This window comes from Bos taurus, chromosome 25 (genome assembly GCF_002263795.3).
Source record: "Bos taurus isolate L1 Dominette 01449 registration number 42190680 breed Hereford chromosome 25, ARS-UCD2.0, whole genome shotgun sequence".
NCBI lineage: Eukaryota > Metazoa > Chordata > Mammalia > Artiodactyla > Bovidae > Bos > Bos taurus.
Window position 1 is genome coordinate 25,966,111 of NC_037352.1, and position 63,724 is coordinate 26,029,834.

At 46.9% G+C, this 63,724-nt stretch overlaps 3 protein-coding genes across 14 annotated transcripts; 1 reads left to right on the forward strand and 2 right to left on the reverse strand.

Moving 5' to 3' along the window:
* The first annotated feature begins 1,671 nt into the window (after positions 1 to 1,671).
* TUFM (Tu translation elongation factor, mitochondrial) lies at positions 1,672 to 5,627 on the forward strand. Its single transcript, NM_174207.2, is given in 10 exon segments — positions 1,672 to 1,780; positions 1,884 to 2,078; positions 2,823 to 2,989; positions 3,214 to 3,318; positions 3,404 to 3,568; positions 3,697 to 3,829; positions 3,913 to 4,017; positions 4,142 to 4,293; positions 4,381 to 4,500; positions 5,263 to 5,627. Coding segments are annotated over 10 exon segments (1,359 nt in total). The 5' UTR covers positions 1,672 to 1,737; the 3' UTR covers positions 5,437 to 5,627.
* A 2,316-nt stretch (positions 5,628 to 7,943) lies between these two features.
* On the reverse strand, positions 7,944 to 19,762 carry ATXN2L (ataxin 2 like). 11 transcript variants are annotated; one of them, XM_024985008.2, is made up of 23 exons: positions 19,197 to 19,762; positions 17,663 to 17,699; positions 17,396 to 17,452; positions 17,235 to 17,306; positions 16,714 to 16,864; positions 16,212 to 16,336; positions 15,295 to 15,386; positions 14,646 to 14,846; positions 13,674 to 13,849; positions 13,401 to 13,511; positions 12,668 to 12,862; positions 12,508 to 12,579; positions 12,203 to 12,273; positions 11,719 to 12,014; positions 11,569 to 11,638; positions 10,931 to 11,077; positions 10,734 to 10,806; positions 10,450 to 10,640; positions 9,974 to 10,103; positions 9,763 to 9,884; positions 9,400 to 9,612; positions 9,065 to 9,254; positions 7,944 to 8,434 (listed from the first exon to the last, which is right to left on the reverse strand). In XM_024985008.2, exons 1-23 carry the CDS (start codon positions 19,496 to 19,498, stop codon positions 8,385 to 8,387), a joined length of 3,144 nt encoding a protein of 1,047 aa, XP_024840776.1. In that variant the 5' UTR covers positions 19,499 to 19,762; the 3' UTR covers positions 7,944 to 8,384. The 11 variants fall into 11 exon arrangements, with proteins under 11 accessions (XP_024840776.1, XP_005224997.1, XP_024840775.1 ...); XM_005224940.4 differs by having other exon boundaries at positions 7,944 to 8,457; XM_024985007.2 differs by having other exon boundaries at positions 9,011 to 9,254.
* Positions 19,763 to 42,597: 22,835 nt separating this feature from the next.
* EIF3CL (eukaryotic translation initiation factor 3, subunit C-like) lies at positions 42,598 to 62,789 on the reverse strand. 2 transcript variants are annotated; one of them, XM_005224928.3, is made up of 21 exons: positions 62,683 to 62,778; positions 62,464 to 62,594; positions 60,800 to 60,865; positions 60,504 to 60,693; positions 59,980 to 60,105; positions 59,735 to 59,789; positions 59,002 to 59,108; positions 58,477 to 58,604; positions 51,725 to 51,884; positions 51,501 to 51,604; positions 50,906 to 51,047; positions 50,615 to 50,740; positions 50,390 to 50,483; positions 49,246 to 49,436; positions 48,802 to 49,026; positions 44,732 to 45,095; positions 43,468 to 43,627; positions 43,309 to 43,374; positions 43,133 to 43,220; positions 42,875 to 43,037; positions 42,598 to 42,776 (listed from the first exon to the last, which is right to left on the reverse strand). In XM_005224928.3, exons 2-21 carry the CDS (start codon positions 62,562 to 62,564, stop codon positions 42,694 to 42,696), a joined length of 2,739 nt encoding a protein of 912 aa, XP_005224985.1. In that variant the 5' UTR covers positions 62,565 to 62,594; positions 62,683 to 62,778; the 3' UTR covers positions 42,598 to 42,693.
* Positions 62,790 to 63,724: the final 935 nt, after the last annotated feature.

The following is a 63,724-nucleotide window of genomic DNA, read 5'->3' on the forward strand; positions in this document are numbered from 1 at the left end:
AACATTTACAATGCCAGCCTTTCTTTCAAACTAATACACATTAAAATAAATATAGCACCACTAAAAAAAGAAAGCATTAATTTAAGTACCAGCCCCCAATATTTCATATCCTGGTAGTGGCTGAGAGTGTCCTAGGATAAATTTCTAGAAGTGGAATGACTGAGGTTCAGGTTGGGGACAAGGAGAACCCTTTCATATTGTACAAGCACTTCCTCATCAAAGCTGATGGGTTTAGAGGGCCAGGAAGACGGAAGTCTTAGGAAGTTTCTCATTGTAAAATGACAGTTAAATTATAGTATGGTGAAGTAGCTAAGTGCACACTTTTTCGGAGTTTAGCTGTGTTGGGTTCCTTAATTACCTTGATGCTCAGTTTTCTCACTAATAAAATGGGGTCCTATCACACAGGATAACATTGAATGTGATACTGAATGTGACGCAATATGAAGCACAACGCCTGAACCATGAAAAGCTCTAATTCTGAGTCCCCCAAACTCCTCTGAGTTTAAGAAGAGTGTTAAAAATAAATATGGTTTTCTTGTCTGTACCCAGACACTACTGAATCATAATCTCCAAGGGAGGAATTAAGGAATCTATTTGAAACAGACACCATCAACTGAGTCTTAGGAGCTGATGAGTTTCGGAAACATTAATCAAGGTTAAGCAGCTGCTATTATCATCCCACGGTGATGAGATGATGGATGAGAAAGTTAAAGGTCATTTACTATCCTTGCACTCATTCATTCAGTCAACAGACATTAATTGAGCACTCACTGAGTGCCCCGCCCTGTGGTAGGTGCCAGAGACACAGCGGGAACAAGACAGACTCAGGCTGCCCTTAAAGGCACAAGAAGTTGGTCTCTCACCTGGTCATCTGTAAAACTAGGTGGGTTGACCGACGGTCGAGAGAACTACTCTCTGGCCTGCTGAGGGGCGACAGGGGTGGGCAGGAAACTCTGTCCCCGCAGGCTGTGAGCCGGGGTGTGGGGGTGTCTCAAAGACTGTGGGCTTTTCTGTCTCTTGCCCAGCTCATTTCCTCTCAGAGCTAGATGTCACGATCTTCCTGTGAAATAGATACTATTCCCACTTTACAGATAAGAAAACAAAGGCTTAGGAGAGAGGTGGGTCACACTAGAGACCCACGCCCAACAGGTTCCCGGGAGTCTTCCCTCAGCCTGGCCGCAGCGGCTGGTCCTACCTCCAGCTGCGACACAAGGCCGCCAGATCTGTCGTCAGACCCGCGCGGCGGGTCGGACTGGACTCCAAGTGGTTCGGGGCCAAGACGTTCTGGAGTCACCCACGCCGGGGCCGCTGCCTCTGCTTCAAGAAGGCCTGGACCGTCCCTCCGGACCTGGCCTCGCCCTCCCACGATACGTGCCAGCACAGATTACGGCCCTGGGAACTACAACGCCCATGAGCCTCCCGGGCGTAGGCGCGCTATGAGATGCTCCACATCGCCGCCCGGCGCCACCAGAGAGAACTGCGTGGCTCCTGAGCCCGCGAGGTCGGAGGGCGCCTTGGAAAGCTTCCCCACCCTTACACCATCAGCACTTTCCTGGACGAGTTAGGTCGCGCGCCCGGAAGTTGATAGGGCCATAGAGATTGGAGGCTAGAGGGGCCCAGACGTGCCCTCTCGGCCCTAACTTCCGCCGGAAGCGACTTCCATTCTCAATTGCCCTTTTCCTGCTGCACGCGCCAGCGCCGGTGCTCGGTACACTCTACGGCGCCAGTACGACCACAATGGCGGCCGCTACCCTGCTGCGCGCGACGCCCCTTTTCAGCGGTGAGGGGGCGGGGAGGGCCATGGCAGCCCGGGTTCACGTGGGGGTCGTCGGGAGCTGCCGGGCTCAGACCCGCGCGGTGACTCCAGGCATCTGCCCCGGCAGGTCTCGGCGCCGGCCCGGCACCACTATTGCAGGGTCTTTTGCGGCCGCTGAAGGCTCAGGCACTGCCCGTCTTGTGCCGTGGCCTGGCTGTGGAGGCCAAGAAGACCTATGTGCGTGACAAGCCCCATGTGAACGTGGGTACCATCGGCCATGTAGACCATGGCAAGACCACCCTGACCGCGGCCATCACGAAAAGTAAGTGGGGGTGGGGTGGGGGGCTTCCAGCAGCGCCTGCTCTGCAGGTGGGACTTGGAGCCAGGGGGGCGGGGCCCGCGGAGCACCTGCCTAGATGTTTAGTGCGGCCCCAAGGCGCCAGGTGGTTTCCCAGGTGGCGCTAGTAATAAAGAACCCGCTTGCCGATACAGGTTATGCGTAAGAGACGCCGGTTCGATCCCTGGGGTCGAGGAGATCCCCTGGAGAAAGGAATGGCAATCTACTCCAGTATTCTTGCCTGGAGAATCCTATGGACAGAGGAGCCTGTCCATAGACTGTCCTTTTCTAAAGTGGAAAGGGCCTTGCTGAAAAGTGTGTTCCTTTCCGGGAATTCCCTTAGTTTTAGCAGGCTACAGTCCATAGGGTCCTACAGAGTTGGACACGACTGAAGTGACTTAGCAGGGCACAAGGCGCCAGAAATTGGGCGGACAGTACACTGCAGGATGCAGAAGACATTTCCCATGAACACGAAGTTTTTGATGCATAAGTTGGGGGACCCCCCGCAGTGGCCTCCCTCCAGCCCTGGGAAGGTGCCCTGTAAGCAGAACTGTTAGCCTAGAGAAGTCACAGGGCTAGCCCTTGAGGCTCTATAACCTTTTTTTCTGACCTGAAGTTACTAGCCCCAGGAGTTGAGGGAGGGTATCTTGGAAGGTTGCTTCTCCTAGACAGTCCTTTTCTAAAGTGGAAAGGGCCTTACTGAAAAGTGTGTTCCCTTCTTTCCCTTAGTTTTAGCGGAGGGAGGTGGGGCCAAGTTTAAGAAGTACGAAGAGATTGACAACGCCCCAGAGGAGCGAGCCCGAGGTATCACAATCAATGCGGCTCATGTGGAGTATAGCACAGCCGCCCGCCACTATGCCCACACTGACTGCCCGGGTCATGCAGATTACGTTAAGGTGAGAGAGCCACTGGGGACAGGGCTTGGGAACTGCCCCCCTCAGGAAAAATGTTAGGATTGTGGGGAGGAGGTTAAGATATTTGAGATGTATGGGTTGGAAATCCTGGATCTGTGGGCCTGACCAGTCATACCAGGTGGTAAAGAAGTGTCTGTGCTTAGCTAGGTGGCTGGGGAGCGGGGGAGGTGTGGAATCGCACTACTTCCTCTCCTCTCTCTCCCCAGAATATGATCACAGGCACTGCCCCCCTCGACGGCTGCATCCTGGTGGTGGCAGCCAATGATGGCCCCATGCCCCAGACCCGAGAACACTTACTGCTAGCCAGACAGGTACTCAAGAGCCTGGGAAAGGGTGGAAGGAGGGTGGGGTGGTGGGCCATTCAGGACACCATCTGTGTGTCTTTCTTACCTGCAGATTGGCGTCGAGCATGTGGTGGTGTATGTGAACAAGGCGGACGCTGTGCAGGACTCTGAGATGGTGGAGCTGGTGGAGCTGGAGATCAGGGAACTGCTGACTGAGTTTGGCTACAAAGGGGAGGAGACTCCGATCATTGTCGGTTCTGCCCTCTGTGCCCTTGAGGTGAAGGCGGGGTCAGGCTGGGGATGGGGCTGGATGGGCACCAAGAGCTCTGCTCTGCGGGGCCTGGCTCTGGGCAAGTAACAGGAACAGAATGGAAGTTTCAGAGTCTTGTCACCTCCCGCTCATAGCAACGTGACCCTGAGCTAGGCCTGAAGTCTGTGCAGAAGCTACTGGATGCTGTGGACACATACATCCCGGTGCCCACCCGGGACCTGGAGAAGCCTTTTCTGCTGCCCGTGGAGTCAGTGTACTCGATCCCCGGTGAGGACCTGGCTCACCGCATTCCCTTCCCCTCTCTGCTGCTTCATCCGGTGTCCCTGATGCCCTGTCCTGTTCCGTCCCAGGCCGGGGCACAGTGGTGACAGGCACGCTCGAACGTGGCATTTTGAAGAAAGGAGACGAGTGTGAATTCCTGGGACACAGCAAGAATATTCGCACTGTGGTGACAGGTACAGGAGGCGGCCTTGGGACCCAGAGCCTCCAGGATGACATCTCCCCCCGCAGACCCTCCCCCGGCCCCCGTACCTTCCCTCTGCCCCCACACCCTTCTCCCGCGTGTCTCCTCTCTCTTAGGCATTGAGATGTTCCACAAGAGCCTGGATAGGGCAGAGGCGGGCGACAACCTTGGGGCCCTGGTCCGAGGCTTGAAGCGGGAGGACCTGAGACGTGGCCTGGTCATGGCCAAGCCAGGTTCCATCCAGCCTCACCAGAAGGTGGAGGCACAGGTGAGGGCTCCAGGTGATGGTGGGCAGGCGCTGTGGAGGGCCGGTGCTTCCAGCCAGGCCCGGCTCCACCCATGCTCCCTCTCACAGGTGTACATCCTCACCAAGGAAGAGGGTGGCCGCCACAAGCCTTTTGTATCCCACTTCATGCCTGTCATGTTCTCCCTGACTTGGGACATGGCCTGTCGGATCATCTTGCCTCCAGGGAAGGTATGATGTATATGGCAGCGAGGGTGACTTTTCCCTGGTAAAGAAAGCCTGGCTGATGATGCAAGGGGAGAGCTGGTGATGGAAGGGTCAGATCAGTGGATTCAGGCGGAACGAATCCTCACCCAGGGTTTCTTAGCTGTGTTAGCCCTGACCCACAGATTCCCCAGCAGAGTTCGTATAGTAGAGAGTCCCACTGTATTTTACGTAAAGGCTCAAAAGCAGTCTTGAGCCCAAGACCTGCATAACCCAAAATTTTATAAACGTTTTTTTTTCTCAAGAAAAACTTTAGAGACACTAATTGCTAGTCCTTTTAAATTTTTATCTTTATAGTTTGTTTATTGGCTGCCCTGGTCTTCGTTGCACTGCACAGGCTTTCCTGTTGGGAGAGTGGGGGCCCCTCTCTAGTTGCAGTGCATGGGCTTCTCATTTCGGTGGCTTCTCCTGTTGCAGAGCACAGGCTCTAGGGCACGTGGGCTTTAGTAGTTGTGGCACAGGGGCTTAGTTGCTCTGCGGCATGTGGGATCTTGTTTCCCAGATCAGGGATTGAATCCATGTCCCCTACATTGACAGGCAGATTCCTAACCACTGGACCACCAAGGAAGTCCCATCAGTCCTTTTCTGCCTTTGCATATGCCTAACAGCTGGGACAGAAGTTTCCCCAGAAGGAATCACCCTGCTGCATTTTCCCATAACCTTTAACCTTGGTAACCAACAGGAAGTGAAGATGCCCTGAAACACGCATGGTCTGTCTCTGCCTTTCAGGAGCTGGCCATGCCCGGGGAGGACCTGAAACTCACTCTGATCTTGCGGCAGCCAATGATCTTAGAGAAAGGCCAGCGTTTCACCCTGCGGGATGGCAACCGGACCATCGGCACCGGCCTCGTCACTGACACGCCGGCCATGACCGAGGAGGACAAGAACATCAAGTGGAGTTGAGTCTGGACCTCTGCTGGGGCTCTCTTGTGCTCAGGGCTGCACTGGCCAGCGTTCTCTCCTGCCTCTGCGGCCCTCTTTGCAGGGCAGAGGCTGTGGCCCAGCCGAATTGCAACTAGACTGATACTTCCCCTGGCCCAAGGGCCGTGTGGCCAGCCAGGTGAGGTAGGTCAATAAACCGTTCTGTGAATAGAAAGACAGCCTGTGTGTCTTGTGTCATCTGTACTCTGGGAGGGTGGGGGATATAGAAATGGAGCTGAAGCCCAGGATACATGAGCTTGGGAGTGATCCCTGAGCCATTGGAACTGAGAGTACTTCTCTGGCCTCAAGAGTTCATCTCTGGTACATGGTGGAAGAGCTCTTAAAGCACTGCTGTGGCAACGTGAGGAAGGTAGAGAAACTAAAGGACTGAAAGCTACCCTAGTGAGCTTTGTATGATTGCTTCAGTTCAGTTCAGTTGCTCAGTGGTATCTGACTGTGACCCCGTGGACTGCAGTACACCAGGCTTCCCTGTCCATCACCAGCTCCCAGAGCTTGCTCAAATTCATGTCCATCGAGTTGGTGATGCCATCCAACCTTCTCATCCTGTCGTCCCCTTCTCCTCCTGCCTTCAGTCTTTCACAGCATCAGGGTCTTTTCCAGTTTGTCAGCCCTTCCCATCAGGTGGCCAAAATATTGGAGCTTCAGCTTCACCATCAGTCCTTCCAATGAATATTTAGGACTGATGTCCTTGAGGATTGACTGGTTTGATCTTGCTGTCCAAGGGACTCAAGAGTCTTCTCCAACACCACAGTTCAGAAGCATCAGTTCTTTGGTGCTCAGCTTTCTTTGTGGTCCAACTCTCACATCCATACATGACCACTGGAAAAACCACAGCTTTTAGACAGACCTGTGAAGTCTTTTAATATGCTGTCTAGGTTTGTCCTAGATGCTCCTTTCTTCCAAGGAGCATCCCTTAATTTCGATTGCTTAGCAAAACGCTACATAAAACAGGCTAAATGTTGGATATTCCTGGAGATACTGGTCAAACGGTTATAGCTTGGGCCCAGGTCAGGTGCCTGGTCTCTTTGAGTAGGCACCAACCTATTCATGTCTACCTACCCTTATTTAAACTTGATACTGGGTGTTCTATCCTGCCTCTAGACCCAGCACATAGAATATTATACTTGGTAAATAATTTGTAGGCTTGATGGGTTATCACTAAGTCCAAACAGGAGTGAGACATTATAGAATGAAAGTTTCATTTTTAATGTTAATTACTGAGATTTAAAATTAACAAGGTTTATCAAATCACATGGGGTAAAATGCTGAGATTTTGGGATGACCCCCAGTAACACAGGTGGCATTCAACAGGGATTAATGGCACCCTTTCAAACTTGTATCCTGACAAATGAATATACTCAGGACAGGCAACCTACTCACAAACAGCTCAAGAGAATGGACGCTCTTAGGCCCAGAACGAGGCAAACTTCAGATAAAGCAATTTCATGAAAAGTGCTGTCCACCAGGAAAACGTACTTGTTTTACTTCAGCGTGCAATGAGAAGCTGAGAGTTTTCAGGCAGATTCAGTCAGGGTGGAGGCTAAGTTCCTTATAGCTCATCAGATTTCTGGTCTTAGGAATAAATTATTAAGAGGGCTACCCAGGAACAGCTGCAATTACGTACGTCTCCAGCACTACAGAAACCAGGTCTCCATCTGCACTGCAAACATCTGGAGCCCACCGGAAAGCTTTCCTGCTGCTACTTCCATCAAGGCCTCCCAACCCCAGTTGGAGAGCTGTCACTTGGGACCGCACATCTGCGTCTTTAAAAAACATCTGGCTGCACCGAGTCTTAGTTGCAGCATGTGGGATCTAGTTCCCTGACCAGGGATCAAACCCGGGGCCTCCTGCATTGGGAACACAGTCTTAGCCACTGGACCACCAGGGAAGTCCCAAACCCGGCCCTTTTTAACAGCCAATTAGAGGCTACAGATCAGTCCCATTCTCTATCCTCTACTGGTAAAATATGCACTTTACAGATAAGAAACGAATACCAGGTCCTATTAGTAAAGAATTCCCAACGCCTCCTGGAGCCTATTCTTTCTCCATCCCATACCTGGCCCCCGTCTATCTAATCCAGCCCCTGCTTCCCTCAGCCTGGCTCAACCCAGCCCTCCGCCACTTTCACCAGCAGCTTCATCCTATAGCTCACCCACAACCAGGACCTCTCAGCTGTGCACCACTCCGCCCTTATTTCAGGTGGCCCAAAACACAACTGTACTTTTTAGTGCAAAGAGATGTAATTCACAAAGTACTTTCCTTAGAAATGAAAACCTCAAGTCACACCTCACGATGAGGCCAGTTTTGAGGTGAGAAAACAGCCTTTGAGACAATGGTGGGCCTGCACGGCAGAGCCAGAAAGGGCATCTCTAGATACTCTGGGCGGGCACCTACAGTGCCCCCACCTTAGAAATCTCGTAAAACCAACCGCTACCGTCTTCCTATTCAAACAGAAAACTACAGGCTGGTTAAGTTAGTTTAAAATTTTATTTTTTTTTAATTTTTTTAAATATTTTTATGTAATAAAAAGTAAAAGTCCTTGTCCAACCATCCTTGCGGGGCATGTCTGTTTCTCTTACGCAGGTGACTCAAGTTAATGGGGAAGAAAGAACAGGGGGCCCAAGGTTATAAATAATAGAAAATAAAAGATCTTCCATCTCCAGCGGGGAGGGGGGGATAGATGAGGACGGGAGGGCAAGATGGGGTGGGGATGGGCAGGGGCAGAGCAGGAACCCCCCCCACCCCCGCTGGACCCTGGCCCTGCCCACTTTGAGGCCCTTCCCATTCAAGGTGCTTGGCAGGAATTCCCCAGCTCCCCCGGGGGCGGGGAAAGGGGGTGGGGGGCTGGGACTGGTCCGAGCTGCTGGGGGAAGAGACATAGATCACTCTTCCCTCCACTCATGGAGGTCTCAGGTCGCGGCCAGGACAATCTTCAGTTCCCCGGGGGGTGGAAGGGGAGCTGCTGGGAGGGATGAGATTGAACTGGTTGGAGGGGAAAGAGAAGAGAGCAGGAGCATTAGAACCCAAGCAGCTGTCCCTTCATCCAATGCCGTCCAGTGTGGGGTGTGGGGGGGAGTGTTGGTAGGAGCGGCCGCCTCGAGGTGTCTCATGGGGCTGTCAGAAGCACAGATCAATCGCCGTTTCCCCGTGAGCCAGAGCCCTTCCTCACGTGCCCAGCTCAGCCCCCCACACCCCAGCCTGGCCCTGTCTACTGCGCTGACCTTACCTCGGCTAAGTCAGGAGACAGTCGGGGTCACTGAGAGCTGGGGAGGCAGTGGGGAGGGGGGCTGCTGGATCACAACTGAGCGAGGACGGAGGGAAGCAAAGGACAGAGCCAGGAGCAAGCCCCTGGCGGCGGCGACTGTGGCTTCTGCCCACCCTACATACTTCACAGACAGGTGCAGGTCGGCAGGCGCCCTGTGGGACAGCCCTGCCTCCAAGACCCCTCACTCCCCGCCCAGAACCCGTGCATCCTGCCCCACCTGCAGCCCATCAGCTCTTCCATGCCAAATACCCCCAGCTAACGAGAACTCACGAATCCTGTCATCGGCTCCTCCTGGAAATCCAGGCGCCTGGCCAGGCTGCTCACCTTGGGGGTGTCCGATGTAGGGATAGGGTGAGGGTGTGGAAGCTGAGAGTGCAGGCACCCCACTCTGGGGCACCGCGCCTTGGGGGGGGCCCCCATGGCTCTGGGGTGGGTGCAGCAGCATCACCTGGGGCGGGTGGGGAGCCCCAGGGTGAGGGGGCGGGGCTGCTGTGATTCCAGTTTGGACATGGGCCTGTGGAGAACAGAAAAGGGGCTGCGAGCACCATGGCAGCTTCACAAGGTCGGAGAACCCCAGGCAGCGGCACAGAGGGAACAGGCGCACCGCTGATTCCGGGAGGGGCACCCCACGGCTCAGGGCAGGTGGCATGGGCTCTTACCTGGGTAACATGGGCCATGTTGGTGAAGCCGTGGGGCAGCTGCTGGTGGGCATGGATGGCATATACAGCGGCTGGTTGGGGGAAGCTGCTCTGAGGGGACTGGGCAGAAGGTCCCGGTGGCAGAGAAGGCGGCGTGCCTGTCAGGGCCCCTGGGTGGTACAGGTTCTGCTGCGGCTGTCCACTGCCCAGGTGTGGGGCCTGCCCCGCCTGGTGCTGTCATCAGGGCAAAGTGACCAGTGAGTGCCACTTCTGGCACCACCTCTGACCCCCAGGTTCTCCCCACTAGGGAATGACCCCAAGTCCTAGTCCTCTCTTTCAGCCACCCATCCCTGCTCCACCACGTGGATGCCCCACAGCAGGCACCTGGACAGGACTGGGGGCCGCATGCTGGGACGGCGGCTGGCTCCCAGTAGGCGTGGTGGCCGGCTGCGGCTGGTGGGCATGGAGCTGCGTGGCATGGTGCGGATAGGACTGGTGAACGGTGGCTACAGCAGGAAAGGGAAGACAATCAGTGACAGGCACCCCGGAGGGGCTGAGCAGCATGGCCCGGGTTGGGGGACAGGACAGAACTCACCATAAAGGGCCTGGGGGGTGGGCTGCTCTGCAGAAGGGTACTGAGGGGTGGAGGATGACACGATGGCCTGGGGATGGCTCCCCGACGTCAGCATGCGTGGGTTGCTTTGAAGCATGGGGGCAAACACCGGCTGGAGGAGGAGGAGAGGAGCGGTTGGCCCAGCAGAGGGCCTGGGAGAGTACCCTGCTGCCAGACAACCCGGACACAGTACTACTCTGCTCTCATCATGGTCACCTTACTTCACATTCACAATAACCTTATCAAGTAGATGCTATACTTTACAGAAGGAAAAAACAAAGGCCCCAGAATCCACTGCCTCCCTGGGGTCCTACTACAGCCAAGACTGAAGCCCAAGTTGGACCCCACCACCCAGAACTCCTGCTGGCTTCTCCTGTCAGCTCCTAAGTATGGGAGGTGGAGGAGGCTTGCTAAGATGCCAGGACTCTGTACCCCACCTTCCTCCCTGCCTCAGTCACCTGCGAGGGATAGTGGGCCATGGGCTGCATCATGGCGGGCTGGCCTGGGAACTGCTGTGGGTTGTAGGGGATGTAGGAAGAGTAAGGGGTGGCGGCCACCAGAGGTGGACCGGCAGCGGCGGCGGCAGCCTGCATCATGGGAGGGGCGGAGGCTGGCTGGTGTTGGTCCGAGCGCTGGGGGGGCAGGGAGCCTGCGGGTGGGGGGAAGACGGTGCAGAGCTCAAGCTCCATCTGCCAGCAGGCAGCGGACGGCGCCGCGTGGGGCCCCTCCTGACCCTGCTCACCTTTGGCGCCCCGGTACTTGCCCTGCTGTCCAGGCACTGAGTTGGACACAGGATAAGGATACATCTGCGGTGCCTGGGGACCAGAACACAGGCGAGGCTGAACAACCCGCTCGTAAACGCCCACGACAGGTGGGCCTTGGTCCCCCAGTCAGCTCAGTCATACCTCTTACCCTGGGCCCACCCGACTCTTCTCTTACCTGAACAGCTGGTCCCATGTGGATCTGAGGTATGTAGGAAATGTACTGGGGGCTATAGAGCCCACTCTGGCCTGCTGTCAGCACCGGGATGGAGGGAGTTGAATGAGTCCGGGGCCCAGGAGAAGTCGGAGTACTGGTGGATTTATTCTGTAAGAGGCAAACGAGGACATGTACAAGATACCTTAATGACTTCTCTATACCACCCTCCTCTCCCAGTCGAGGGCATCCAGAGTGCTGTGCACCAAGCATTTCCTACACTTTATCTTGGTTAAACCTCACATCAACCCCCAGGAGATGAGCAATCTTAAATTACAGGCAAGGAAACTGAGGCAGAGAGGTTAAGTGGTTCATCCAAGATCACAGAGCTTGCAAGAGGTTCAAGCGCAGTCAGTGGGCCCAAATGAAGCCCATGCTCCTAACTGCCAAACTCTGACTCCCCCCGAACCAAACGCCAAGTCCCAGTGAGGAACCCATAATTATCTGTCAGATACTTCACGATACCCGGCCAGCCACTGCTAAGACCTGCTTCCACAACTGCTGCGGTCCTAATATACTTGTATAACTGCTCCTCACTCCCCCCACACCCAGCTCCCACTCCTCATGGAAACCCCAGCCCACATTCCCCTGTCCCATCTCACCACAGAGAGCAGGGGCTTAGTGGGATTGAACTCCTTGGCATTGGGGTTCAATGTTGACTTCTTTACTTGTCTAAGAGAGAAAAATGGAGTAAATTCTCACGGCCTGCCTCTTGTCACCAGACACCCGCCCCAGCTCCCCACCCCACTCACTCAGCAACTGGGCCCTCATCCTTGTCATCTCCCTTGATGAGGCCCACTGGGGGGCTGCCAGTTTGGCTTGGGCAAGGTGCCGGAGGCTGCTCCGGCCCCTCGGCACCCCCTGCTGCTGGCAGGGGCAGTTTGTCCTCCTTGTCCGATACTGATTCGGCCTTCGAGGAAACAGGAGACCCCAGGGGCTCTGAAGCCAAAAGACCATCCACCTCCTTCTCCTTCCCTTTGGCCTCCTCTTTCAGGATCCGTGGAGGAAAAGGATCCAAGCTGGTCTCAGGGGAGCTACTGGGCTGAAGCTACAAGGACAGAAACATACAACATAGAGAGTACTCTATCTCAACCCCAGACTCACCTTCCTTCCTTCATCTTTGCATGCTCTAATCTCTAAATGCCACCCAGTGCCTATTCCATAAACCTCTCCCCCGACCCCTCAACCTGCATCTCCTTCGTGTTAACATCCTAATCATTCCCACATTTCACTCACCTTAAACTGGGCCCCAAACTTTCTCAGTTCTTCCAGCTGAAAACGCTTCTGTTCATTCTGAAGGCCAGGGACTATGAGAAAGAGAAAAAAAGGAGGAAACACACTTTTCTTTTCTTGAAGGTGGCTACACAGCAACCCAAAGAACAAAGAAACCAAGGGAAAAAGCTGAGCTTGTTAGAACCTTTAAGTTAGGATCAAAGGACTGATCCACCGTCATCTGTTTCTGAATCGCAACACTTCCCTAACTGAAATGCTCCCTAATCAAAAGGGCACGAGACGCTGGCAGGAAAGACAACAATGCTCACCTTTCGCTGCAATCCGGGACAACTCCTGGGACTCCAGCGTCCTTCCAGGTTCCTTGGCCGGGAGTTCTTTTACTGAGCAAGAAAGAACAGACACATGAAGGCCCTTCTGTCCAGAAGCACACTTCCCACTGTCCGCAGTCCCCCACCAGGTGGCTCTTACCATCTGTGGGGGCCAGTGAGATCTTTGGAGAAGCTGGGGAAACGGAGCCTACTCCAGGATCCCCAACTGCTGATGTCACTGGGATGGAAGCTGAAGAGGTTGGTACTGCTGAGCCCATGGGAGGCTCAGGACAGGAAGCTGAGATTGGGGCGGGGGCAGCTGATTTGGGAGAGCGCGGCGGGTACATCCGGCCCACTGGAACAAAAGGGAGAGTGATTTGTGTTGGTCACTGCTGGACATTGAGCAGTGAGTACTAGGGACTCACCAGAAACACCAAGGAAAGTTTATCTACAAGGTTACAAACTAAATGTTTAGAAGTGCAAGGCAGGTAAGGTAAGCAGATAAAATGGCCTCATGGGTACCATGAAAGACTAGAATGCTCCAAAGGGCAGTCATGACTCAGTTCCAGCCAACCAGAACTATACAGCAAGACAGGTTCTGTGTTAGCAGAACTTTCTGTATTTCATAAGATATTAAAACATTTTCTATGATTTCTCCTCCCTTAAAATTAGTTGCTAACTAATTTAAACAGAAGGCACCTGCCAGCCAGACACAATGCATCGATTGCCATGCTGGAATTTCTCCCTGAGGGAAACTGAAAAATTCTTTCCTAAAAAGCATAAATCCTAACCTCCAAAACACCTTTATCTTGGAACTCTCCCAGCCCAGCATTCTAACAACTGACTATTTACACCCCTAACCATTTCTTCATGTAACACTGCTGGAATCTTACCTGCAGGAGGAGGTGGAACAGAGGCTTCTCCAGAAGGCCTGCTGCTGGGGGAAGACAGAGTCTTGGCACCTCTCAGAGGTCGCTGGGCCTTAGGGGACATGCGGGAAGGGCCTATTTTTTTTTTTTTTTTTTTAAAGATGGGGAAAAAAGAGGCAGAGTTCCTGCTATTACATGACTATCAATGCAACTTCCATCCAACCCACCTAAATCCTTTTCCTTGCCACCTACCACCATCCCCTTTCCCGCCACCATCAAGTCGGCTTCCTAACTCACCTCCATTGATACCGCGTGCCTCAGAACCTGGGCCAGGGCTGCTATTGTCAAGATGGTGAGGGCCACGAGGCGGCAAAGAGCTAAGGCCAGGCCGGCCGCCCCGAGAACTACTGCAGCGAACGCCTCCCCGGGGACCTTCCCGAACTCGCTGGGGTAGAGGGATATACTTTCCCTCCCTGGGGGAGAGAGTTCAAATAACATCAAGTAGCCACAAAACACAAATTTCCCAAGAATGAAACCCTCCTTATAAAGTCCACCTCCTGCCTCAATGCACACACACAAATATGCCTGACTTCAGCTTTCTGCACTATTTCCCTTGAGAAACTGTCCTGTGGTTCCAGGATTATGACCCTACATTGCAGCTACCCCTGACCAGACCAAAGCAGCCAGTGCTCCATCATCCTACCCTCCTCCTGACCTATAAGACAGGTAGTATCACACTGTGGATTAAGATACAATACACTTCGGTTTCATTTTCATGAAAGGAGAAGTTAAGACACACGTAGGCATGAAACGCAGAAAAAAAAAAAAAAAAATATGGGGATAGGACTCTGGACTTTCAATGCTGAGGGTCTAGGTTCCTGGTTGGGGCACTAAAATCCTACAAATTGCAGAGTGCAGCAGAAAGCAAAAAAAGGAAAAGGAAAAAAAAAAAGTATCAAAAATCTGGGCGGGGGGTGGGGGTGGGGAACCTGTCTTAATCCCTAATCTTTAGCCTTGTTACTTCAGACAAATTAATAGTTCTAGGCTTCAGTGTCCTAAACCCCCAAATTCGGAATAACTACGTATTAACCTATATGACTGTGAGGCTTCAACAAGAGTATTTAACAAGCCCTTGGCCCTAACCTAAACCAAAAAATTGGGAGTAACTACATATTAACCTATGCCATTGTGAGGCTTCAACAAAAGTATACAGCAAACTCCGGGTGCAAACACTGAGCCCCACCAGGACCAGCCGCCCCCAGCAATCACCTGGCTGCCAAGCTGGGGCTCTCACGCCCTGAGCCCTGTCGCTGAACTGCACTGTGCTTCTCCTCCTCCGTGCGCCCATCATCATTCTCCATGGCGATCCGCAGGCGGTACTGGGGGCTCGATTCAATCTCTCGGGCCAACTGGGCAGCACGCAGCTCCCGCTGACGGAATTCTTCTGAATTGTCCTTCTCTAAGGGCACCCTGTGAGGACCGTCACCACCCCAGGGCCACGGGACAAGAGGGAAGAAAAAGAAAGACATTTCTATCAGCCCTATCACTAGCTCAGACATGTCGGTGTTTAAACCCTCAACACCTCAGCATACACTGATCTGGCATGTAGCAGGGTCCTAGGCAGAGCAGCAAGGCATCTCTGAATCTGAGGGACACTGAGACACACATATAAATTTGTTAAGATTTTACAGGAAAAGTATGCACTAAAAAAGCAGTTAATTCTACCCACGGAATCAAGATTATGAGAAAGAGAAAAACCTTTGCATGAGGAGCTCACAAGGCAGATCAGGAGTGGGGAGACGGCAACCCAGACATCCAGAAAAACATGTACAAAAGCTATGGTCCACCTAGAGACCTCCCTTCTGTTGATGACCCCATACCTCAAACTGCACCATGGGAACTACCAAAAGACACTCACGTGTAAGAAGAGAGACTGCTGTCATAGGTGGTCTTTACACCATAGTTCTCCTCATTGAACTTGAACATTTCGTTGGGGTCCCATCCATTAGACTAGATAAAGAGGGAGAATGTTTCAAAGATCAGCAAGGAAAGCAGTAATAACCAATCTTCTTCTTCCCTCAGGTTGAAAGATTAAAAATCTGACCAAACCAAGAGTGGGAAAAAAAGGAACAGGACTGATGGGACGGCCATCTACTGACTGCAGTACAAACTGGCAGTTTCCAAGACATAGAAGTCTTTAGGACCCGACATCCATTTCCAGATTTATATCCCAGAGAAATTCTGACCTAAGTGCATGAGGATACACATTCTAAAAATTCAGTGAGATACTATTTTTAATACCAAAATGATGGCCCAGAAACACCAATAAGAAAAGGAATAAATACAATATACTGTGCATACACCCAAGTATATACATACAAATAGCTCAATGCATTTAGTTAAAAGCAATGACTAGGATCTATATACCAAAATGAAACATCCAAAAATAGGTAGGAAAAGCAAATTTTAAACAAACTAATACAGTGAAGTAACAATTCACTGACAAATTTTAAATCAAGATAGTTGTTCGGAGGAAGAGAAATGGGCCTATACAACATGCAATCTCATCTATATCTTTTTTTTCCCCCAGGCTGGAAAAAAACTGATTTGAAGCAAATTTTAACAGTTATCAGTTACTGACGGTAGAAAAATGAGTATTTGTTTGAGTATGTTCTACATCTTTCCATTGGACTCTGACCACCATCAACAGCCAATAGTAAAAGATTTCCCCCCTGCCCACCCCAGCAATTCTTGGGTCCAAGAATGATGTCACGGCTAACACCCACACTTGGGCAGCAGCTCCCCTGCTCTAGGGCTCTGCAGAAGGGACTGTACCATGTCAGACTCCAGGTCGTAGTCATCACTGTTGCTATCACCGCCCTCCCAGCGCTGAAGCACCTTCTCTTTGTGCTCCCCATTCACCTTCGAGTTCATGGCAATGGCCGAGTCAGTGAACTTATCTGTGAGGGTAAATTGAAGATCAGGGGTCAGGTGGTATTTCATAGCCTTCTTTCCAACACCCTTCCCACCACAGAAGCAAAGGCAAGCTTTTGTGTGTCAGAGTTTGGGGGTGCAGGGCAGCATAAAAAGACTTGTTCCAAGAGTTCAAAAGAAGCAAGGAGTTGAAAACAAAGCAGGGAAAGTATGAACCACAACACAGGCTGGAATTCACCCCACTGTATCTTAGACATTAACACATGTTCTCAAGGAAAAACTTCCAGTCATCCTCCTCAGAAATAAGGTGATAAACAACAGGAAGGAAGAGAATCAGAACATCACATTCTTTGCCTTCTACTCAAGAACCAGGTCTGACACAACAGCCTGCACCAATAAATACCTTTAGTAGCATAATTGAAGTCGACATTTCGGAAGTGGACAAGCATGACATCACTTGGCTTAAACACCATGGTGTCCACTATGTCTTCCCGACGAGGGCCACCCGCTGGCTCCGATACCTTCCGGTGCACAGCGTCCACTGCCAGTTCAAACTATAAAAGTTCCATTTCCCAGCAACCAAGGGTCAGTATTAAGAAACGTGAAGACAAAAATATGACTTTTAATTTTACCCTTTTTAAACTTTCCCCACCACCACATTCTCAAGTGCACTGTCTTAATAACATCACCCACGGGATTTAGTCAAAGCCCCAAACTTAAAACATCACATCAAAATACCCAGCCCTCACATTTCAAACCCACATCTTTAACTGCATGCAGCACTATTCTGACACAGGCCTACAAAAACGAGGCTAGCCATCATGTTGTCCAAAACCACTCAACTTTGTATCTTCAATGAACCTATTTCATTCTCTTCTTTCTCCCATGAAACTCCAAAAAGAAAGCTAATTTGAGTACACTAACCTTTGAGCTCAGCGTCTTGAAGATACCCTCATAGGTGGTACCGTTCTTCACCTTTACATCACAAGTGGAACCCTGAAAGAGCAGGGGAAAGAAAACAGAAGAGTACCTCTAGCAAACCCATGCGTTACATCCCTCAAGCTAGCAGCAAGGGGCCCACTTACCACAACAGCGGTAAGGAAATGCAGCATTCTGGAATTGTTGTAGACACCCTCAAACACCTGTCAGTAACACAGGAGAGAGACAAAAATAAAGAAACAGCCAGTCAACACCTTACCCTCCTTCACAATGTCCACACTCCACTCATAACCACCTCGAACATATGGGATCCTTGCCCTTCGGAACACATCTATTTCTGCACCTAGTCTGCCCTCTATTCCCATATATGTATCTTTTAAGTATCCGTGCCTTAGGGGAGAAAAGGCACTCACCGGTGACTGTGGAGGTCCCTTTCCTGTGCTTTGTCCCCTATAAGAGAAGGAAACAAGAAGCTAGTTATTTAAGTACGGTCAAGCCCTTTTATTCAATTGCTTTCAAAGGACTCTATGCCAAGACCACACACTATGTGACGATGACGACTTAGGCTACAAATCATTAACCAACAGATTTTCAGATTCTCACTTCACAGAGGAAGAAAAGCACTAAAAGCCATTTCCTCCAAATACCAGTAAAATAGGCTCAACCATCAACGTCTGTCAACTGCTTTAAAAGCCAATTCAACACAACGTTTCTGCAAGAGGGCCAGGGCTGCAGGCTTCCAAATGACGAACGTTACGGTTACGGTTTTCGACAATAACCCCAGCCAGATGTAACAGTGGGAGCTCAGAGAACGCAAATTTTGAACTGCCTAGGTTCAGGTAAATTACCTCCCAAACAGGAAAGACCATCATTTCCCGCAGCCTTACGCCCCAAACTAGGACTGAAGGTACTCCCTCTACAATCTACCCTTCTGGACCTCTTTACTCATTCAGCCTGTTACCCACTCTGGGAGGGGTCACCTATCACCCAGTAACCCTGCTTCTCGCTGGCTGATGTAACCGGCGGTTGAAGAGGGCGATCAGGGGGCCGCTGGCAGGGCTGGGGGACAGCGCAGCCGCAAAAGCTATCCACCCAGAGGCCTCGCCCGGTCTGCGCTTGCGCACTAAAGCCCACGGGCCTCTTCAAAATCGCCCTCCCTCCCGCGATCAGAACCCACTGCGCCTGCGTGTACCTCCACTCTCAATTCCATAAACCCACAAACAGAAGAAACCGAGTCGGGTGTGCACCACTCATCCAAGAACACCAGGCGAACCCGTCCACGAACACTCCCAGCCGCTGCCCTATATGTTACCCGAGGCTGGAGAATGGCCGGGTCATAAGACACAGCATCCGCGCGCACGTACGGGAAGAGCGCGCGCGCTGGAGGTTCCCAGCCCGCAGTCCTCTCAGTCCCTCCTTCCGTCCCCCCGCCCACCCTGCTCCCCTCCTACTGGCCAGACTGGGACGGGGAGGTAGCAACTCGCTACCAAGTCCCTCCCTCCCCATTGGCCAAACTGTGAGCCGCGCGCCCCTCTCCATTGGCTACGGCCAGGGACCCCTTCCCGCAGCTGACTCCCCATTGGCTGAAGACGGGAACCGCGAGACCCTTCGTGGTAATGGAGCCGGGGACCCCGATCACCTCTTCACCCCCCCCCCCAACTCCCCGTTCCGACGCCGCCGGCGGGATGCGCCCTGCTTGCCCTTAAGGCCCAAGCTCCCGAGCCCTGACTACGCTCGCAGAACTGAGCACTGCCCCTGAATACCCTGGTGGCCACCAGGGACCCTCTTCCTCCGACCAGTTAGGACCTGAGGGCCCACCCCCAGCTTCACGGGGCTTTCCCACTCCCCCTGGTGCCCCTCAAAGGTGGCCAGGCTAGAAGTCTGCCTGGCGCGGTGTACAGGTCTCGGCCACCTCGGCTCTAGCGCCCGGAAACCCACCATCCTCACCTGGCGCTGCCGATGGCCGCTGCCCCTGGCCTCTCCTGATGTTGCTGCTGCGGTGCCGGCGGTTGAGGCGCCAAGATACCCTCGGCTCCCCGGCGGAGCCCGCTCCCGGCAGCGGCTGCAGGCCCCAGGCAGGGGGAGGCGGCCGCAGGAGGTCCTGGGGGAGCCGAGGTGGAGGCCAGGGACCCCGGGAGACCGCCGTTGGGCGGGCTGGTGCCCCCGGGAGGGCGACGGGCCACGGCCTGTTGCGTGGGGGGCGGCTGCTGGGGCTGGGAGGTCTGTTGTGGCGGCTGAGGCTTCAACATGATGGCAGCGTCCGGAAGGGGAATTAGGGAGAAGGGAGGGAGAGAGGAGGCCGGGGCTGGGCCCCCGCCGGAGAGCGCGGGAAGCGAAGGGGACTGGGAAGCTGGGGACCCGCCGTTGGCGGGCGGGGGCAAGCCCCGCGGTGTCGGGGGTGGATAGAGAAGACCGCGGCGCGAGGAAGCACCGCGAGGCGGAAGGGGAGGGGGTCTCGCGGGCCGGAGGAAAGCGAGAGGGCGCGAGCCGGCTTGGCGCGCGTGCGCGTCGCCGGGGAAAGGGGAGGGGGAGGAGTGCGCGGGCGGGAGCTCCCGAAGGGGGAGGGGCGGGGAGGAGGGAGCCGCGGCCCGAGATGTCCGCGCGCACCGGGGCGGTTAGCTGCGGGCGGGAGAAGAAAGAATAAAGAAAGGTGAATCTCGCGCCCCTCGCCTTTGGAGTGGGGAAAGAGCAGCGCGGGGCGCTTGCGTGCGCCAAGGACTTAGGGTCTCTAGGTCTCAGGCAGCCTTGAAGACTGCCTGCCGCTGTCGCTTCACAATGAGCGTGTGAAACGCTGGGGGTGGAGCCGAAGAAGCAGAGAGGAAGGAAGAGCCGGCCGCCCCGCCTACGCCGGCGGCGTAGCGTCGGGATACCTCCGCAGTAGTGTGAGAAGTCACGACGTAGCGTGCAGTTCTTCCGCCATTTGAGGCCCATGGGCGGAGTCTTGAGTACAAAAAAAGTCCCGGCAAAAGAACGGATACTTATTTTAGGCTTGTGGTAGGTTTCATGGGGACTTTATCTGCTTTCCATAAAAGGTTGATAGGCATTAATGTTATCAGTTTGAGCATGCTGATCTTTGGAGATAACTCTATACCTAATTCTAAATTATTTCAGTGATTTTCAAACTAATGGTTTCTCCATGCCCTAGAATGAACCCTTAAAGTAGAAGTGGCAAGTCAAAGTGCAGTCGCTCAGTTGTGTCCGACTCTGCGACCCCATGGACTGACTGTAGCCCACCAGGCTCCTCTGTCCATGGAATTCTCCCTGCAAGAATATTGGAGTGAGTAGCCTATCCCTTCTCTAGGTAGTCTCTCCCAGAGACATTGCAGGCAGATTCTTTACCATTTGAGCCACCAGGGAAGCCCAGAATGAATCTTAAACTGTAGTAACAAAGAGGGTGAAGACCAAAGTTCCTAGGGTCTAGTTAAAAATCTTCCACCCTACTCTACAATGAAAACAGCTTTCAGTCATTCAAATTAGTTGGGCATTTAGGACATGGGACTTCCCTGGTGGCTCAGACAATAAAGAATTTGTCAACAATTCAGGAGACCCGGGTTTGATCCCTGGGTCAGGAAGATCCGCTGGAGAAGGGAATGGCAACCCACTCCAGTCTTCTTGCCTGGAGAATTCCATGGACAGAGGAGCCTGACAGGCTGCAAGCCATGGGGTCACAAAAAGTCGGACACAGCTGAGCAACTACACTCTTTGGGACATTAGACTAGGTGCCTTGGATATAACTGTTAATAATTAAACCACTTCCTACCCTCAAGGAGTTTAAACTAGCAGTGGATTCAGACAGATGGGATCTATTAGGTGAAGCACAGGCCCCTAAGAGTAGGTAAGAGTGACACCTACTTCAATGTTGGGTGATGGATTTCTAGGCAAGGGGAACAGGACACGACAAGGTAAAAAAACTTCAGCATGTCTGTAGCATAAAATAAGAGGAAGGAAGTTTTAAAAATAGAAACTGAAAAGATAGGTAACCTGAGACCAGTGGGGAGCCTTTTTCAGAAAATGAAGAGGACAGATTTGCATTTTTAAAGGATTACTCTTTGCAAGGTGGAGAATGCAGTGCAGGAGTGATAGGTCTTAGTCCAGGTGAAACTTTCAATATCTCAGTCTCTCTTCCCTCCAGGTGTTACCATTGGAACTCTTCCATCTCTCAACTCTCCCCTGAACATGCACATACTTAGCTAAAAGTCTGTCTTACTCTTTGAGAAGTGCTCCTTCACCCAGCCTCACTCCTAGTTTTGAGAGTTTGGGGTTCCCCAAACTGCTGTTTGGCCAGCAGTTTCCCCCCCCTTTATTCTGTGAGCTCCTTCCATTCTGTTTTACTGCTGGTGTGTGTGCTTAGTCGCTCAGTCGTGTCCGACTCTTCACGACCCCATGGACTGTAGCCTGCCAGGGTCCTCTCCTCTGGGGAATCTCCAGGCAAGAATACTGGAGTGGGTTGCCATGCCCTCCAGGGGACCTTCGCAATCCAGGGATCAAACCCAGGTCTCCCGAGTTGCAGGTGGATTCTTTACCGTCTGAGTCAGCAGGGAAGCTGGTATCTGCTCCCTAATGGTTGAGATCTTACTCTTACTGCTCCTTCTGTGGTACCTGGCATAATGCAGGCAGTCCGTTAAATACCTGTGAAGTGAATGGATTCAAGTGTTATTTTGAAGACCATGTCTCCTGAGTGTCTGAATAACTGTCCAGCTTTTCCTGGCATTAACTGTACCACGTGGTGCCAGGCCACCTCTTCAGCAGCATTATGGGCGCTCCCGTCTCCCCACTCACATACTGCTCCCACACTCTTATGTTTCAGCCCATTAAACTCTAATTTCTGCAACCTGCCTTGCCCTTGTTCAACTCTGCCTTTGAAAGTGCTGTTTATTCACCTAGTTCTCATTATTCAAGCTCAGGTGTTAGTCCTTTTGAACAACTTGTTATTGACTCCCTCCTCTAAGTTCCCAGAGCACTGTGATGGTTGTTGCTGCTGTTTGTTTGTTTGTATGATTTCGCTTTCTATTGGAGCCTGAGATCATTAAGGTAAGGGGCGATATTTTACTCATTTCTCTCTCCTTCCTGTCTAGCTCAGTGGCTGGCACAGTCATTCAATAAATTGATAAATGAATGAAATATTGTCATCTTACATACTATTTAGAAATGATAGGGACTTCCGTGGTGGTTCAGTGGCTAAGAGTCTGGGCTCCCAATGCAGGGGGCCCAGGTTCGATCCTTGGTCAGGGAACTAGATCTCACATGCCACAACTAAATGTCCCAAGTGCCTCAGCTAAGACCTGGTACAGCCAAATGAATAGGTACTTTTTAAAAAGAAAAATGGTATCACTATGATTTGCTCTGGAGTGATTCCCAGGATTTAAGTGAAGAAAGTGTAAAGAGTGCTTCCTTGTATGCAAGAAGAAGGGGAAATAAAACAGAAACGTATCCACAAATTCTTGCAAGGAAGAAGAAGAAGAGTAAACCAAAAACTAATAAAATCAGGCACCCTTGAGGGGTAGGGAAAAATAACGGTTCCTTGGTTGTTGGGTTACATCCCTCTTGTTGAGGGGAAACAACAGAACCCTGAATGGGGAGAGGGAGACACTTCTTTGAGCCTTTTCATATAGTTTTGGCTTTTCAAGTAATGTTAATGGTCAACATACTCAATTAAATCAACAGAGTACCTAAAATCTGAATACAGATGTAAATAAATGAACCCAACTCTATTGTAGATGAGTAAAAAATAACACCCTGAAGGGCAAAACAGAAAAAAAAATGGAACTAATTCAAGTCACTTTCAAACACCTGCTGAAGAAAAAAAAAATCTCTACACCTTGAATTCTTAGGTCGGTTTGTTCTAGTAAGGGCATGGCAATTCTGAAGCTATTTGGAGTGTACTGTAGGATTGAACACATAAGTAAATGTGCAGGCAGGTTGGGTCCTAGGGTTCTTGCTGAGGAAGTATGGAGCAGCAAATGTGGGCTGAGAGAAATGAACACAAATGGGGGACCGGAATGGAAAGCAACAGTATAACATTTCTAGGAGGGATTTGTGGTCCAGGGGCTAAGATGCCATGCTCCCCCAATGCAGGGGACCCAGGTTTGGACCCTGGTAGGGGTTCCACATGCTTCAACTAAAGATCCCACATGCCTCAACTAAAGATCCCACATGCCACAACTAAGACATAATGCAGCCAAATAATATATACATAATTTTTAAGTAAAATAAAATTTATGGGAAAAATTAGATAGATAGATACACTGATATTTACAGAAGTTCCCAGAGCTTGTTTTCTAAATATCCCACAGAAACAAGCCAGGGCTCCTTGAAGAAAGTAAGTACTAAAAACATTTATTGGGACATCCCCGATGGCTCAGTGGTAAAGAATCCTCCTGCCAATGCAGGAGAATAGTTCAGTCCCTGGTCTGGGAAGATCCCACACACTATGGAGCAACTAAACCTGTGCACCACTACTGAGCCCACGTGCAGCAGCTCCTCAACTACTGAAGCCCGTGCGATTTAGAGCCCCTGCTCAGCAACGAGAGGCCACGGCAACGAGAAGCCCTCACACCACAACTAGAGAGCAGCCCCTGCTGCCACAACTAGAGAAAGTCCACGTGTAGTAACAAAGACCCAGCACAGCCAAAAATAATAAATACAATAAAGTTTAAAAACATTTATAAGGGCATCAAAGAGCCATAGCAGCCATCTTGAAGAGGACAAATCTGGCACAAGTGGAGCATTGAAACAAAAATAATAAATGATTATAGCTCCTTGGTGTCTTTCCAGGTGACGCTAGTGGTGAAAAAAAAACATGCCTGCCAATGCAGAAGACGTGAGAAGTGGGTTTGATTCCTGGGTCGGGAAGATCCCCTGGGGAAGGGAATGGCAACCCACTCCAGTATTCTTGCCCGGAAAACCCCATGGACAGAGGAGCCTGGCAGGCTACAATCCATGGGGTTGCAAAAAGAATTCCATGAACCAAGGAGCCTGACGGTCTACATTCCATAGAGTCGAAAAGAGTTGGACACACTGAGGGACTTAGCGTGCATGCGTAGCTCACTGAATAAAAGAATCCGTAAATCCGTACTGTTAACATATAAATGTACATGCGTACAAAGCTGAAAAAAAAAGAAAAGAAACCTAGGAATGACTGTATTTTTCAGAACTGTCCATGGCATAAAACACAAAGGCTGAGGAACTGTTTCAGATTAGAGGCAGCTAAAGTGACTAAACCTAGATAGCATATTCAAAAGCAGAGACATTACTTTGCCAACAAAGGTCCATCTAGTCAAGGCTATGGTTTTTCCAGTGGTCATGTATGGATGCAAGAGTTGGACTATGAAGAAAGCTGAGCGCTGAAGAATTGATGCTTTTGAACTGCCGTGTTGGAGAAGACTCTTGAGAGTCCCTTGGACTGCAAGGAGATCCAACCAGTCCATTCTGAAGGAGATCAGCCCTGGGATTTCTTTGGAAGGAATGATGCTAAACTGGAACTCCAGTACTTTGGCCACCTCATGCAAAGAGTTGACTCATTGGAAAAGACTCTGACGCTGGGAGGGATTGGGGGCAGGAGGAGAAGGGGACGACAGAGGATGAGATGGCTGGATGGCATCACCGACTCAATGGACGTGAGTTTGAGTGAACTCTGGGAGTTCATGATGGACAGGGAGGCCTGGCATGCTGCGATTCATGGGGTCGCAAAGAGTCGGACACGACTGAGCGACTGAACTGAACTGAAAGTGACTAAAAACTAGATGAATTACTTGATCCTGACCTAAATCCTGAACAAAACTGCTATAAAAGACATAGTGGGGAAATTGATTAATTTGGAATATAGACTATGAAGTGTTACATGCAGATAAATTTCTTAAATGTGCTAACTCTGTAGATGTGTTAAAATGTATTATAGGCAAAGGAACATGACTCATGAACCTACTATTAAATAGTTCAAGTTATGGGACTTCCCTGGTGATCCAGTGATTAGCATTCTGTGCTTCCAAGGCAGGGGGTGAAGGTTTGATCCCTGATCGAGAAACTAAGATCCCCCATGCCGTGTGGTGCAGCCAAAAAATAAATAATTCAAGTTATAGATATTCTTTATACACACACAGAGAAAATGAGGCAAATTGGCAAAATGTTAGTTTGTGAATCTGGGTAAACATTATGGTTCTTTGAAGTAGCCTTTTAATGTCTCTGTAAGTTTGAAATTATTTTAAAAATAATGAATTTACATCTAATTAAGTAAAGTTATTTGATACCCCTAAAGTCAGGGAAAGGAGTGAGAATAAACCATCTAATTATATACTAAACATTCATAAACTCATTGATAAATTAGGTGAAGAGTTTGTAGCTCATGAGAGTCCTTAGGCAGTGCCCCATTGGTCACTGCATTTTATTCAAGTATATCTGGGAAGTTAAGGTTACAAGGTAAAGAATCTGCCTGCCAAGCAGCAGATGTGGGTTCCATCCGTGGGTCGGCAACATCTAGAGAAGGAAATGGCAACCCACTCCAGTATCCTTGCCTAGGAAATCCCATGGACAAAGGAGCCTGGTGGGCTATAGTCCATGGGGTCGCAAAGAGTCGGACATGACTGAGTGACTAAACAATGACATCTGGGAAGCAATTCCAGTTTGAGATTCAAGGGTTACCCAACTCCACTGATACCAAAGAGGCCACATTCTCACTTAAGACTTGTCAAGAGAGTGGCTGGGGCAGCAGGAGACATTCATTATGATTAAGTCCAAACTTGACTACATCTCCCTGACAAATCCTATGGAGGAAGTTTTCCTTCACAAAGGCCTGAACGTTTCCCAAGAAGAGGCAGCATCTGGTAGCAGAAGAAATAAAGGGTCCCAGGAGACAAGAGTTCTGGCTCTGCCTTTGTCTGATTAGCATTAATAAAGGGCAGGTGATTGGACTTCTGGGACCCCCGTCCCAATCTATAAAAGGAGAGGCTAGATTAGAGGAAAGATCCCAAACTCAAATTCTGCATGAGATGGGTGATACAACAGAGTGAAGCAAAGAGGCACCATGAAACTGGAAAGCACGTTCCCTATCTAAAAGGGATGCCTACTTCTCAGCTTCAACCAACTTCTGCCAGTCAGGGATGTATCCCAGTGTTCCCAGAGATCTCAATTAAAATGTAAAAAAAAGGACCTCCCTGGTGGTCCAGTGGTTAGAATTCTGCCAACCCAAGGGACACAGGTTCGATCCCTGGCCAGGGAACCGGATCCCACATGCTGCAACTGAAAGATGGTGTGCGCCACAACCAAGATCCAGTGCAGTCAAATAAATACTTTTTTAAAAAAGCATTTCTTCACTTTTCACTTCTAGGATCTGGCTCTCTTTGTCTCCCTTGACCAGTCTCTCCTGTTTATCTCTGTCCTTCTGAATGTAGCCTCAAGGACTAAGCTCATTTGCTCCCAAGCTCACTGCTTCCATCTCCTTCCAGGAACCTCTCTATCCTTCAAAACCCATCTCTCTCTCCCATCTGTGTCTGGCCCCCAGTCCCTTCGCACTTTGCTGGGCTTTGCACTTCAGTATTTACCTATCATGTTTTCATCTCTCCCCACCTTCCACTAATCCAGAGAACTTCGGGGTCCAGCACTCCCGTCTCCTGGGAGCTCCAGCCAATGTGATCACAGGGACTCTGCTTCCAAGTCCACTGCAAGGACAGGAACTCAATTCTCTGTGGCATTTCTTCCTTGTCCCCTCCATCTGCTGCTTTTCAGATCTTGGAGACCGGGGTATGTAAGGATGCTAGATGCTAGTTTCTCCTTCAAAAGAAACAATTTCCTGGGAGTTCCTTAGTGGCTAGGTAGATAGGAATCCGCCTGCCAATGCAGGGGACACGGGTTCAATCCCTGGTCCAGGAGGATTCCACACGCCGTGGAATGCGCCACAACTACTGAGCCTGTGCTCTGGGACCCGAGAGCTACAACTACTGAGCCCACATGCCGCAACTACTGAAGCCTGCGCACCTAGAGCCCATGCTCCACAACAAGAGAAGCCACTGCAATGAGAAGCCTGAGCACAGCAACCAGAGAGCAGCTCCTGCACACTGCAACTGGAGAGAGCCCACGTGCTGCAACGAAAACCCAGGGCAGCCAAAAGTAAAATAAATTAAAAAATGTTTAAATAAACAATTGCCTAATTTTCTCCTCTCCCTTACTAGAATCCCAGGATTTCCACAAGAAAGGCAGCAAGATTCCAGTCCTTTTCAAGCGGCCCTGAACCTCCCAGTCCATGTCACCATGGTGGCAGTGTTTATTTCTTGTCTCATTCTGGGCTCTTCACCTTGCTCCTTCTCTACCCCAGATACCTCTGTGATTCTTTAGATATAGAAAATCACACAGCCAGGATAGTGATGCTCAGCAAAATAGTCCCGATAATATCCCTCTGGTTCATCACCACCCTGAAAACCCTGTCGCCAGTCTCCTGACCATGGAGGATGGAAAAAGTGGAGTCAGTTTCCTGAAACCTCTGGAGCAAACTCTTCTCCCCGATAATTTACTCACTTGTTCCAAGGAGAAAGCCCTTCCCCTAGCTAAGTATTCAAATCCTTTAGAAATGACCCATCTCTTGAGTATCCCCCAAATCTCTGACTATCCAGCTTCTTCTTGATGTTGGCTGGGTGAACCCACATTCAGGAACATTCCTTGTCCAGTCCTGAAGCCCAGACTTTTCTCCATGAATACCCTCTTCTGCCTCTCAGACCTGAGTTCATTCCTGCAGTGCCCTCCTGCCTCTCAAACCTAAAAGGCCACAGGCTGATTTAGAGTTAATTTTTCATTCACTTCCCCACGTGACTTCTTTTCTCTGTCTGCTTTCTCTTTTCTGGTTCTCTGCCAACTTCTACCTTCTCTCTTCCTTCAACCTTTCCAATTCTCTTTTAGTTGGACTCACTTCATACCCATGTCCCTATCTCTTCACTTCTGTTTTCCAAAACTGTTTCTTCTTTCCAGCGATAACCATCTAGTCCATCCCATTTCTCATTCATTCATTTACTTACACATCAGCATTAATGTGTCTATTATATGCCCACAACCAGAGCAATGAAGGGTAGATTTGAAACTGAGAGGCAAAAAACTGATAACCATCAACGTAGCCAGCTTTTTGGCTACTCAGCTTTTGTATGCTCCCCTCCTTTTTAAAAAAAAAAAAACATTAGGGCACCTATACCACTGTTTTCACAATATAAAATACAGCTAGCCTTCATACAAGTGAAGTTCTTTCCTGTTGCCTAAAAGGAGGGAAACATCATTGTATAACTTGCTGGTTATATGAATTACTCCTCAAAGTCACAATCCTCCAGAATATTCTACTACCTAAACACTAATTATAAAGTTAACCCCCAACAACTTGTATAAAAATATAAATGAAGACAGAAAAAGAAATTGGCTAGCATATACAAATAAACATGTGGATATATTAAAGGAAGAGGAAATATGCCAAGCTTCTACAATTGTCATCTCTGTAGCTGTTCATGAGGCTGTAATTGATAGGGATTCCCAGGTGGCTCAGTAGTAAAGAATCCGCCTGCCAATGCAGGGGACTTGAGTTTGGTCCCTGGGGCGTGAAGATCCCCTGGAGAAGGATATGGCAACCCTCTCCAATATTCTTGCTTGGGAAATCACATGGACAGAGGAGCATGGCAGGCTACAGTCCATGGGGTCGCAAAGAGTCGGACACAATTGAGCAACTAAAGAACAACATTCCAAGCTCAGGATCCAGTTCTTTCCCAAACAGTGCCCAGAATCACATGTAAGAAATTGGTGAAACTGGGGACTTCCCTGGGGGTCTAGTGGCTAAGACTCAGAGCTCCCAATGCAGGGGACCCAGGTTTGTTCCCTGGTCAGGGACCTTGATCCCACATGCTGGCACAGTCAAATAAATAAACATTAAAAAAAAAAAGAAATTGGTGAAACTGAATTTAACTATCGTTGTAATTCATCAACTCAAATAATTCATTTTTAAACCAGCCTGAGGTATAATTAAAATACAATAAATTGTACAAAGTACAAAATTTGGTATGTTTTGACATATGTATACAACCATTAAACCGTTACCACAATCCCAATAATGAACATATCCATTACCTCAAAGGTTTGTGATCCTCTGTCATCTCTCCCACCTGCCCCTCTCCAAGCTCTCCCATCCCCCAAAAGCCACTGATCTGCTTCATGTCACTATAAATTGTTTGCTTCTGTACCCTCCCCCCAACCAGTGCCATTTGGCATTTGGGATCTTATTAATAGTACCTTGACCAGGGATTAAACCCATGCCCCCTGCAGCGGAAGCACAGAGTCCTAACCACTGGGCCAACAGGGAAGTCCTTGTTTGCATTTTCTAGAGCAAGAGTTGACAAACATTTTCTGTAAAGAACTAAATTGTACATATTTTAGGCATTGGTGGGACAACAGGCAAAAATGAGGGTATTATAGGTACTTGTGTAACAAGACAGAAAAACTATTTTTTACTTGTCAGATTAAAAATATAACAATAATTGAGTACACTTTATAATACAAGTCTACTAATAGAATTTTTGTGTAACATTTTTGTTTAATTGGGGTTCAAAGTGAGGTTCTCTATCGTCAAAATCTTTTACATTTATGTTAATTCAGATTTATAAAGATATAAAAATATTTATTCATCTGGACTTGCTGGGTCTTAGTTGTAGCACTCGGGATCTTCGATCTTTGTTGCAGCATGCTAGATCATTAGCTGCAGCATGTGGGATCTAGTTTCCTGACCAGGGATTGAACCCAGGTCCCTTGTGTTGGGAGCGTAGAGTCTTCACCACTGGACCATCAGGGAAGTCCCTGTAATGAATGTATTTTTAATCTGTGTATTTCACACAGATAGGTACTGCCAAATACAGATATCGGTACATAAGCATATTTTATTTGAGCATATTCATCATTTGGAAGGCATGAATTGTATAGAAGAATTCTGTTAAGAGTTTTCTCTGATATCTGCTTTAAAAAAAAAATTTCTTGTTATTTGCTCTGTAGCATGTCACAACACTACAGATTGATCACTTCCAATGGAAGGTTATGTGAAATTCCCTCAATCACACAGTTCAGTGGATTTTGAGATATGGAAATTTCCTCTGTACTGCCCATATTAAAGTCCTAAAAAATGCTGCTGAAACTACAGTTTGAGCTTGCAAAATAACTGCTCTTACAAATCGGTGTCAGATGCTGCTTCTTAATTTTTGACATTGTCTGCAGAATGCAGTTTGACATGTGATTCCAACAATGTTGTCATTGAAATTACTTTACGTTATAATGTATGTATATAAGTGCTATTCTGCTTTGTAATTTTAGGTTTAGTTCATTAATAAACATTATCAATTCTGCAACAAAAGCTAGTTACTAAAGCCATTCAGTGTGGGGTAGCAGTGTTTGAGTGTGATTCTTTCCACTCAGGAAAAATTTCAATCTAAAGCCCCGAGTTCAAAAAACCACAATGAAGTTTTAGCACTGCTAAGACATCAAACTGCCATGTGGTAGGTTAAGACAGCATATTTAGCTTCCATTTCTAGCAAAAATTCATGATGGTTAAGTCCACAGGAGCAAATGAAGTTCATAATAGACAGTACTAGTTTCATATCATGTAACAGATTTGAATAACTTCTGAAAAGTACCTGTTGATGAATAATACAGTTAATAGTTACAGGCTTTAAATACCTCACATTTTCACAAGCCTTCTGAATTTATCCAACTAAGGCTTTTTTTTCTACTCCACAAATAATTTTACCAGTATCATTTATAACACATCTTAGCAGAATCCCCGTCAGTTTGTATTGAATTAATGTTTTCTCAATTTTTTTTTTTCAATTTCTTTAAAAATAGTCTTGGATGTGTGGTTTAGTCACTCAGTCATGTCCAACTCTTTGTGACCCCATGGACTGCAGCCCACCAGCTTCTTTGCCCATGGGATTCTCCAGGCAAGAATACTGGAGTGAGTAGCCACTCCCTTCTTCAGGGGATCTTCCCAACCCAGGGATTGAACCTGGGTTTCCTGCATTGCAGGCAGATTCTTTACCATCTGAGCCACCAGGGAAGCCCCTCCCCCAAATATTCTTACCTGTAGTTATTTCACACAGACTATTCATAGAGACTAATTTTGAGTTACTGCAAACTAATCGATTCCTCAAATTAACATGAACTAAACAGTACTGGCAACATCTGTTAAATCAAGAGGTAAAAAAAATCACTTGAAATCAATCAGCTTGGTTTTATTTTTGTTTTTGTTTTCCTTTGGCAAAGCCACATGGCTTGTGGGATCTTAGTTCTCCAACTAGGGATTGAACTCTGGGCCCTCAGCAGTTAAGAGAATGGCATTCTAACCACTGGGCCACCAGGGAATTCCCTCTAGTTTTTTAAGGTAGAGATTTTAGCTTGTTGATTTAAGATCTTTCTTTTTTTAAATATAGATATTTATAGCTATAAATTTCCCTCTAAGTATTGACTTTGATGATTTCCCTAAGTTTGGTATATTTTAGTTTTGTTTTCATTTAAAGTAATTTCAAATTTCCTTTGTAATTACTTCATCAATCATTTTAGAAGTGTGGTCTTAAATTTCCACGTATTTGTGAATTTCCAAAATTTCCTTCCGTTTTTGACCTCTAATTCTTTTATGGGTGGATAAGATATTTTGTATAATTTCAGTCTTTTAAAATGTACTGAAGTTTGTTTCCTGGCCTAATATATGTTCTATCAAGAAGAATGTTCCAAATAAACTTGAAAAGAATATTTATTCTGCTGTTGTTGGGTAGAGTGTTCTATAGATGCCTGTTAGACCTGGTTGCCTATGTGTTGTTCAAGTCTTCTGTTTCTATTATCTTCTGCCTGCTAAGTCACTTCAGTCGTGTCCGACTCTGTGCGACCCCATAGATGGCAGCCCACCAGGCTCCCGTCCCTGGGATTCTCCAGGCAAGAACACTGGAGTGGGTTGCCATTGCCTTCTCCAGGGGATCTTCCCGATCCAGGCATCAAACCCAAGTCTGCCTAGTTATTTATTACTGAAGTGAGGTTTCCAAGTTGTCAACTATTATTGCTGAACTGTCTATATCTCTCTTCAATGCTGTCAGTTTTTGCTTGATAAGGCTCTAATGTTGTTTAGTCGCTAAGTCGTGTCTGACTCTTTTGTGACCCCATGTAGCCTGCCAGGCTCCTCTGTCCATGGGATTTCCTAGGCAAGAATACTGGAGTGGGTTGCTATTTCCTTCTCCAGGGGATCTTCCCGATCCAGGCATCAAACCCAAGTCTCCTGCACTGGCAGATAGGTTCTTTACCACTGAGCCACTGGGAACCCCGCCCAAAGAGTGAGGCTCTATTAGGTGCTTATATGTTTTTAACTGTTATATCTCCATAATTGTATCCTTCTATGTTATAAAATAACATCTTTGTCTCTAAAACCATTTTTTTGTTGTTGTTCTTGAAGTTTATCTTGCCTCAGTTTACTATAAGCACTTCAGCTTTCTTTTGCATAGTATCCTCTGTAATATACAAAGTGGGTCTTGGTCTGTTTTTTAAGGAATGGCGCCCCCTGGGGAAATAAAAGTGGTACAGAAGGTGAAGACAGACACTAGGTCAAGAAAGGAAGTCAGTTCAGAGTGAGGACTGAAAGGCAGCAAAATTGACTCTTCTGCACTCAGACTTGAGGAATCTGCAGCCTGGTGGCTGGGTCTGAGGGGATCCTGGGTCCTGAAGAGGGGACCAAAGGCTTGCTTTGTTTTCTCGGCTGTGGTCTTCGTTGTGGTACGCAGGCTCTAGAGAACAAGGGCTCAGTAGTTGCCAGATGTGGGCTTAGCAGTTGTGGTGAGCAAGCTCTCTGTTGTTGCCCAGGGGCATGTGGGATCTTAATTCCCTGACAAGGGATCAAACCTGCGTCCCCTGCATTGGAAGGTGGAGTCTTAACCACTGGACTACCAGGGAAGTCCCCTAAGGCTTGCTTGTAACAACTGTCTGGACCATCCTGACCATCTTTCTCATCTCTTCTAACTACAGATCTGTTCTCCAGAGCCCAGGATGGCTCTTCCTTTCCCTGGTCTCTGGAGAGTAAGACTTTGTTCATATGTATCCACAGGGCCTGGATCAGGGGCTGGCACAGAGAAGGTGCACCAAAAATGACTGTTTAAATGAATGACATTTACTGCATCTAGCCCCAGTGCCTTCCACAAAGCCATGAGTGAAAGCCTCAATAAATTGTGGTTGAATGCTTAACTAATTCTTACTAACTGCATGATGAGTGCAGAATTCAACAAGCTGAGAGCCCTGGGGATGAACCTAATCAAAGTTTCTGCTTCTGAAAAATCAGCTTTGGCAACACTAGGCCCATACTCTGAAGCCCTGCCTCCTGATACAGGGCGAAGCTCTCCAGTTTGTTACCTTTCCACCATTCCCTACTGCCTTTCTCATTATCTTGTTTCACTGCATTATTTACTCATCACTGGTCCCTGTAGGCACTGTCTTATGATCCCTAGACTAGAATGAAGGGGTGTCTCTCTCCTGACCCCTGGTAAGACACTGGGAAGTGAAACATCATTCTCAGAAGTGGTTACCCAGGTCTCAGGGAACAAATTTTCCTGTTAAAAAGACTGTGACTCAGGGACTCCCTTGGTAGTCCAGTGGTTAAGACTCCGAGCTTCTGAACTTCCCTGGTGGTACAGTGGATAAGAATCTACCTGCCAATGCAGGGGACACAGGTTCAATTCCTGGTCTGGGAAGATTCTACGTCCCCAGGGGCAACTAATGCCAGCACTCTAGAGCCCTCGAGCCGGTATGCCTAGAGCCTGTGCTCCGCTGCAACAAGAGAAGCCAACAAAGAGTAGCCCCCACTCTCAGCAATTAGAGAAAGCCCGTGTGCAACAATGAAGACCCAGTGCAATGAAAAATAAATTTTAAAAAACCCTCCAAGCTTCCATTGCACAGGGGTGTGAGTTTGATCCCTGGTCAGGAACTAGGTTCCCATGGTTCAAGCCAAAAAAATAAAAGCAAACATGACTCAGAGCAGAAATCCTAGAAGCCAGGTCAGAAATTCCCCTGGAAAGATCCAGTCGTTGTTATCCAGAGGCCAAGAAAACACACCCATGCGTGTACCAAGCCCCTCCTGCTGGCCCACCCCACTCACTGGAGAGTTATACAGGATGATCCCAATCAGTAGTAAATTAATACAGACATGACAGAAAAAAGGGGCACTAAAATAAAAGTGTTTATTTCCTCTAGGTAGTGGGAGGTATTTTTTTAAATATAGGTGATTTTATTGTTTTTATACTTTCTCCTGTCTTCCAAGTTTCCGACAATAAGCAAGAGTGACTTTTATAGTCAAAGTGTTTCCTTTGAAGTATCACTTGGATTGCATGTTTATTGGAGGGTCTGCCACACCTATAGACTACACGCTCCTTCCTACCACATTCCACACCTCCCGAAGTCCCAGAGCCTGGACGGAACCCAAGTGGTGGCTGGACATTTGTTAGCAAGGCTCTTAGCTTTCATTTATTTATTTTTGGCTCTTAGCTTTTAATTGGCCATAGTCTTTCTCTCTACCTGACCGAGACACACCTTGGTCTTCAGATCAAATGTTTGGGCTGTGTAGCCACTTTCTACCATAAACAAGGCTACTGCTCGTTTTCAGGCTCCAGAATTTGTTTCTTAGGTCGAGAAGTGTCAAGACAAGGGTGAGGAAATCTGCTTGCTTTCTGAGGGATGCCAGCCCCAGGAATTGCGGCAGAGATTCCAGGAGAGGCATCCGTAACTTGTGTGTGTCTATGTGTGCTCAGTCGTGTCCGACTCTCTGCAACCCCATGGACTGTAGTCCTCCAGGCTCCTCTGTCAAGGGATCTCCCAGGCAAGAATACTGGAGTGGATTGCCATTTCCTTCCCCAGGGGATCTTCCCAACCCAGGGGTTGAATCCAGGTCTCTTCTGTCTCCTGCACTGGCAGGCGGGATTCTTTACCACTGAGCCACGTGGGAAGCCTCACATCCCTATGTGACTCCCACCAATGCTCACGCCATGATTCTCTCCCCCTTTAGTATGGGAGAAACTCAGCCTCAAGTTATCATCTTCCTGCTACAAGTTATGGGCTTCCCAAGTGGCGCAGTGGTAAAGAATCTGCCTGCCAATGCAGAAGATGCAAGAGACATGGATCCCATTCCTGGGTCGGGAAGACCCCCTAGGGAAGGAACTGGCAACCCACTCCAGTGTTCTTGCCTGGAGAATCCCTTGAACAGAGGAGCCTGGAGGGATACACTTCAAGGGATCGCAAAGAGTTAGATGTGACTGAGCACGCACAAAAGGATGCAAAAGACCTTGGGAAAACAGCTCTCATTGTATTTTACCTTACTCATCTGGCAAATGTCAGAACTGACTACAACACCTGAAAATCCCTTCAAGTTCTAGCATTACATATTTTTTTTGCATTTCTTTTTAATGCTATTATTTTTAATTAATTCCTAGCTTTTAAAAAAAATAATCGATTTTTATTTTTGGTTGCGCTGGGTGTTCGTTGCTGCACACAAGCTTTCTCTAGTTGCTGAGAGCAAGGGCTGCTCTTTGTTGCAGAGCTCGAGCTTCTCACTGCAGTGGCTTGTTGCTGAGCATGGGCTTTAGGCGCACGGGCTCAGTAGTTGTGGCACACCAGCTTAGTTGCTTCCAGGCACATGGAATCTTCCTGGACCAGGGATCAAACCCGTGCCCCCTGCATTGGCAGGCGGGTTCCTATCCACTGTGTCACTAGAGAAGTCTCATTTCTTTTAAATTTAAAAGCTGTATGACCTCAAGCAAGTAATGAAAACTCCCTGATATTCATAATAACATAGCATATTTCATGCTTAAATAGCTTTTTATGATACTATCACATATCTTGTTAAATCTTAGTGGGTCAGTGACAGAGCCACGGAGAAACTGAGGCTCAGTGAGGTTGAAAGAAATCTAGCCCAGACCACAACTACACCAAAGCGGTGGCAGAGGAACCAAAGCCAGGTTCTGGCCCTGCTCTCTCATCTCTCTCTGTCCTTCCTATCCACCGGGTTTTCACCAGCCCAGGGAAGGCAAACCAACCATGGAGAGTATTATAAATGGGTGTCCTCAAAGCTCTAAACCTCTTGAGATCTCTATCTGTATGGTGGCTCTTCTCAAGATAAAGTGCCCAACTGTTTTCCAGAGTGGTTATGCCATTTTACATTTCCATCAACGGTGTATGAGATGAGAGCTCCGGCTCCTCCACATCCTCCGCAACACTTATTACTGTCCGTGTAATTTTGGACATTCTCATAGGTACATAGTGGTTATCTCATGGTAATAACCAGTGACGTTAAGCCTCCTTCCAATGTGCTTACTGGCCATCGATATAGCTTCTTTGGCGAAGTATCTCTTCAAATCTTTCACTTATTTTTAGATTGGGTGATTTTCTTACGAGTTCCTTATATATTCAGGACACAAGTCCTTTGTTAGATAAATGATTTGCAAATTTTACCCAGTCTGTATCTTGTCTTTTTGTTCTCTTTATCAGGACTTTTGAAGAACAGTTCTCAGTTTTGATGGTCCAATTTATCCTTTTTTTTCTTCTTTGAACTACGCTTTTAGTATTATATCTAATACCTCTTTGCTTAACTCATGGTCACAAAGATTTCCGACCAATGTTTTCTTCTAACAATTTTATAGTTTTACATTTAGGCCCTTGATTCATTTTTTATTGTGGTAAAATATATGTAACATGAAGTTTACCGTATAAAAAGACAGTATTTTTATGAGGTGTTATGGGTTTCCTGTGCTTTTTATGGCTATGCTGAACAGCTTGTGGGATCCTACGTTCCCAGACCAGGAACTGAACCTGGGCCCTCAGCAGTAGAGCGGAGAGTTCCAACCAACGGGCCACCAGGGAATTCCCATTAAGAGCAACTTTAGGTTCACAGCCAAATTGGGCAGAAGGTACAGAAATTTCCAATATACCGCTTGCTCCCACTCATGTACAGCCTCCCTATCAGCGTCCCCTCACCCTCTGTACATTTCTTAAAATTGATGAACCTACGGTGATACGTCATAACCCAATGCACATCATTTACATCAGGGTTCATTCTTGATGTTACATGTTCTGTGGGTTTGGAGGAATGTTTAATGACATGTATTCATCATTATAGTGTCACACAGAATAGTTTCACTGCCCTAAAAATTCTTTGTGCTCCATCTATTCATTCTTCCGTCTCCCCCAATCCCTGGAAACCACTGATCTTTTTAGTTACCATAACTGTGCCTTTTACAGAATGTCACACAGTTGGAATCATACAATATGTAAAAACTTTCCTTCTTAGGAATGTATTTCGTTTCCTCCACATCTTCTCATGGCTTGAAAGTTGATTTCTTTCTAGTGCCGGAAAAAACTCGTCTGGATGTACCACCGTTTATTTATACATTCACTTGCTGAAGGACATTTTGGTTGCTTCCAAGTTTTGGCAATTATGAATAAAACTGCTATAAATACGCAGGGGCCGGTTTTTGTGTAGAGGCAAGTTTTCAGCTCCTTTGGTAAATACCAAGGAGCACGATTGGTGGATGGTATGTAAGAACATGTTTTGTTTTGTACATAATTGCCAAAATTATCTTCCAAAGTGGCTGTGCTATTTTGCTTTCCCGCCAACAATGAATCCGATTTCCTGTTGCTCTACATCTTTGCCAGCATTTGGTGTTGTCAGTGTTCTGCAACTTGGTCGTTTCAATAGGTGTACACAGGATGGTACTTTTTAACCATCATTAAGTACACAATTCAGTGGCATTAAATACATTGACAATGTTATGTAACCATCACTATGATCTACTTCCAAAACTTTTTCTTTCATCACCCAAACAGAAACTCTCTAGCCATTAGCAGTAACTCCGTTTCCCCTGCCTCAGCCTCTCTAAACCTCTATTTTCGGCCCCTATGAAGTTGTCCATTCTTGATTCCTCATGTAAGAGGACTAAGAGAATTATCTGTCCTTTGTGTCTGGCTTTTCCCTTAGCGTATTTTCAAGGTTCATCCATACACATTTTGTTTATCCGTATCTTTTAGCTATTGTGAACAATGCTGAAGCAACACTGGTGTGCAGGTGCCACTTAAGTTTGGTATTTCCAGTTCTTTGGGGGTATACACTGGGAGTGCAACTGCTAGGTCACACGGTAACCATTTAGCTTTTGGAGGAACCACCAGTCTTCCGCAGTTGCCTAGTTTACATTGCAACTATTACAGAGACATAGAAGAGTTCCAATTTCCTCACACCCTCACCAACACTCATCTTATGTGAGACGGCAGCCATCCTAATGGGTGTGAAGGTGTATCTTGATGTGGTTTTGACTTGCGTTTCCCTGAAGTTTTAATAATAATGTTGAGCATCTTTTCACGTGCTTATTGGCCATATGTTTACCTTATTTGGAGAAGTATCTTCAAGTCCTCACTTAAAAATCTTTTTGTTGTTCTTTAAGAGTTCTTTATGTATTCTAAACAGTATCTCATCAGATATATAATTTGCAGGTAATTCCCATTTCTGTGGGTGGCCTTTTCACTGTGGACTGTAGTGTCCTTCAATGCACATACAACTTGTGTTAACTATGTACTCTGTGATTTTGCTGAATTCATTTGATCAAGTAGTTTTCTTGTGGATTCTTTGGAATTTTTTCTATATAGGATCACCTCATCGGTGAATATTTCACTTTTTCCTTTCCAATTTGGATGTCTCTTTCCTGTCTAGTTGGTTTGGCTCAACCTTCTAGTACAATGTTCAATAGCAATGGTGATAGTAGGTGTCCTTGTTCCTGATCTTGGGGGAAAAACTTTCAGTCTTTAACCAGAGGATATTGGCTGTCAGTTCTTCATAAATACCCTTTGTCAGGTAAAGGACATTCCCTTCCATTCCTAGGTTTCTAGTATTTTATCACAAAAGGGCATTGCTTTGTCAAATGCCTTTTCTGCATCATCTGAACTGCTCATATGAGTTTTTCTTTGTCCTATTAATGTGGTACATTGTCTGATTTTCTTACGCTGAATCATGCTTGCATTTCTGCAATAAGCCCTTTTGATCGTGTATAATCCTTCTAACATGCTGTTGGATTTAGTTTGCTTGTATTTTGTTGCTAAAAAATGTCTCTCTCTCCATCCACTTAAAGTGTGTTTATATTCATTTCATGCAGTACTAATAGCTGGCATCTGTCAATGGACTTTTCCCTTGAGAACTGGTTACATGGTTAATTCTGGATGGTCTCCTGGACATTTTGATTACGTTGTGTGACTCTAGATTCTGTCTAAATCCAAGGAATATTTTTGTTTTAGCAGGCAATTTAATGTCAGAAAGATAGGGTTCCTTAGACCTTTTAGCTGCCTATGCCACCAAAACAGCTCTAGCTCTACGATGGGGCCATACTTGGGCCGCAACAGGAGAAACAGAACAGTGATTCCCCTTCTTCGGTCTAGCGTCCCCCTTTCCTGGTTCCTCTGCCCAGAAGGTAACAGTTTTAGCTGTCAGAGCTAAACTGCTGCAGCCTTGCAACTTTGCCTGCTCTTAAGGACGAGGAAAGGAAAAAAGAAGTGGGATTTTCTATTATGTTCTCCAGCTCACAGGGTCCCTTTTTCTGGTCCTCTGGTCAAAGCTAAGCTGGGTTCTTTTAGGGGTTTTGCAGCCATGTGTCAGAGGTGAAAGTCATGAAAAGGAAAAATGCCAGCAAACTCAGCCCTGTAGGGACTATGTAAGTTTTGACTCCCCCTCCTAATCTGCTTTTATTTTTCAGAATCCTCAGGTTAACTTTTGGTATTTTTGCCAATTTTTGGTTATAATCAATTAGAGACAGGCTGTAGTGGATTTAAATCTTGACCAGCAGGGACTTCCCTGGTGGTCCAGCGGTTAAGACTCTGTGCTTCCAATGCAAGGGACTCGGGTTAAATCCTTGGTCGGGGAGCTTAAGATCCCACATGCCACTGAACTTTTTTTGGTGTGCCCCACCCTTCCACCCTGCCAAAAAAAAAAATCTTGACCAGCACCAGAAGCTGGGAAGCATCTATAGAGAACTCATGAGTTTGTGCTTTATACACAATTTCACAAGAGCCATTATTGTTTTCCATCTAAACTTGCTCAAACCAATGCTAGAAAGTTACATCAGAGAACAGTGTGAACTGGAGCTTGCTTTCACAAAAATGTCTGTCTCAAATTCATAATAGGAAAATTTATGAATCAGCTTAACTTTCACAAAAACTGCTTCATTATTATTTCATCCAGATTTGTTTGAATATAATTTTTAGATATTTCTAACTGAAGTTTCTTTTAATAAAAATCGTTTTTTAACCTCTAGGTTTGTTCAAAATACTGCTGGTGTTTTGAAAACTTTTAAATCTGACCTTATTTTCATAAGACTGTTGTTTCAGCTAGATTTGTTCAAGTAACTCATCTTGGGAAATTTGATGAACTCTAGAAAATTTTAAGAAAAACTTGTAAATTTGAGCTTCTCACCAAAACGGAAGGGCATGCATTGGTAGCAGCCATGTTTTGCCTCCCTCTGCAGGGTAAAGGCTGAGGCAAAACCATGTGGAACGTATTCTAGGCCTCTGCCAATAATGCCATGTGGTACAATTCCAGGAGGCACCAATCACTTTGTAAGGACAGGGATTGGGACAAACCTCATCCATGGACTGTTTTTGTACAGTTAGCCAAGAATGGATTTTACACGTTTAAAGTGTTGCTCAAAAGAAAAAAGGTGTATGTGACAGATCATATAGGGCCTGCTGCTGCTGCTAAGTTGCTTCAGTCATGTCCAACTCTGTGCAACCCCATAGATGGCAGCCCACCAGGCTCTCTCATCGCTGGGTTTCTCCAGGCAAGAACACTGGAGTGGGTTGCCATTTCCTTCTCCAATGCATGAAAATGAAAAGTGAAAGTGAAGTCGCTCAGTTGTGTCTGACTCTTCGAGACCCCATGGACTGCAGCCTACCAGGCTCTTCCACCCATGGGATTTTCCAGGCAAGAGTACTGGAGTGGGGTGCCATTGCCTTCTCCACATACAGGGCCTACAGAGTTTAAAATATCTACCATCTAGCTCCAGACAGAAAAAGCTCTGACAACACTGTTCAATGGTTACTACTTCTAGACTGGAAAACGGAAAGATACCTCTTGGAGATGGGCAACATAATGGATCTACCTTTGGCCCAAAGATGCTAAACTGGCCAAATTTAGCACAGGGCAGCCTTGTCTATAGAGATGTACTCTTCAGCCTTTCTCTTACCCTTTCTCCTTGGTTCTGCTACCTCTGTGGCCACACGTCTCCCTGGCTTCCCTTTCACCTACCACTCCCATCTTGAGAGTTCAGTCATTAGCTCTCTCCTCCTCTATGCTGCCCATCCCAGAAATATAAGTACCACTAAGTACAGTGGTTAAAAGCTACGATCACGGAGTCAAGTTGCCTTATTGTGCATCTACCTATCTCATTTCCTAGTTATGTGATCTCCAACAAATCACTTAATGTCAGTTCCCCAACTGTAAAATAGGGTTATCAATGGACTATCAACTATTTTCTTTGAATCACTGTTTTGGAGTCCCTTTGTTACAGCAGCCTTAGCCTATAGTCGGATTAATATGCATTGCAAACACTTAATCTCCAACTGCCTTGCTTATGTCCCAAAGGCACCTCAAACTCAACATTTATAAAACCAACCTCATCATAAAGCCCACTCTGCATCCCTGCTCTTGTATTTCTGAACACAAAGACTAAATTGATAACAGGCCTATTACATTTATCCCCACACAGATTTAGACTAACTCTCCCGTTTCCCTGCCTTGTGAACCACCACCCATCCACCTGAAACGTTCATTACTATTGCCTCCATTATGCCGTCCCTGCCGTTCATGCCCCACTGTGCTGTGCTGTGCTCAGTTGCTCAGTCATGTCTGACTGTCTGTGATCCTATGAACTGTAGCCTGCCAGGCTCCTCTGTCCATGGGGATTCTCCAGGCAAGAATTATGGATTGGGTTACCATGCCCTCCTCCAGGGGATCTTCCCAACCCAGGGATTGAACCCAGGTCTCCTGCACTGCAGACGGATTCTTTACTGAGCCACCAGGGAAGCCCCTTTATGGCCCATAATCACATCCTATTCAACACTTCCACCACCTTCAAAAAAACAAACTAAACCCTGTTATAACTTATGTTTTTACCATTTTTTGCCAAATGTCAAAGAGCAGCAAGCTCATGAAGTCGGGAATATGCCCAAGTCTACCCTGAATCCTGAGCCCTGTGCCTGTCACGGGATAGAAACTTAGAAACATAATTAGCAAATAAATGCATCTAACACACGTGCCAACCTCTGGCAACATGCAGACAACCAGGAACTGCAGTAACTCTAAACAGACCTTTAATGACAGACCTTTAATGCAGTGTGGTTGGACCTAAAGGGTGAATTGTCTAGGGCACTGGGGACAGAAGTCAAGCCTTCAGTAGGCCGTCTGAGACTGCTGCTGGCGGTAGCCACCTCGGCGCATGTAGCCCTCATTTTTCCGGTAGCCGTCTTTCTGGTCTGCAGGAGAGAGATGGGGAGGGGAGGTGGTGAGAGCCAACGGAGGGGCGGGAAGGGGGCCAAGATCCTGAGAGCGAACAGGGGGTGGGAGCACTCACCTCGGAAGTAGCCACCATAGGTACCCTGCTTGTGGTCAAACACCCGCTCGTTGTTCTCCACCAGGCTGCCCAGCTTCTCGGCCAGCTGCAGGGCCAGGTTCTGCTGGGCAGTGGGCTCCGTGCGGTGCATCACCACGGTCTGCGTCGGCTGGTCTAGGGAGGCCTGATAAGAGTGAGGCAGAGCAAGGGTCGGATCAGTCTCCTCCATGCCGAACTCTCTATGACACCACCTGCCCTGGCGCCACCCCTGGCTCTCACCATCAACTCCTCGTTAATGATCATCTTGCTGATGATGGAGTGTACCGTGGGCAGGTCCAGCTCAAACATGTCGGACAGTGTCTCCATGCTGGGGAGAAAGAAGGCCCAGAGCAGGGAGCGATGAGAATCCGTGACCACAACCTGGGGCTCCTGTGTCTCCCCAGGGCCCATCCTACCTGATGGAGTCGTAGACACTGCTGTAGGTGAACAGGTAAGTCCGCAGTGACTCCTCCTGGATCTTCCTGTGGGGAGAAGGAAGCAAAGGGGGAGACTGTCAGAGAGAAGACCAACCGGTCTTTTCTTTTCCCCCGACCAGGATCTCACTCTCGGCTCACCTAACCAGCATGGTTCTGACTTTGTCGGCCTCCGGGAAAAGGTCCCACACTTTGCCATTCATCTTCTCATTGATGATAAAACTGTGGCAGGTCTTCCAGTCGCCCATCTTCATGGCCTTAGAGGCAGCAACCACATGTTCCCTCATGGACTCAGGGGGGCCTGAAAGGTTGGGAATGAGGCAGGAACTAGGGAAACTTGGGACAAGGGTCCTGTACCCACAAGCACTGTTTAAGGAGGAACCCGGGCCAGGAGAGCCAACAGCCAGACTGAGACTCTCCCTGCTCTCGGTTAAGTAGCCGTGTGACTGTACAAGTCACTGAGTATCAGAATAAATTTATTTAGACTAAATCAGTCCATGACGTGCCTCAGGGGATTGGTCAGTTCCCTGAAAACGTTGACAAATTGCTGTGTGCACCCTTATGTACCTTTTCCTAGGAAAGGGTCCAGAGATTTCATCAGGTTCTTACAAGATTCACTAACCTAAAAAAAAGTCTAACATCTCAATTGTTCTCTACTTTTGGTTTCACGCGGGCAGTAGTAGAGAGAGGCGGGGAATGAACTAAGAAGCCCTAAGAGACGCTGGACACACAGATTTTCACTGGAAATTTTCCAATTAGAAAAAACACAAAGCACCACTCCAGAGCCCAGACAAAAGGTGCCTCAAGTGCACGTGCACTTAACACGACCACACACTTATCGGCAGAGGGCAAGTGCGTAAGGGGACGTGGCGTGGGCAGGAAGCCTGGCTCAGTCACCAAGTCCTTCCATGCACCAGCCTCACAGGAAGGACGCAGTTCAAACTCTTTTCCCAGTGAAATCGCAAAAACCTCTGGACTGAGTGACTGGATCTTTCGAAGTAAGCAAAGGAGCCAATGCTAGACTCTTAATGCCCTGGATCTAGTTCATTAGCTGAAAAACATGCATGAAAGAAGAAAATGTCAGAGAGACACATATCAGCTGTGTTTACCCTGGGTAAAGTCACTTAACTTTTATGCCTCAGTTTCTTAATCAGGAAAAAGGGGGTCATAATAGTATCTACATCATAGGATTATTACTAATGAAAAAAATTACTATTTATAAAACATCTAGCGTCAGACAGTACTATGTAAGTTTACAGTAATTTAAAAATATTGTTGGAATCAGGTCACAGAAAGTTTAAACCATTCTGAGGGAAAGTTACTCCCTGTAGCGTCTCAATCCTCTGATCACAAGTAGTGAAGGAACAAACGAGCAGAGTCTGCTGCGCCAGAGCCCCCCACTCACCCAGCAAGGGCTGCCGCTCGCCCACCCGCAGCTGGTGATGGAACTGCTTGCTGATCATGCGTCGGCGGGCGTCACTCTCGTGGGCGGCCATGTAGGGGATCTCCAGGAGCATGGCTGACACCAGGTAAACACACTCCAGCAGTTCCAGATTTATGTGCAGGTGGAAGGGCACCTGCCGGCGCCGCTCCACCTTCTCCTGCTCCTGGTTGCGCTCCTGCAGGCTGCGCAGCAGCAGACCCTGGCCCAGAAGCTCCTTGGCCCGGCCGCTTGACTGGATGTCCAGCAGGGCGTTGTGCGCGTCCTTGGTCAGGCCTTGGCGGAAGGCACAGATGCCCAGCTGCACCATGGTGCGGTTGTACAGGATCTAGGAGCGAAGGGCGATGCACTCAGAGGTGACGGCCACAAGGCAATCGTCACACGTACAACAGACATCGAGGACTACGCTGTGGGCTAGGACAGACACAAAACAGACCAAGTCCTGCCCTTCCATGGAGTTTACACTCTAGAAATAGGGGTGTGGAGGACAAAATAGCCATAATACACAGGTGGTGATTCATGCTAAGGAGAAAAATAAAGCAGAGGCGTTAAGAAGGGACTTTGTGTGGTGGTAGCAGTGGTGGGAACTCACAATTTTATGCAGGATAACTAGGGAAGGCCTCATTTTGAAGGTGATGTTTAAAAATAAAGACCAAATAGAAAAAGAGCAAGTCATGCAAGTATCTGGGGGAAGAAGAATATTTTAGAAAAAAGGAAAAGTAAATGCAAAGGCCTTGTGGAAGAACTGTGCCAGACATATTCAAGGAACAAGGAGTCCCATATGAATAGAGCTGGTAAAAGATGTGATCAGAAACTGGGCAAGTACAGGACCTTGTAAGCCATGTTAAAGATTTTTTAAGATGATAAACTACTGGAAAGTTTTGAGCAAATAAAGTGATATAATTTGACTTTATCAATAGGATTACCCTGCCTGCTGTATAAAGAACAGCCTGAGGAGATGTAAGGGCAGAAGCAGAGAGACCAGGAAGCTAACAGTGGCTTAGACCAAAGGGCAGGAGTGGAAGTGATATAAGTGATCAGATATGGATTTTCAACACAAATGCCTGGGGAATCAGATGTGGAATATGAGAGAAAAACAAGAATCAAGAAGGTTCTGCAAGGTTTCTGGCTTAGGCAATTGAAAAGATAGACTTGTCAATAATTAAGATAGGGACTACTGTAGGCAGTGTTTAAGTACAGATTTTGGCAGGGGGGAAAGACCAACAAAAATATAAACATCAATATCAGTCACGAACTTAAAATACAAAGAGCCTTAAAAAACACTAGCAAGCAGAATCCAGCAATATATAAAAGAGATAATACAGCAAGACCAAGTAGGATATATCTCAGGAAAGAAAGACTGGTATAAAAATCTAAATCATGGTTATTTACCATATAAACAGAATAATGGCAAAATAACTGTGCACTATTTCAACAGATACAGGAAAACATTTTAACAAAACTCAACACCTATTAAGGACAAACATTCCCAGCCAGCTAGGACCAGAAGAGAATTTCATCAATCTGAGAAAGTCTATCTACAAAACTACTAGAGCTAACATTATTTTACATGGTGAGATGTTCACTGCTTCCTTGCTAAGACTGGGAACAAGGCAAGATGGCTGCTCTCACTTCTATTCAGCACTAAGTATTAGATATTTGAATCATTGTAATATGGTAGAAGAGAAATTAAAAACAAAGAAGTCATAAAGACTGGTACAGTAATAAAATTGTTCCCATGTGCAGATAACATGATTCAGCAAAAAATCTTAAGTAATTTATAAAATACTAGACCCAATACTGTTGCCCCTCCGTGTCCATGGGGGATGGTTCCTGGATCCCCCCAACACCAAAATCTGCAGATGCTCAAGTCTCTTACATGAAATGACAGAGTATTTGTATATTTACAGTGTGTGTGACCTCAGTTGTCTGACTCTTTGCAACTCTATGGACTACAGCCCACCAGGCTCCTCTGTCCATGGGATTTTTTTCAGGCAAGAATACTGGAGTGGGTTGTCATTTCCTCCTCCAGGGAATCTTCCTGACCGAGCAATCGAACCCGTGTCTCCTGCATTGGCAAGCGGATTCTTTACTACTGAGCTACCTGGGAAATCCATATACATGGTACATCCTCCGAAATAATTCAAATCATCTCTAGATTACTTGTAACAACTAATAGAATTATAAGTGCTTTGTAAATATTACCAGTTAAGGCAAATTCTGGTTTTTTGGAACTTTCTGGATTTCCCCCCACAATGCCTTCAATCTGCAGTTGCTTGAATCCTTGAATATAGACTGCTAGACTAAAACTGGGAGAAGGCAGTGGCACCCCACTCCACTACTCTTGCCTGGAAAATCCCATGGACAGAGGGAGCCTGGTAGGCTGCAGTCCCTGGGACCTCGAAGAGTCAGACATGACTGAGCGACTTCACTTTCATGCGTTGCAGAAGGAAGTGGCAAACCACTCCAGTACTCTTGCCTGGAGAATCCCAGGGACGGGGGAGCCTGATGGGCTGCCGTCTGTGGGGTTGTACAGTCGGACACAACTGAAGCAACTTAGTAGCAGCAGACTAAAAGTGAATTTAGCAAAATGGCAGGATCCAAGGCCAAACGTGAAAAAATTAACTGTATTTTTAAATACCTGTAGTTAACAATGAAAAAATGAAATTAAGAGGGGTTTCCTGGTGGTCCTGTGGTTAGGTACTTGCACTGCCACGGCCCAGGTTTAATCCTTGGTTGGGGAACTGAGATCCCACAAGCCACAAGCCAGCCAAAATAAAAATTTAAACTAAAAATTACATTTATAAAAGCATCAAAAATCATATAATTCTCAGGAATAATTTTTAAAAGGATGTGTAGTATCTATGCAGTGAAAACCACAAGACACTGCAGACAAGTTGTAGAAATTAAATGAAGAGATAACACGTCAGATTGAAAGGTTCAAACTTGAACAAAGTCAGAGAAGTCATATGGCTTGACTTCAAAGACTTACTCTAAAAGAACAGCAATCAAGACAGTAGGGGCTGGCATAAAGAAAGACAAAAAGATGAAGAAATGGCATAGAATAAAGAGCTCAAAAATATACCTACAAGGTCATGTAATTTTTCATATGGTTTTTGGTTTCAAAGGCACCAAAGCAATACAATGGGGAAAGAATACAGTCTGACCCTGACTTCACACCATTTGCAAAAATCATAGATCTAAATGTGAAAGCTAAAACCATAAGAACTTCCAAAAATTAAAAAAGAATATCTTTATGAATTACAAGTAAGCAAAGGTTTCTATAGACAGAATTTTCAAAATAATAACTGTAAGAGAAAAAACTGATATTTTGACTATGTACATTCAAAACACATGGTTAAAAAAGTGAACAGGAAAACTACAGACTGGAAAAATATCTGGAAAACATTTATCTGACAAAAGACTGATCTACAGGATATATAAAGATTTCCTACAACTCAGTAAGATGAACAATCCTTTAAAAGAAAGGGATGGAGGAGTTGACAAGACATTTTATGTAAAAAACAAAAGGCCAACAAAGCTTAAAAAGTAGTCAATTTCAATAGTTACCAGGGAAACACAAACTGATACGAGACGCCATTAGACAACTACTATTATGGCCAAAACCGAAAAGACCAACAACACTAAATATTGACAAAGTTGTTCAGCTGCTAAGTCGTTTCTGACTCTTTGCAATCTCATGGACTGCAACCCTCCAGCCTCCTTTGTCCACTGGATTCTCCAGGCAAAAATTCTAGAGTGGGTTGCCATTTCCTTCTTGATGGGATCTTCCCAACCCAGGATCAACCCCTTTCTCCTGCATTGGCATGTGGACTCTTCACCACTGGGCCACCTGGGAAGCCACGTGCAGGAGAACCAAAGAACGATGGCACCCGGGAAGAACCAAGCGTCTCCCTGTATCTGCATCAGCCAGACAAGAGGCTGATCCAACTGAGCCGCCCCGCCCGAACAGAGAGAGAGGACAGGGCCCAGCCTGGTCTTCCCAGGGCCAGAGCGCCTCCCTGTCATCTTACCTGGACTGGTGGGTCTGCGTGCTGAATGTTGTCTTGCAAGTGGCTCATGAGCATGAGGTCCCGGGCCTGGTACCAGCGGGAGTGCAGGGCGTGATGGTAGATATGGCAGAGGATGGCACACGTGCGGATTCGGTCTGTGCGGTCCTTGGCATAGATGTACTTGCACAGTCTCTCCATCAGCACAGCTGAGTCCTCACCCTCATTTTCGGCCTGATCTTGCTCAGACTGGAGGAGGAGATACGGCAAAGATAATGGTTCTAAATGGCTCTGGCTTCAGCAACCAAAGACGAGACTCCACCCTGCCTCATCCTAATCCCTCGGGGTTTCCGTCTCTGCTCCACCTGACAGTCCCCAGGGAAAAGGAAATCTGTCATCAAGTCCCAACAGATGAGCAGAACCAGTGGACACACCCCCTGCCCTCTGACATGGCGGCTGAGCACTCACCTTTGAGGAGCCCTCAGGGGGCGTAAGCTGCCGCTGATGGGCCTTGTAATCAAACTTGTAGTAGGTGTGGAGAATGCGCCTCAGGTAGATGCGGCAGACCTCCTCAGTGGTGCCCTTCTCCTCCAGGTAGCGCTGCACACGCTCAATGATGGCGCACACCTGGGCCTCGTCCTTCAGGTGCTCCACGTACTCTGGCAGGGAGAGCACGCACCCTCCACTTAGCCAGGCACCCAGGCCTCCCCAACCATTCATCCCTCATCAATCCAACAACCTCTCTGTTTTCTGTACCCATCAGAAAAGTGTGCCCATTGTGCGCTCAAAACACCATACTCTCCTGGGACATGTTAAGCTCACTTTCCAAGCCTTCTGTCAGGCATTCTCTTCTGCTAACTCCTCCCGATTAACTCCTCGTCCTCATTCAGCTCTCCCCTCAAATGGGCCCTACCTACCTAAAGATGCTTTCTTCAAGCATTATTTCAAGCCGGCCACCACCTGTGTCATCCTCTGTTACAGGTCCTGACCTGAATTTTTACACTATCTATAACTGGTTCATTGTAAAAATTTATTTATTGGGCTGTTCCGGGTCTTAGTTGCAGCATGTGGAATCTAGTTCCCTGATAATTTAAACCCAGAACTCCTACATTGAGAGTACAGAGCCTTAGCCACTGAACCACCAGGGAAGTCCCTTGTTCATTTTTTCCTGTAGAACTGCCTTTCTTTAGCATCGAAATGTAAGCTTCACGAGCATGAAAGCCACAGGCTTTCTCATCCATAGTAACACTGTTTACTTGGTGGGCATAGGTGGACACTCACATTTTACCGTGTAAACGTCCTGTATTTCTTCATCCTAGAGCCTAAGGCATGCAAGCCAAACAAGTCAAGTGGACAGAGATCATATCCCAGTGGTTCTCAAAGCTGCAGACAGCATCACCACTTAGAACACGTTAGCAATGCAAAATCTGATGCCGCATCCAGACCCATTGAATCACAAGCTGTGGGAGTGGGGTCCAGCATCTTACAGAGGCCCTGTGGTGTGAATGCTGGAGTAAGGAAGGGCTGGCTTCCCAAACACTCTTAAGTACAATCCTTCATTTTAACCCCTGTACTTTTCCTCCCACTGATGCCCATGCCTTCTCAGGCTCACCTTGGGAGTGAGGATCAGTGTTCTGCATTATTTTGGTAAATTCTTCATCCATTCGTTCCACCAGAGTTAAGATGCAGCCACGGACACGCAGTGGCTGAAGAGAAGGCAAAGAAGGAAATAAATTAGTCCACATTCCAGTCCTAGCTTTCAACCCTTCTGTCTCCGACGGGCCTTCCCAAAGCAGACAACACACACCTCCAGTTAGGTGCCGAATCCCCTCTTTACCTGGTCTGCGTTATGCAGGTTCTCACTCTCTTCCAGAATGTTCTCTCCAACAAAGATGTTAGGGTTTGCAAACAGGATGTCCATCAGCTCATTGATGCAGTCCAAGCACTTCTGCCACATCTCAGGCTGCCAAGAGAAGGCAGTTGAGGTGCGCAGGTGGAACAAGCAGATGCCTCCCACGTGCCTTTCCCCAGGAATCCAGGGGCCTTCCTCAGCCATTGAGTACTGAGACACGAGGCCCCTTCCCACGACCCACCAGCTCCACCCTGGGATGCTCGGTATCACTCTTACCTTCATGTACGTAGCCAGGTTGGGGTTGTAGTCATAAAGAGAGGCGATGATGTTGAACTTGATCTTGACGATGACGCCCTCTCCTAGGTTGTTTTCAGAGGCAATCTGAACCAGCAGCTGCAGCAGCTCAATCTGGGCTGCACTGTAGGGGGGAGAGAATTGGGTGAGGAGGAGGAGACACATTAAAAAGCCTCACCTTGTCCTCTTCAGACAAGCAAGGCAACCTTTTTTCCAACACCCACCCCCAGCCTCACCACCTGTACACTTGCTTTTCCTTGATAAATTTCAAACAGAAATAGGAATAATGCAAACTACCATCCTCTTCAGTCATGGAACAACTAAAGAAGGTGAGCATTACTCCCATTTTATAAATGGGGAAACAGCCCCCAAAGGTTAAGTGACTGAATTAAGGTCAAAGGGAATGCAACTAGCAGACAATGGACCGGGAGTATTCCAACTACTTCAGTCCTTCTACTGTAGCCACACACAGATCTTCCCAAAGAGCACTATTTCCCCACCAACCTCCAGCTCCATTATCTCAAGAGAAAATGAGCTTTCACTCTGTAATCACGAAGCCCAGGCCCACGAATCTTACCGATCAGTTCCTTTCTTGCCTCGTGCCTGTAGGATCTCATTCAGTTTCTTGATGACAACAGCATGGGTGATCTCAGTTCCCTTGGCAAACATTTTTGGCTTTTCCTAAGTAACACACGTTACCATGAGCAGGCTGCCGTAACTTTTCTCGCAAATCTGACATGGACAGCACCCATATGCTCTCTCAGACTGGTTCCCCATTCATTTTAGTTCTAAGATCCTCACCTTAACGAGGGGCACGCCACCTCGGACTCTCTCCCACTCGCCACCCTCATTGTCTTCCTCCTCCTCGTCCGGGCGCCTGGACTTCCTGTCGTGCTTCTTCTTGGCTTTGTCCTCCCGTTTCTTCTCAGCCGCCTTCTTGTCCTCCTCTGTGGTGGGGGCCCTGCCAAGAGCCACAGGAGAAGATGAAAGATCAGTCCCCTCTCCACCTGAGGCATTTCCCTCCCACAAACTTCTTTTTCTCCACCTAAACCTGGGTCCAAGTTACACTCTACAAGAATGACCTACGGTTAACTATAACCATCGCCAAAGTAAGGGCTACTAAGCAGCTGCATCTGTCAGGCTACTAGCCAAGGTCTGTTACCAGATCACACTGAGAAACTCATGAAGGGAAAGGTTTGGCCTGGTTTAAGAATACAGAGATGCTAACTACGCTGCCACAGACACAGAAACAGCCTGTCATGCTGCTTCACAACCGAGCTCGGAGGTTTTCCAAAAAACCCATGTTCTCTGGTACTAGCTGCTCTGTCCAGACTAGGTTTTTATAGGCAACCGACTAATTAGTTTAAAATCAGTGCTTAGGGAAAAAAAGTGCAAGATTATTTTTGCTGTTCCCAGACTGGCTGCTTTCCCCCTACCCTTCTTTCCTCTCTTATGATGAATGATTAATAAAAAATTCTGAATTTTAAAAACAAAACTGCTCAATACAACAAAATGTACCGCTGCCCCTAAGAGAGAAAGAACACTGGCTACCTCGAAGTGGGTTTAACCCACCTGATGCCTGAAACTATCTCCAGATTCTAATACTTATATTAAACCAAATACTTATAATAAGGTATTAAACATTAATACTCATAATAAGCCAAATGACAGGGACAAATTATTTCAAACTTTATACATTTAAACATTTACAAATAAATTTTATTTTAAATGCTTATAAGATTTGACTACATTTTAGTAATAGTTTATAAATTTTCCAGTTGGATTAAAACTTTACCTTGGCCAAAAAAATTATGCCGTAAGTTTTTTTTTTTCTGCCATGCTGCACTGCTTGTGGTATCATGGTTCCCCAACAGGCAATGAACCTGGGCCATGGCAGTCAGAGTGCTAAATCTCAACCATATGACCACCAGGAACTCCCTGTGCCTTAACTCTAAATAAAAGCTTACTGGTTTCCCTTCTGTACTATTGCAATATTCTCTAATAAAAATTCATTTCATAGGCAAAGTCCTTTGAAAATATGTAAAGCATGTTCATTAAGCTGAAACTGTCTGGTCTGCATCATCAATACCCAAAGCTCTGAGATCAAAGGACCTGTGTGTGTGCCTGAGTGCTCTCACTTCAGTCGTGTCCAACTCTGTGACCCTATGGACCACAGCCCACCAGGCTCCTCTGTCCATGGCATTCTCCAGGCAAGAATACTGGGATGGGCTGCCATGCCCTCCTCCAGGGGATCTTCCAGAGAACCCATGTCTCTTACATCTCCTGCACCGACAGGGGGATTCTTTACCACAATGGGCCACCTGTGAAGCCCAGGACCTAATGCTATTTAAAAATCAATGCTGTCTATACTTAAAAAGAATTTAATCTTCCTTGGCCTAAAGTTTTACTCTAAACCCTGAAGATACTGTGATTCACATATCAAAAACATGATGAACTCTCACCCTATGCAATTCTAACTGAAAGACCTAAAATTTGACTTGACCTCTCCCCTATGGCAGAGTATACCTTGGTATATTCAAATCTTGTTAGAAATGATCAGAAAACTAATATTTCTGCTCTCAGGTATATATTCAACACATACAATCTACTTTTCTAGGACATTACCAGATACACCTCTACCTAAATACACAACTAAGAAATTGAGATGGTTAGATAGCAACACCAACTCAATGGACATGAATTTGAGCAAATGCTGGGAGATAATGTAGAATGCGGAGCCTGGTGTGCTGCAGTCCATGGGGTCACAAAAAGCAGAACATGACTTAGCGAATGAACAACAAAACTACACTGAAAAGGACCATTCCACACCCTCTTTACCACAACTCTTATCTAGAGCTGCTAGACATACACATACTAGATTTCCTCACTTTGTACTTAAGAATTTCTATCCCAACTACAAATTCAGAAACACAAACATGTGATTTATAATTTATCTCCAGTATGGTCCAAAATAACAAATAATTTAAAATTTTAGCCCCAAACTAAAAAATTCCTTAAGTAAGAATTAACCCTAAATAGAGAATTCCCTGACAATCCAGCGGTTAGGACTCTGAGCCTATACTGTTAAGTGCATGGGTTTGATCCCTGGCTGGGGAACTAAGATTCCCCCAAGCCATGTGTCTCAGCTAAAAATTTTTAAAAAAGAAAAAGAATTAATCCAAAACAAAACTGATTTCAAATACTGGTCAGTCAGGTTAATAAATAAAGATGTGCAGTAAATAACAATTTACTGTACCTGGATAAATATTTTGGGAAAAAAATCAATTAAGAAAACAGCCACTTGATTAAAAGTTCACTCAACTGACTTCTTAATGACATTCTCCTAGACAGACTTAGCCTGATTAGGAAATTAAACAGACGAAAGATCCTAAATGTTTATTATATCTGTGACTGTCCTCATATTTTCTGCCCAAACCCACTACCTAATATCCAGGTGCTTTAATGTTGCTAGACAACCTTATTACCCTTATTACATCAAAGAGACTGAAGCTCTTGAGATTAAACCTGTTTATGTGTTTGTTTTGACCAAAAGATGAAAGCTGAGAAATTCTGGTATAGATTGGCTTAAAATGGAGATGTTGAGAAAGGATGCTGGCAGACATTACAGGAGACAGCCTGTCTTGTTTCTAGATAATCCATTAAGAACTGAAATCAACCCTGGCTGGCTTAGATAGCTAATGAGTTTACACACACACAAATGTGCAAACAAAATTCAATATTCCCACAGCTGTCTGTGGTTCTTCCCTTCTTTGTTCCTCTTTCTTATACAAATTCTCTTTTGTCCTAGCTTGGAAACCAATCTTAAAAATTGGTCTACCTCGTTACACAAATAAAACAGTGTATCTGAATTATCCTTTAACACCACAAAACCAAAAGCTCTTAATGTCAATAAGACCTTTGAGGATTCCATAGTTAACTAGACCACTGACATTTAAATTTTAAATAAATCTAATCTTAAAAAAATTTTTTGGGGGGAGGGGGGCTCTGGGTGAGGTTAGGTGTACAAAGTAAACTTTCATAGATTTGAAAAAAAAATCTATCCAGGGTAATCTCTAAAGTGAAAAATTAATAAAGACAGGATTAATCTTTTTTTAAAAAAAAGGGCTTCCCCATAGCTCAGTTGGTAAAGAATCCGCCTGTAAAGCAGAAGACCCTGGTTTGATTCCTGGGTCAGGAAGATTCGCTGGAAAAGGGAAAGGCTACCCACTCCAGTATTCTGGCCTGGAGAATTCCATGGACTGTATAGTCCTTGGGGTTGCAACGAGTTAGCTGGACATAACTGAGAGGCTTTCACACTTCACAATCTTAAAGTAATTATTCTGAAAAATAATTTGCAAAGTCAAACCTCTCTTGGTTTTCGTTGAGGATTTTTAAATTTAAATTTCATGAAAGATACTGGTTTGTAGCTTTCTTTTCTTGTGATAGCCTAAGTTTAACTTTAGAGTCCAACTTGTCTCCTCAGTCCAGCTTGACCCTGTGCCTTTGTGCAGCACACAGGTGAAGTGGACACTGACACACACTGGCCCGAACAGTGGGACGTCAATACCCAACTACTGAAAGACAAACCCATAAAGGAGATACAAAAGCTATGAACCAGTAATAAGGGTGACAGTTCTACAGGATGTCAACAAGCATAAAAGATGAGTTTCACAGTAAAGCGAACTTAAGAGATGGTTAATAAAACAAAGTTAAGCAGATTGAATTTGCTTAACTGATGCATGGCTGTAAATCCTCTGAGAAAGGAATATGATACTGTGGTATAAGAAATATGTATTTGGTCTTTGTCCTCGATTCCTGGCACAGAGCTCCTAAATCCCCTTGGAACTTCCCAAGCAATAGGATCATCTTTCGTTCTGAGGCTTTGGCAGGCTTCAAGAAAGGTTTCAGGATGGAGGCTGGTTGCCAGAAAGACCCGGGCATGAACAGAGGGTTGGAACTTACAGCCCCACCTTCTGACCACTGGGGAACAGGAGAGGGACTGCAAATGAAGCCCATGATTAATGGTCAACCATTTAAGCAATCATGGTCACATAATGATGCCTCCATAAAAATCCCTACATGACAGTCTGGATGGAGGCATTCCTGGCTGGTGAACCACGGAGGTGCTAGAAGGATGGTGTGCTCAGAGAGGAGGACATCAAAGCTCCATGCTGCTTCTCCCACATCCTGCCCTATGAGTGCTTCCATTTGGCGGTTTCTGAGTTGTATCCTTTATAACAAGCTGGTAACAGTAAGTAAAGACCTTGATGCTGGGAAAAACTGAAGGCAAAAGGAGAAGAGGGCAGCAGAGGATGAAGACGGTTGGATAGCATCACCGACTCAACGGACATGAACTTGAGCAAACTCTGGAGACAGCAGAGGACAGGGAAGACTGGAGAGCTGCAGTCCATGGGGTTGCAAAGAGTCAGACATGACTTAGCGACTGAACAAACAAAAACAACAGTAAAGAGCTTTCCTGAGTTCTGTGGGTTGATCTAGCAAATTACTGAACCAGAGGAAGGGGCTGTGAGAACTCTCTGAATTTAGAACTGGTTGGCCAGAAGTATAGGAGTCAAACTTGGAACTTAACAACTGGCATCTAAAGTGGCAGGAGTCTTGTCGGGTCTGTGTTAACTTTGGGGAGTTAGTGCCAGAACTGAATTGAGTACTGAAAACCCATCTGGTGTCCAGAGAGTTGGAGAACTAACTGGTATGAGAAAAAAACTGACACATATTGGTGTCAGAAGTGTTTGGAATTAAAAAAACACAAAGAGATATACCACACTCCCTGAACCTGACCACAGTTGCTCCCTGGAGCACACAATGAAAAATGTTTCGCAGTAAAATGGCTATGTCTAGATTCCTGTAATGTCACAGAACTCACTAACACCTGAAGCAATGTAATTCCAACTTTTGAAAGCAGAAAAGCAACCCTTAGAGCATCAGTATTCCTGCCAGTTATCACTGAGCTTGATACTTGACTCCTGCAGACTACGCAGGCATAGCTATCACTCTGAATTCAAAGGAGGAAGGAGAAGGATCGAAGAAGGTTAAGTGACTCACCCGAGTTGACAACAACTGAAGTAGAATGGGCTAAGACCAGAATTCCAATCAGACTCCTCTCCCACTCTGTAACGGTACTAGTAAAACTCAGGAAGGCTTGCTGCAGTCTACATGCTATGTACTAAGTTCTCAGAAGAGGGACAAGAGAACCAGCTATCACTGAGGACTCACCAACCCCAGTCCTGGGCTGTGGGGGTGTACCACTCTGCTGTATTCTTACAAGCATCCTTAAGGCAGGGTCAAGTACCACCCCATTCTACAAATAAGAAAACTGAAGACTGGAAATGTTAAAGATAGTTTATCCAATATTACACAGTTATTAAGGGGCTTCCCTGGTAGTTCAGAGGTAAAGAATCTGCCTGCCAAGCAAGAGACACAAGTTCGATCCCTGGAAAAGAAAATGGCAACCCACTCTAGTATTCTTGCCTGGAGAATCCCCATGGACAGAGAAGCCTGGCAGGCTACAGTCCATAAGGCTGCAAAAGAGTTGGATATGACTTAGCAAGTAAACAACAATCAGCATCAAAGAAAGATAAAACAGTCCACAGGCAGTGAGTATTGCTGTCATTAAGTATCTGGACACTGGAGCCTTCAAATCCATCTGCAAGACACATTAGCTTCATAACCTTAGCCAACTAATACACTTGACTTTGAGATCCCTCTGTTGGCCTCTGCAACCTAAAAGGACCTCACAGGGGGAGAGGCAATACAGGGGCAGGGGAATAAGAGGTGCAAACTACTTTGTTTTTGTGGCTCAGTCGCTACGTCCGACTCTTTGCAACCCCAAGGACTGTAGCATGCTAAGCTCCCCTGTCCTCCACTATCTCCTGGAGTTTGTTGACATTCCAGCGAGTCAGTGATGCTATCTAACCATCTCATCCTCTGCTGCCCAGGTACAAAATAAGCCACAAGGACATACTGTATAACATCAGGAACAGAGCAAATATTTATACTCTATAAAGGGAGTGTAACTTTTAAAAATTATGGATCACTGGACTTCCCTCGTGGTCCAGTAGTTAAGAATCCACCTGCCAATGCAGGGGACATGGATTCAATCCCTGGTCTGGGAAGATTCCACCAGCTGCAGGGCAACTAAGCCTGTGCACCACAACTGCTGAGCCAGCACGTGCCTAGAGCCCATGCTCTGCAACAAGAGAAGCCATCGCAATCAAAGCCCACACGCTGCAACTAGAGGGTGGACCCTGCTCGCCACAACTAGAGAAAGCAAACGAGCAACCAAGACCCAGTGCAGGCAAAAATAAAGTTTTAAAAAAAAAAATTACGTATCATTGTATTGTACATCTGTAACTTATATACTATACAGCAACTATACTTCAATAAAACATGTTTTACTGTAAAAATAAATAAAAACTAAAACTGAAAGGGAAAATAAATAAGTGGGACTCCAGAGAAGGAGCAACAACTTTCAAGATGACTTTAAAGGCTTCCTGCCCTTTCCCTGTAGCCTGCGGTACCACTACTTTTCTTACTTTTTAAGGAATCTTGAAGCCAGCACAGTCTGTTTCCCTTCTTCCTCTTCTGAGTCTGAATCAGAAGATGTGGAACTTGTATCCCAAGCTTCTGAATCCTCTGACTCTTCTGAGTCCTCATCTTCATCCTTAAAGGAAAAAAAGATCAGAAGAAAGACAATGGGAAGACTGACTGGTGCTATCTCTGCTCTCCCTGCTGACCCGTGCTCTAAAGATTCTTCGGAGCAGAATGAGTGGTTGAATCAGGACATTAAGAGCTGGATTGGTCCACCAAGACCCAGAGAGAAGTGGTGACTTGCTCCAGGAACACAAAGCTCCCCAGAGGCAGAGGTGGGACCAGAATCTAGTACTCCTGATTCCAAGTCACTCTGTGCTCTAATCGAAAAGGAAACCTGTCCTGAGACCATACTCGGCTAATCCCCACCCTTCCCAACTCTAGGCCCCTGAGAGTCTATTCTTCTCCCCAGAGACCCAAGCATGGTCCAGAGCAAGCAAACCACCCCTCAGTGTAACCCTGGCTCTAACCTCCTTTTTGAGGAACTTTCGACTGTCTCCAGAAGGGGCTTCTGATTTCTTCTTTAAAAAAGCTGCAGCAGTGACTCCATCATCATCCTCATCCTCATCTGAAGAGCCTGGTAGGGAAGGGGAGAGAGGAAAAAAACAGAAGGGGGAAGAGGTGAATGGCAACCAATACAACAAGCCAAGGAAACCCCAAATTTTAGCTCTCCTTGTGCTTTGTGCTCAATCGCATTATTTTTGGAGACCCCATGGACTGCAGCCAGGCAGGTGCCTCTGTCCATGGGATTTCCCAGGCAAGAAGACTAGAGTTGGTCGCCATTTCCTTCTCCAGCAGATCTTCCCACCTAGGGATTGAACCTGCATCTCCTGCACTGCAGATAGATTCTTCACTGCTCAGCCACCAGGAAAGTCTTTTGACCTTCTGCTGCTGCTGCTAAGTCGCTTCAGTTGTGTCCGACTCTGTGCAACCCCATAGACGGCAGCCCACCAGGCTCCCCCGTCCCTGGGATTCTCCAGGCAAGAATACTGGAGTGGGTTGCCATTTCCTTCTCCAATGCATGAAAGTGAAAAGTGAAAGTGAAGTCGCTCAGTCATGTCCAACTCTCAGAGACCCCATGGACTGCAGCCTACTAGGTTCCTCCATCCATGGGATTTTCCAGGCAAGAGTACTGGAGCGGGTTGCCATTGCCTTCTCCGTTTGACCTCCTAACCAATTGCAATTAAGGGTTTTCTCACTCACCTTCTGAATCCTCCTCGTTCTTCTCAGCATCTTCATCTGCAGACTGCTCAGGGTTCTTGACAGAAGGAAATGAGAAAATTAAGGATGCCTGCCAGCCACTACTCCATCCCACCCTCCCCACCCCACAGAGCTGTCATCATGATTCCTTCCCCAGCCACACACTTCAGATGTGCAAATGCTTTTTTGTCTCAGTCATGGGGGTCACTGTCCCCACAGTTTAAAAAGTCTCCCTCTAGCACCCCTACCTGCTTGTAATTTGTAATATGGGACTCAAAATCTCGGTTGTATTTTCGGATCTTCTGGCGCAGAGTGCTCAGGGCCTTGGCATTATTCTTGTTCATCTTCTTCTTCCCTTCTTTATCTTCCCATAGCTGAAGGAAAGAACAGGGAAGAAAAAGAGAATGGAGATCTGAGATTAGTCTTCTCTCAACTTCAGGCTTCACACTGTTGAGTCTTGGTATCTACATTCATATCTACTACTTAATAACTGCACATATTAACTTATGTTGCTTAATGACCCTTTATGTATGTATCGCTATGAAAAGTACAAAACCACAAGTAAAAGAGTAATACAAGAATAAGTATGATTAAAACTCTTAGCCTAAAGAAGTCCCTCTCCTTGCTTCAACCCCCCTATTTCTTACGTTTTGGGAAACACTGAGTATTTGGCAAACAACTCGAGAAGAGACATGTCTCTGGATATGGGTTAGGACAAAGCTCCAGGTCCACAGTCCCCTTCTGGATCCCCCAGTAATCACAGGAATCACACCTCATTAAGATAGTCCTCCAGGTCAGCTAGGATCCGGATATAGAACCGGGGGACACCTTCCTTGTCCACAATGCTCTTAGCCTTCCCATATGCTTTTCCCAGGAGCTCAAACTCTTCCAGGCACTTGGTGACATCCCGAATCTTCATGGCATTACGGATGGTCCGGATAAGGTTGGTCAGTTCCTCAAACCTGGTTTGAGAGCCCAATACCACATTGGACACGCCCACCGTCACCAACCAGAAAACCCAACACTGCCCCAGAGACTCCCCATCACCCAGCCTCCCCACGGCCTCACCTTTTATCCTTGGCGCTTCGGACAACTCTCTTGGTGTCTTCTTCATCCTCACTCAGCAACAATGGCCTATTTGAAATGAACAGAAACTATTAACTTCTGTTCCTAACTCCACTCTTTCCAAATGCTCTCTCTTTTCCTCTTCCAACAGGGCAGGTGGAAGTGAATAACTTAGGCCCACTCCTACCACACCCATCCTGTTTCACTCTTCCTCTTCATGGCCTTATCATATAGAACTCAATCTTCTTAGCTTACTTCAAGTGAGGGTGTTTGTCAAATGTTGTAATTCATACAAGGATGAGAATGACTGTCTCCATCCTCAAACATAAACAAATGAAGGTGCTTATTTATTGTGTCAAAAAAATTATGTAAAGACACAGGTCACTAAGAATTACAAAAAGTCAAAAGAAAAGGTACCTTACCTAGAATGAATGGAAAAGGTGGTACCTGAACTAGGTCCTGGAAAGCAACATTTCCCACAGTGGGAGAGGACAAGGAAAGAGCCTCAATGGCTTTGACACCTCCATTTCTAGTTATTTTCCTTCAATAATTAAAAACCACACCACAGACAGAATTCAGCTGGTAACAATATCTCTTTTCTTTCCATTCTATTAATTTTTCCAATTATTTCCTATTTTATAACAAGTAATGTGATTTTCCACTTGTGACACAGATACGGAACTATATCCATATGGATATATATAGATTCTTTTTCTTCATCTTTAAAAATGAGTTTTATGCTGAAACAAGACTCTGAAGTGGAAATGTATATATATTCTTCAGTTCAGTTGCTCAGTCGTGTCCGACTCTTTGCAACCCCATGAATTGCAGGACGCCAGGCCTCCCTGTCCATCACCAACTCCCGGAGTTCACTCAGACTCACGTCGATCGAGTCAATGATGTCATCCAGCCATCTCATCCTCTGTCGTCCCCTTTTCCTCTTGCCCCCAATCCCTCCCAGCAAGCACAGGTATATGACAAAAATAACGAAGGTGGCATGGATGATGGAATTTTGAGGAACAACATTTCAATGTTTCGAAGGGAGAAAAAAATTTCAATTTGCAGAGATGGGAGAAGAGTATTTAAATGGAGGTAAACAACAGGAAGGGGGATTCTCTGGTGGCTCAGAGGTAAAGAATCTGCCAGCTAATGCAGGAGATGCGGGTTCCATCCCTGGAGTGGGAAGATCCCTGGAGAAGGAAATGGCAACCCACTCCAGTATTCTTGCCTGGAGAATCCCATGGACAAGAGGAGGCCAGTGGGCTACAGTCCATGGGGTGGCAAAGAGTCCCGACAGGACTTAGCAGCTAAACAAAACAGGAAAATACTAACAGACGTTTAAGAACCTCAGAGTCACATCAAGGAACTCCCAAACATCAAGCAAGTATTTGGGGTTTCTTACTGATTCAACAGGTTTAGCCAGTGGGAAACCTCGTAACTCTGTCCTTTGCCTGGTGGGAGGATTCCCACAATTCACAGCACCCTAAGCTTTATGATCTTCCCCCCGCAACAGTGCTTCAGTCCCTTAAACTCTCAACATCCTCAGAACCCGCTCTCACCGCCCCCACTTCCATTCCCCTTTCCTCTGGCGTATACGAGGCCTTCCAGGCTGCTGAACCTCCGGCCCCCCACCCCGAATGGTCCCCATGGCCTAGGCCCTCACTCACTGCTTGCCGTAGTTACCCCCGACAGGTTTGGTGACGAGCTCCTCCCCGGACAGGGACGACTCAGACTCGCTGTCCGAACCCGTGGTAAAAAACCGCGACATGGCGACGGCGCTGAGCGGCTGCGGCCAGACCTGTGAAAGAGACCAAAAGTCAGGGGCTCCGAGAAGGGGACGGGGGCCGCCATCTCCAGACCCCCACCCTTACCGTCCCCGCACATACGCTAACCCGGCTCCCCCTTCCCGAAGCACGAGGCCCATAAAATACGTACCAGCTGAGCTCCCAAGTCACACTGCTTAACCAAAGCAGCGGAAACGCGGCGAGAAGGCGGGCCTTTGCGTCACTTCCGGGAGTCGCCGACGAACTACACTGCGTCACTACAACTCCCAGTGGCCCTCGCGGCACGCAGGCCCTGAAGTAATTTTGGCTAAACACGTTCTACAGATTCCCGGATCCTACAGCGTTTCAGTACAGTTGCTCAGTTGTGTCCAACTCTTAACGACCCCAGGGACTGCGGCATGCCAGGCTTCCCTGTCCATCACCAACTCCAGGAACTTGCTCAAACTCATGTCCATCGAGTCGGTGATGCCATCCAACCATCTCATCTTCTGTCGTCCCCTTCTCCTGCTTGCAGTCTTTCCCAGAATCAGGGTCTTTTCCAATGAGGCAGCTCTTCGCATCAGGTGGCCAAAGTATTGGAGTTTCAGCTTCAGCCATCAGTCCTTCCAATGAATATTCAGGACTGATTTCCTTTAGGATTGACTGAGTGGATCTCCTTGCAGTCCAAGGGACTTTCAAGAGTCTTCTCCAACACCACAGTTCAAAAGCATCAATTCTTCAGCATTCAGCTTTCTTTATGGTCCAACTCTCAAATCCATACATGACTGCTAGAAAAACCATAGCTTTGAGTAGATGGACATTTGTCAGCAAAGTAGTCTCTGCTTTTTAATATGCTAAGTTGGTTATAGCTTTTCTTCCAAGGAACGAGCGTCTTTTAATTTCATGGCTGCAATCACCATCTGCAGTAATTTTGGAGCCCAAGAAAATAAAGTCTGTCACTGTTGCCATTGTTTCCCCATCACACACCTCACCTATGGAATTAGAAGCACAGGATCAGGAGTTTACTTTTTAAAGTGCCAACGTGATGCTGATGACCTGCAAGGTTTTTTGTTGGTGGTGGTTGTTTTTTTTTTCAACTTCTTTTAAGCTTTATTGAGATATAATCATCAAATAAATAATTCTGTCTTTAAGGTACACAACTTGA

Bases quoted from the DNA above. Each gene is read 5' to 3' on its own strand.
- ATXN2L (NM_001205530.1), bottom strand. From the start codon at position 19,498: ATGTTGAAGCCTCAGCCGCCACAACAGACCTCCCAGCCCCAGCAGCCG. The intron at 15,387-16,211 runs GTACAGTCCCTT...CTCTTTATCTAG, and splicing joins ACGACCTGGAGTCTGACATG to TCTAATGGATGGGACCCCAA. The intron at 8,862-9,010 runs GTGAGTTCTCGT...CTGTCTGTGAAG, and splicing joins AGGAGCCGATGACAGGATTC to TATGTAGGGTGGGCAGAAGC.
- EIF3CL (XM_005224928.3), bottom strand. From the start codon at position 62,564: ATGTCGCGGTTTTTTACCACGGGTTCGGACAGCGAGTCTGAGTCGTCC. The intron at 51,885-58,476 runs GTAAGAAAAGTA...GGCTCTTGGCAG, and splicing joins GCTTCAAGATTCCTTAAAAA to GGCCCCCACCACAGAGGAGG. The intron at 45,096-48,801 runs GTAAGATGACAG...CTTCGCTCCTAG, and splicing joins ACGCAGACCCACCAGTCCAG to ATCCTGTACAACCGCACCAT.